Source organism: Lepus europaeus, unplaced genomic scaffold (genome assembly GCF_033115175.1).
Source record: "Lepus europaeus isolate LE1 unplaced genomic scaffold, mLepTim1.pri SCAFFOLD_499, whole genome shotgun sequence".
NCBI classification, from domain to species: Eukaryota; Metazoa; Chordata; class Mammalia; order Lagomorpha; family Leporidae; genus Lepus; species Lepus europaeus.
In genome coordinates, this window is record NW_026909375.1 from 1 (window position 1) to 65,000 (window position 65,000).

Consider the following 65,000-nt stretch of genomic DNA (forward strand, 5'->3'; position numbering starts at 1 on the left):
CAGACATTATCCCCCTGGCTTCTTGTGAGAATGGGCTGTAACGTGGCAGGACTCAAGACCCAAGGGCACTAGTTAAGAGACTACTGGCAGTGAAAGAAGTGCTCAGGGTCCAGATGTAATCTGAAGGAGACTTACTCATGTGGCTGATAGGGAGTGGGAAAGAAAAAAACGTACCTTGCAAGTTGTACATGTGGTTAACTGTGTATTACCTGAATCATAATTATTTGTTTACATGTCTGTATGGATGGCTTCTCTGGCAAGTTGGATGCAGTCAACTAGAGAGCTACTTTATTGTAAATCTGACTCAATGAACGCCAGTTCTCAAGTCATGGGATAAATTCTGCAAGCTTTAGGGTTAAGTCTGGAAATACACAGAAACTGTAAAGGAAACTGACATGTCTTACGAAATAATTTTTTAATAGTGACAGGTGCTAATATTTCTTAAGCATATACTATGTATCAAGCAGTATCTTAGCGTTTCACAGGACTGAAGAGTCTTCTAAGCTGTACTATGATCCCCGTTTGGGAGAGGAAGACTGAGGTCACACAAGCGGAGGAGCCAGGTTCTACGCGGCCCCCACTCTAGACCACTACTCTACAGCTGCGAACACCCCAGACTGTGTGGGAGCTCCACCAGGCAGGCGCCGAGCCGTACAAACTCGCTGCACCTTAGACAAGTTAAATGTTTACGGCCTCAACGTATGATTTCTCCAACATGATCCGGCAGGAAAAGGCAAGAAGCGGGAAGACGCTGGAAGCCAACATGCTGCACTGTTTGACGTAGTAACATCTGCTCTTGGGTATGTAATCTTGTAATTTCGATTCTGGCTTTAGCAGCTGTGTCAGGTTGAAGGTCACACGGGAGAGGGGCGGGGCTTAGCGCACGTTATTTATCCTCTTAGGACAACATTCCGGGCGGTTACAAGAACCAGTGTTCAAGAAAGGAAATTTCTGGCCTAATGCTAGGGCGAGACACAGAGAAATGAAACGAGAGAAAACAAGGGCACAGAGAATGCCTCTCACACTTACCCCGGGCCCAGGAGGCCTGCGTTCTTCAGACCGGGGGCTGCGGAGACACAAGGCGCAGGTCAGCAAAGTCCAGGTGAAGCCTGCGCTGCCTTTCCCAGCCCCCGCGGTGCCCGATCACTAAGATCTTGCGCCTTTTTTGCCCTCCCAAGCGGCGCTCATCACGGTCCACCCAGGCCCAACGCGCCTTTCTGTGCCTTCTCAACCCTATGACCCCTAGACTCTCTTCCTTTACAGTGTCCCCGGTAGGCCAGACCAGAGTCTATACCCCTTACCGGCTGCGGCGGCGGCAGAAAGCACCACTCGGGACAGCATGGCCAGCGAAAGTCCAGGCGTCCCTGTGACCCCGGCCGAAGACTGTCAGGGGTGGGAGCAAGATGGCCGCCCACAAGTCTCGCGAGAAGAGAACGTGCTCTTCCCCCCGACCTTCCTCGCTTTCGTCTGGAGATTTTGCTTTTCTCGCGAGAAGAGGCGCAGTGGGTTGGGAGGGGAGGGCTGAAAACCTGTTGCCCGAGGGCGGCCGCCGGAAAACGGGATGGGAGCGTTGAAACAAATTATCGCGAGAAGTGGAGTTCCTGGAGCCCCCCAGAACGGGGCGGAGGCCCAGAGGTGCACCACGTGGGGTTGCCGCTGGAGCTGACTCTGCGGCCGGCGTCCAGTTCGGGTGTAGGATTGAAGCTGGAACCGTGGAGATGCGGAAGGAAACTCCGCCTCCTCTAGTGCCCCCGGCGGCCCGCGAGTGGAACCTTCCTCCGAATGCGCCCGCCTGCATGGAACGGCAGTTGGAGGCTGCGCGGTACCGGTCTGGTGAGCCGAGATCGGGGCCTGGGAACTCCCTCAGCCCTGCCCGGGCCGCTCCTCCCGGGATGCCCCTCCCCGCCCACCCCCGCCCCGCGAGCCGGCCAGACCTCTTGCCTTGCGTCGCCGAGCTGTCCCCAGCACTGCCCCGCGCTCCCGAGCCCAGATCCTGACTCGGCCCACGTGTTGGTCGGTGCGGTCGCCATGGAGACCGGCCGATCCACGCCTCGCGCGCTGACAGCTTGTCCCTCCCCTAGATGGGGCGCTGCTCCTCGGGGCCTCCAGCCTGAGCGGCCGCTGCTGGGCCGGCTCCCTCTGGCTTTTCAAGGACCCCCGTGCGGCCCCCAACGAGGGCTTCTGTTCCGCTGGCGTCCAGACAGAGGCCGGAGTGGCAGACCTCACGTGGGTGGGGGACAGAGGGATCCTCGTGGCTTCTGATTCAGGTGAGTCACTTCCCCCCTTCATCTCCTCGTGTGGCATGGAGCGCTGGGGCTTGGGTTGGCTGGGCTGAGTGATGTTCCGAACCAGTGCGTGGAGGAGCCCGAGAGTGTAGGTCCTGAATGCAAAAGGCTGTGTAGGTGGGAAATATCTTTTCCAAGATTCTAAATTGCCAGGTGGGCTATCCTAGGAAAAGCCACAACAAAGTTAAGAACTGGGTTGGAACCATTTCCCTTCCCTCCTAACCGTGCGCTAGAAACCTCAACCTAGACCTAGGATGATCTTGATTTTAAAGATGATGCTGAGGCCTTCCATTTTCTTCTTAAATGTCTGCATTCTTCGTTTTGAATGTCAGGCTCAGCAGTGGAGACTTTGAAACTGAAAAAATTCGAAATTTGAAACTAAAAAAACCTCATTGCACGGCGGTTTAAAAGGGGCACGTCGAAGATTGCTCTTCACACCAAGTGCAAGACACACAGTCAAGTGCAGCAGATATTTATGAGTGTCCAAATAGTTGGGAAGGGTTAGCGTCACTGGACTGTGTGCTGCTTTGACAGTTAGGGGGTCTTCATCCTTGTGCCCTGTTCGCTCACTGGAAGTGGAAACATGGGTTCTAGAGACTTTTGCCTTTTCCTGTCTTTTTTGAGGCACTTCCCCCTTGTAGTTGCCTGGGTTGCTACTAGGAAGACAGTAATGCAGCAGAAAGACAAGCCTGGGAAGTCGGCTAACCCCTCTGATGATGTGGCTTTTGCTTTTATGAGAAAAGCAATGTTCATTTAGTAACGATGACTACCTGAGTCTTAGAAGTGAATTTCTGTCTTGATATAATTCAAGCTTATGTTTCTCTCACCCCTAACCCCTACCCCAACCACCCCCGCCAGGTGCGGTTGAACTGTGGGAGCTGGATGAGAATGAGACACTTATAGTCAGTAAGTTCTGCAAGTACGAGCACGATGACATCGTGTCTACCATCAGTGTCCTGAGCTCCGGCACGCAGGCTGTCAGTGGTGGCAAAGACTTCTGGTGGGTCCCTGTTCTCGCTGCTCCCACCTCTGGGCCTCTTTTGCATGTCCTTGCTGTCCTATTAACCTGCTCAGGGCATAAGAAGCTGTTGACTGATAATAGCATGCTTTTTGCAGTCCATTGCAAATGGACCATAGGAAGAGTCCAGGAAGCAAGGACGTGAGACGTGTTGCTGAAAGGAAGTTCTTGTTTGAGCCTTTTTATGTTAGTAGGAGAGATCAAGCTTAAGTGTCCGTTTCCTTTTGCTTCTCAGCATCAAAGTTTGGGACCTTGCCCAGCAGATGGTGCTAAATTCATACCGAGGTGAGTATTCCTTCTTTTTTGTCCTGGCCTTAGCTGTTTTGTTTTTATTTTCCCCTGTGGGTGATTTGAACTTTGCTTGGGTGTTGGAGAAGCAGTTCCGTGTTCGCCTGCCTGCTAGTTTTCTTCTAAAATTATAGGCTCCAATATCTGCTCTTATCCCTTTTCTCATTTTCCTTATTTCTTTTTGGTTTTAAAGTTATATTTATTTTATTTGAAAAGCTGAGTTACAAAGAGAGAGAGAGAGAGAGAGAGAGAGACATTTGCTGGTTTATTCCCCCAATGGCTGTAATGGCCAGGGCTGGGCTAGGAGCCAGGAACACCACCCTGGTCTCCCACAAGGGTGGCAGGGGCCCAAGAACTTGGGGGCCATTTTCTGCTGCTTTTCTGGCCACATTAACAGGGAGCTGGATCAAAAGTAGAGCGGCAGAGACTCAGCCAGCACTCACAGATGCCAGTGTCACAGTTGGCGGTTTAACCTGCTACGCCACAACACTGGCCCCTCATTTTCCCTGTTTCTGTTGATGATCTTACCTCCTTCTCGAGCACAGAGAGTTCAGACTCTCAGTCCTGTTCCGCTTCTGCTGTTCCTCTACTGTTGGTTCCCAGGCTCTTGTGAGTCGTCTTCCATTTGGTCCATCCGCTCGCTGTGCATTTCTCCTGCGCCCAGTCATTTTCAGGCCCTTCCGCACACAGACGGAAGCCTGTCTCACACCTGGAACCTTCGGCTCTTTTGGTCGTTCATTGGTTCCTGTCTGTAGATCAGAATACCGTTTTTATGTCATGGCTTGCAAGCCCTTTTCACTGTCATTCTCCTCGTAGGCATGCAGTCCTGGCCTGAGCCAGTCACAGTAGATCCTTGACATTCTTGAACTTTTTAATATTCCCCTTCATAAAATGTTTATTTTCCTGGTCAGAACCATCTTTTTTTTTTTTTTTTTTTCCCTACGTTTTTCCTTTTTGCTTTCATTAGCAACATGAGCCATTGGGAGCCATTCCTCATGAAGATAATGTCTAGAACATGAAGTGCGGCTCGGGGCTGTGGATGCTGGGTGATCACTGTGGGTCTTCCAGTGGCTGGGTCCCTTTCCCTCACATGGTCCACCTGTAGGCCAGAGCAAAAATCACCGACTCGCACATCTCCCGGGCTTTCACATAAAGGGCAAATAGTGTTGAAATGCCAGTGCCCCCAGTCTACTATGCTTGCCTTTGATTTCTTAGACATGTGATGTGCTTTCCTGGATGATGCTAGCTGTTTTTTCAGCATTTCTTTCATTCGTGTCTCAGTCCTGACATGGATGTCCAAAGCTTTTGAGAGCAGAGGAACAATGTTTTCTTTCTTCATCTTTTGTATATCTCCATGGTGCTTATCTCAGAGCTTAGCTTTTTTCCAGGGAGCAATAAAGTCCTTTTCTAGCTTACCACCCATTCATTCCAGGGCTGGGAAAGAACTGTGGAAGGCAGTTTAATTCCACCCTTCTGTGTCAGAGGAGAGCTACTCAAACTGTCACGGCAAGTCTAATTGAAGGACTGTAGGGAAGTGGTTTCCACAGCCTCTGATTAACAGCAGTGATCATCAAAAATGTTTACTCTTAGAATATTTTGATAATCCTCCGCCTTGCGGCGCTGGCACACCGGGTTCTAGTCCCGGTCGGGGCACCGATCCTGTCCTGGTTGCCCCTCTTCCAGGCCAGCTCTCTGCTGTGGCCAGGGAGTGCAGTGGAGGATGGCCCAAGCCCTTGGGCCCTGCACCCCATGGGAGACCAGGAGAAGCACCTGGCTCCTGCCATCGGATCAGCGCGGTGCGCCGGCCGCAGCGCGCCTACCGTGGCGGCCATTGGAGGGTGCACCAACGGCAAAAAGGAAGACCTTTCTCTCTGTCTCTCTCTCTCACTGTCCACTCTGCCTGTCAAAAAAAAAAAAAAAAAGAATATTTTGAAAACTGTACTCCCTCATGTTTTAAAATTGCTAGCTAAAAGATTTTAAGCTGCAAAAGAGATAGTTTCTAACATCATTTATCATATACTTATATACTTTCAAGTATTTGTTAGCATTTTTGATTTGCAGATTAAGCCTGTTTGATTTGTACAAAATGTCTTCTCAAATAGCCTTTCAGGCAAAAATCCAGTATGCATTGTTAAGCCAGTTTCATAAGTTAGACTTAACTTTTTATCAAGAAAAGTTGAATTCATTGCTAAATTCTGGCAAATGTGTTAGAAGTGTCTTCCTACAACACCTATCAGATCTCTCAGCTGTTTTTGCTAGGTGTAGGTAAGGCGCAGAGCCATACTGGAGTGCATGATGTGACTGAAACAAGCTAAGTCCCCTTCACTGAATTTTGCCAGTGTTCCTGCTCTGGAGCTCCCTGGCTCTTAGGAAAAAGCCCCTTTTGCTCTTTAGGTTGGAACCTTTGGATTTTTACACCCCATGGAAAGGTTCGGGATGAGTAAGAGCCATGTGTTCCTTCTGTAAGGTAGGAGACACATGACTGAAAGTAGAGGCAGTTGAATTTTAGGCAAGAGAACTTTGGAGAAATTGATTTTCCTAAGTATCAGCACCCCGAACTTCCTCAAAAATTGTGTGTTTTACTTGGAGATACAGGGGCTCCAGTTATGAAAACTGCTATTCTGAACTTGGCTCCCGTATCCAGGATACCTTACTGGAGTTCACTGTGCTTACTAAGCCCCTCATTTCTCCTTCATCATCTTTGCAAGTTTTTTGCCCAGACATTTTTAGGTTTTAGAACACTTTAGCCTTTTTTTTTTTTTTTTAAATTGTTTATTTATTTGAAAGTCAAAGTTATGCAGAGAGAGAGAGAGGTCTTCCATCTGTTGGTTCACTCCCCAAATGGCTGCAATGGCCAGAGCTGTGCTGACCCTAAGCCAGGAGCCAGGAGTCTCTTCTAGGTCTCCTATGCGGATGCAGGGGCCCAATGACTTGGGCTGTCTTCTGCTTTCCCAGGCCACAGCAGAGAGCCAGATCAGAAGTGGAGTAGCCAGGACACGAACTGGCATCCAGATGGGATGCCAGCGCTTCAGGCCAGGGTGTTAACCCGCTGTGCCACAGGGCCGGCTCCGGCACTTTAACCTTTCTTCTTAGGTTTTATCTAGTCCTTTTCTCTCACAGAATTTGCTAAATGACAACAGGCCTGTGTCTTCAGATTCCCTCTCACCCCTTGATTGTATCTGGCTTGCCTTGTAGAGCCCTCAGTTGCCTCTGTCATGTTTTGTTTTCTCTCCTTCACAGCTCACGCAGGGCAGGTCACCTGTGTCGCTGCCTCGCCCCATAAGGACTCCGTGTTTCTTTCGTGCAGTGAGGTGAGATGCTGCCTCTGCTCTCCTAACCACACACCAGCCCTCTGTAGGCCAGAGTCTCTGGTGTGGAGAACTGGCCAGCAGTTGGTCCTTTGGCTTGTGAGACCATTTGAATGCTCCTCTTTCTTTTAGGACAATAGAATTTTACTGTGGGATACCCGCTGTCCCAAGCCAGCGTCACAGATGGGTGAGTCTGAGAGCCCTGGGGGAGGCTCTAGGAGCTTACCTGGAAGAAATGTTCTCTGACTAGAGTCAGAGGAAAACTGCTGTGTATGACATAAGTGACATAATTTTTTTCAGCTGGGGCTCTGCTAACCCCACTCTGTGCAATGAGTACAGAGAAGGAGGGAGAGGGGCTGGTTCCTGGGGGGTGATTTGCTTGGTCAGATGAGTGGGCAGAGGGCCAGAATTGGTATCTTCATGCTTGGTGTTTGAAACTTAGCTAATGTCTGGAAAGCGCAGGAGGCTGATGGATTAAGGTAGTTTCTGAGGTGCAGGAATGAGCACCCTGCTGCCTTAGCAGGGTGTGGGAAACGGAGTAAAGGTGCTCCTTGGAGTTAGAGTGACTTCTTTTGAGAAAGTGCTTCCTGTGGGTTCTGAGTTTTATTCTGGATCCTTCTTTCCTTTGCAGGCTGCAATGCCTCTGGCTACCTTGCTACTTCACTGGCTTGGCATCCTCAGCAGAGTGAAGTCTTTGTCTTTGGTAAGGCAGCGTGTCAGACTGCGTGTTGGCTCTGGGCACGGGCGGGTGGGAGAGGAAGCTCACTGGGTGCTGCACAGGCTCTTGCTGCTCCATCGCACAGCAACTTGAGCTGATGGATTGTAGTAATGGAGGGGTCAGGAAGGGGCATGACTCAAAAGTACTTGCAATTTAGCTTTGGTGAGCATAATGGTTTTTTCCCCAGTGAATCGATTCCTGTTTGTTCTGGCTCCTGTATTCTGGGCATGCCTAGTGGTTAGTGAGCCACAGAGCAAGTGCTTTGTTGTATTGGGAATTCTGTCCCATTGTGTGTTGAGTGGTACTGTTGTCTTGGTAATGAGGCCAGGCATACGGTGACATAGCTTATGGTTAAAATGACAGCTGCTTCATTCATTCACGCAGTTTTCACAAGCACCTCATAGTTGTTATTCCTGTTTTGCAAAAGAAACTGATGCTCAGAGCAGTCGACTTGTCCAGGCTTGAGAAACTGGGATTCAGATCTGGATCTGGCTGACCCCACAGCCCGTGCGCTTAACCTCTGCACCGTGTTCCCTTTGTTCTGCAGGTGATGAGAATGGGACTGTCTCTCTCGTGGACACCAAGAGTGCGGGCTGTGCGCTCAGTTCTGCTGTGCACTCGCAGTGTGTCACTGGGCTGGTGTTCTCGCCCCACAGGTACAGTCCTTTGTCATCGGGGACCTGAGGGGCCTGAATGGGAACAGGCTGTGTAGGCGAAGCACTGCTGACTGGGCGGCCCCTTGGAGCACACGGTACTCTGGCCCCGCTCTCAGAGCTGCAGAGATCTCTCAAGCCTGGGGACCTTTCTTGGGTTCCATAGGCTGTGTGAAAATGGTTGAAAAGGGGCCTCATTTTTGCTTAGCACCCAAAGTGACTAATCCGTGGGCTCCTGGGCTGGGTGCGGGGAGAGCCTCTGTTTCTGGGTTGCTGTCGAGGCCACAGAGAGGGGCCAGATGCGGTGGTTTGTGGCCAGGATAATGGTCAACCTGACTTTGCTCCATTCCCTGGAACTTGTAACGGGGACTTGCAGGGTTGCGACCTCAGCCGCAGCTGGCCCAGGGAGGGTGGTGGTGGGGATCCTCGGGCTTTCCTCTCCCAACCCTCTGCTCGCTCTCCCAGTACGCCCTTCCTGGCCTCTCTCAGCGAAGACTGCTCGCTTGCTGTGCTGGACTCCAGCCTTTCCGAGGTGTAAGTGTGGCGTGGAATCCCGTGACACGGAGTCGGGCAGGGAGCAGCGGGCGGTGGGGCGTCTTTCTCCTCAGAAGTGGGCATAGCCTCTGTGGAGGGACGGGCTGACGGAAGCAGGCAGAGTGTTGACAGCTGGCTGTGTTGCTGGGGGAGGAGGAGTGTGGGTGGTGGGTGGGATTTCCAAGTCTAATCTTCAGTCCTCTCCCACCAGGAGACAATGTAGCCTTTTCCCGTAAAGAGCCAGGACTGTGCAGTGCAGCCTGCGGTAGGGTAAAAGGCACCAGAGCCAAGATCTGAGTTAGGGCTCTGTCTTCGCCGTGGCTTGCTGTCTGAGCCTGACTCGTGTCCCTGCCTCACTCTGTCTGCCACTCTTTGTTATGAGAATGGAGGGCTGGGTGGCATGGCTGGTGGCACACACCGTGGGTAGTTACACTGTTGTCCTGGTGATAAAGCCACACACAGACAATGTGCCCTGCATCTTTGGGTCTGTCTTCCCCAGGTGCGCATTTTCTTGTCTCTGCCATGCTCAGACTGTTTTTGTTTCTCTCTTGTAGGTTTAGGAGCCGGGCCCACAGAGACTTTGTCAGAGACGCTACTTGGTCCCCGCTCAATCACTCCCTCCTTACCACGGTGGGCTGGGACCATCAAGTCATCCACCATGCCGTGCCCACAGAGCCTCTCCCAGCCCCGGGACCTGAGAGTGTGGCCGAGTAGGTTGGATTTCAGACGGCAAGCAGATCTGCTCCCGTGCCCCGCCCCTCAGCGTGAGACAACCAGAGCCTTTTACAGAGGGGCGACACCCTAGATCTGTGCGGTTAATCCGCCCTGTCTCTGCCTGAGGGAGGCCGGATTCTGGGAGCCTGTAGTCACAGAGAGGAAAGGCTTGGAACACGGGAATGTAAGTGTGTAGGTGTGTGTGCAGATCTCTAGTTGTTGGTGGTGGGAGGAATCAACAAGAAATCCATCCCACATCTTCCCCGAGCACCGCCCCCAGCCTCCCCTCCGCAGATGTCCACTGCTTCCCGTGTAGCTGTCTCAGGAATTGCCCGTGTCTGGGTGGGGTGTGGGATGGGGGCACCCTGGGTTCTTGGAAGCAGCTCTCGATGCCCCTCAGGGACAAGAGCAACATTCTGAGCTCTTCTGTTCCCCAAACTTCAGCCCAGCTACTTTGAGGAAGAGGCAGGACACGCCACAGTGGTACACAAACTCCTTGCCGTTAAACCGAGTCAGAAACCAACTTTCTGGCTGGAGCGTGTGTGAAGCCCGTAGCTTCTCCTTCACGCCCCCATCCCGCTCCCGAATGATGTGTGTGTGAGGGATGAGTGTTCTGTCAGACTCCATAAAGAAAAGTTTGGAGATGATGGAGGCTTAAAGACATTTCAGTTATATTAGCAAACTGACATAGACTGTTACAGAGAAATCTCGGCTCCTTCTCCCACCCGAAAGCAGCCTGGCACCTGACCTCTCCTGCCCCTGGCCCCTTTCCCTGGATAGAGGAAGTCTGCATGCTGTGTCTGTGGACTCCGGAGGTTTTTAATTCCAGCATCAGAGAATTAAAAATGATTGTTGATGGAATAAAGAGGCATTGTCAGCCTGTGTGTTTTGCAGTACGTGTGGTACTTCACTTGGGCAGGTCACCAGGGTGCATTGTGTAGCCCATCGCCTTCTGTGTGCTCGCTCACTTCCCAGAGTGGCTAGCTGGAATATAGGTGAACATTTATTTGTTCCTTGGGTTGGCAGAGTGGATCAGTTACTGATTGTGTTAAAACTAAATACAATCTATTACTTAATTTGGAGTTTAGGTAAAATTATGAAACTGGGCAGTTTGGAGGAATTTGGACACAATCGTCCCAGCTCTGTCCATTGTGGCCATCTGGGGAATGAACCATCAGGTGGATGAACTTTCTCTCTCACTCCCTGTCTCTGTAGCTCTATCTCTCAATAAGTAAATTTTTTTAAAAAAGACTTTTATTTATTTGAGTTACACAGAGAGATAAGGAGAGGCACAGAGAAAGAGGTCTTCCATCTGATGGTTCACTCTGCAATGGCCGGAGCTATGCCGATCCGAAACCAGGAGCCAGGAGCTTCTTCTGGGTCTCCCACGTGGGTGCAGGGGCTCAAGGACCTGGGCCATCTTCTACTTCTTTCCCAGGCCATAGCAGAGAGCTGGGTTGGAAGTGGAGCAGCCGGGTCTTGAACCAGCGTCCATATGGGATGCCAGCGCCTCAGGCCAGGGTGTTAATCCACTGCGCCACAGCTGGCCCCATAAGTAAATCTTTAAAAAAAAAAAAGTGATGGAGAAAAAAACTATAAGAGATTAAAATCCAAGGAAACCTGTGTGCCCAGAGAATCTTCAGAAAGTTCATGGAAAATATGTTTGAAAAAATGTACGAATGGATTTCAAAATTTTTTGAACCCAAATCAATACCTTTTAATTCCATTTCCCCACAAATTTAAAAGTGTCCATGTGTCAAGGTGGTTAAAATGATATCAAAGAAGGAGCAATGTTTGAAGAACAGTCTTTTATGGTGAAAAATGTGTATGTTTGGGTTCAGGGAAACCTGTGCTGATGAGACTAATTCACATATACGAGTGCTCGCTACCAAGATCTTTGCAAACCTACTCACAGTTCAGTATGTGACCACAGTGAATGGGTGGATGGATAGGTTGTAATAAGGAAAGAAAACAGTTCAAAGTGTGCTCAGTGAGAAGAGTCTTATCACACGTGGGTAAATCAATAGGTCCTTAGCTTGGGAATAGTTCCAGTAAAATAAGCATGGACTTACTGATGATGGGAGAGAGAGAGTAGTTTTGTTTGGTTAAAAACAAAAATCACAAAAAAATACCAAAAATTTCAGGGGCCAGCGTAGAGGGTTAAGCAGCTGCCTGCGACGCTGGCATCCCATGAAGGGGCTGGTTCATGTCCCCGGCTGCTCCATCTCCTTCCTGATGGGCCTGAGAAAGCAGCAAAAGATGGCCCTAGTACTTGGGCCCCTGCCACCCACATGGGAGACCCGGATGAAGCTCCTGGATCCTGGCTTTGGCATGGGCCAATCCTGACTATTGTAGCCATTTGGGTAATGAACCAGCAATTGGAAGATTTCTCTCTCCTTTCTGTAATTCTGCCTTTCATAAATGTCTTAAAAAACAAAAAAATTTGCCTTTAACATCACTGGTTCCAATGTCTAAATATGAGTAAATCCATTTCCTAACTAGATTATTCTCACTTCAAGGTCCATTAACGCTTGACTGACTATATTCTGCTGAACTCTGGTCTACCACAGTCTAAGAGACTAATCCCTTGGCCAGTGCTCAGAACCACAAAGTACTGAAGAGAGCGTACGTGTGGCTTTGTCAGACACGGGGTTGGGATGTCTCCCGCCTGACATGACAATCTGGTATACAAAAGCTATACAGACATTACCTACTGGTTTACAATCACAACAGCTCCCTGCTAGTGCACCTGGGAAAACAGTGGGCAGTGGCCCAAGTACTTGGACCTCTGCACCCATGTAGGAGATCCGGAAGAAGCTCCTGGCTCCTGGATTTGGATCAGCTCAGCTCCAGCTGTTGCGGCCATTTGGGGAGTGAACCAATGAATAGAAGTTCTCTCTCTGGCCAGTGCTGCGGCTCACTAGGCTAATCCTCCGCCTATGGCGCCGGCACCCCGGGGTTCTAGACTCGGTTGGGGTGCCGGATTCTGTCCCGGTTGCTCCTCTTCCAGGCCAGCTCTCTGCTGTGGCCCGGGAGTGCAGTGGAGGATGGCCCAAGTGCTTGGGCCCTGCAACCGCATGGGAGACCAGGAGAAGCACATGGCTCCTGGCTTTGGATCAGCGCGGTGCGCTGGCCACAACAGCCATTGTGGGGTGAACCAACGGAAAAGGAGACCTTTCTCTCTGTCTCTCTCTTACTGTCCACTCTGCCTTTCAAAAACAAAAAACAAAAACAAAACAAAACAAAAAAAAACAGAAGTTCTCTCTCTCTCCTCTCTCCTCTGTAACTGCCTTTAAAAGAAATCTTTAAAAAAAATAAAACTTATTTGAAAGGGAGAGAGTGCTGTCATCTGCTGGTTCACTCTTCAAATGCCTACCATTTCTGGGCTAGGCCAGGCCAAAACCAGAAGCTGAGAACTCCAGCATATCACTCAACATCATGGCAGAGACCCAACCACCTGAGCCATCATCTGCTCTCCTCCCAGGGTGTACATTAACAGGGAACTGGAATTGGGCGTGGAGCCAGGACTGAAACCCGGGCGCTGCAGGAGATGTAAGCGTCTCCACCAATTCAGAACCATATGCCAGCCCCCAAGTTCCTTTCTGATATCTTGATTTATCCTCTGACTCATTGGTTGTTCAGGAATGTGTTAATTTCCATATATTTGTGATGTTTCCAAAATCCTTCCTATTAATGATTTCTAGTTTTACATTATTGTGTTCAAATAAGATAGCTGATATGATTTATTTCTTCTGAAACTTTTAAAAAATATTTATTTACTTATTTGAAAGTTAGAGACATACAGAGAGAGAAGGAGAGGCAGGGAGAGGTCTTCAGTCTGCTGTATCACTCCCCAGTTGGCCGCAATAGCTGGAGCTGCGCTGATCCAAAGCCAGAAGCCAGGAGCTTCTGCCGGGTCTCCCACACAGGTGCAGGGGCCCAAGGACTTGAGCCATCTTCCACTGCTCTTCCAGGCCATAGCAGAGAGCTGGACTGGAAGAGGAGTAGCCAGGACTAGAACCAGTGCTCATATGGGATGCTGGAGCCACAGGCGGAGGATTAACCTGTGCTACAGCGCCAGCCCCTGTTATAACGTTTTTGTGGAAGACTATTTTGTCTGATATGAAGTGTAGCAGTTCCAGCTGTCTATTGGTCATCACTTGCATGGAATTGTTTTGTTTGTTTTACTATTCCTTCACTTTAGTCTTCGTGTGTCCTAAAAGTTAGAGTCTGTTGAAGAGAGCGTATTGTTGGATTTTATTTTTTTTATTCCATTCAAGTACTCTATCTTTTCATTTAAGAATTTATTTGATTTACAGTCAATAATTGTGGACTGTGCTCCCTTCTTCGGGTGTTCTCTTTCCTTTGTGATTTGTTCTTTTTTCTTTTTTTTTTTATAAGTGATGTGCTTTGATTCCTTGCTCCTTTTTTTTGTGTGTGTCTGTTAGAATTTTTAAATTTCCTTTGTAATTACTATGGGGCTTACAAAATGCATCTCATAATTATTCTAATTTAAGCTGGCAACAGCTTAACTTGATTGCATATAAAACCCCAAACTTTTATCCCTCCAAGGATTTTATGCTATGGAGTCGGGCTTTCCATTTTTTGATATCTTATGTAAATTAACAAGTTATTATAGCTACAGTCATGTGTTGGATTCCCTTTGGGAAATGTATTACTACGTGAGTTCACTATGGTTTGAGCACCAGGAGTGTGCTTACACAAAGCTGGACAGTACAGCCTATACACACGCAGGCTGTGTGGGAGGGAGTGCCATCCACGTGGCAGCTGTCTAATGAGCCATCGTCTAGTGCATGACTCGTTATTTTTAAGAGTTGTTTTAACTTTTGTGTCAGAGTTAAAAGTGATTTACACAGGATTCTAGTACTAGAGTATTCTGAATTTGACCACATATTTATCTTTAGCCTTTTATTTTTCACTTTATTATTTAGCATGCTTTCATTTCAACTTGAAGAGCTTCCTTTAGCATTTGCTGTAAGGCAAGCTTTTGTTTGTCAGGGAATGTCTTCATTTTTCCTTCATTCCTGAAGGATGTCTTTGCTGAATGTAATATTCTTGGTCAGCAGTGTTTTTGTCTTTCCAGCTCTTTGAATATGCAAGGAAACTTCAAAAAGTTCATGGAAAATGGAATTATGATACATTTATTTTAAAATCCATGCATGATTTTTTATAATGTACATTTTTCATGACCATTTTTAAGACTCTTCCTCATACAGAGAGATTTCAATTTTTCTTGCACAAAAATAAAGTTACCATAAATTTTGCTTTTTCACAAAGTTTTTGAGGTACCTACTCACTTTGCTTGCAAGGTTTCTGTTGGGAAGTCTACTGATAGCATATGGGGAACTCCTTACTTGTGGCAAATCTTTTTGCTCTTGCTGCTTTCAAGACTCTGAGGCTTACACATATTTATTTATTTGAGAGGCAGGCACTCAGGGTTCCCGTCTGCTGGCTCACTGCCCAAATGGCTGCAGCAGCTGGGCAGGATGGAGATCAAAGCCAGGAGCTGGGAACACAATCCAGGTCTCCTACAGGAGTGGTAGGAGCCCAGTCACTTGAGCTGTCACTGCTTCAGCCCAGGGTCTGCATTGGCAGGAAGCTGGAGTCAGGAGCTGGAGGCAGGAATCAAACCCCGGTACTCCGGCCTGGGATACAGGCATGTTAACTGCTGGGTTAGATGCCTGTCCTTTCTTATATTTTTGATAATTTGACTATGTCTCAGGGTAGTCTTTGGGTTTATCTTTTTTGAGGCTCTTTAAGTGTTATGAATGTGACCGTCTGTTTACCACTTGAGATTTGAGAAGTTCTCATGCAGTATTTCTTTAAATAAGCTTTCTACTCCTCCTTTTTCCATATTTTCTTCTGGAACATTATTTTACATTTGATGGTGTTCTATAAACTCCTCTTGCTGTCTTGCTGGTTTTTTTTCTGTCCCTCTAATTCAGGAGTGGGGAATGTCTGGTCCGTGGATCATTCAGTGTGGCCCTGCCAAGCCAGCTGCAGGTGGGACGCAGTAGATCTATAGCAGGCTAACGTTTGACTTGGTACATTTGTATGACCCACAGATGACACTGTAAATGTCCAAATGGCCCTTGGCAGAAAAAAGTTCCCCCACCCCTGCACTGGTTCCTTTCAAATGACTTTTCTCTAATGTTGCTTTCTTCTGCATGATCAAGTCTGCCGTTGAAGATTGCTGTTTTAAAATTTTCAACTCTGTAATTGAATCCTTTAGCTCTAGGACTCTGACTTTAAAAAATATTTTTGATTGCATTACTAAACTCATTATTAATCTAACTTTTCTTTTTTTTTTTTTTTTTTTTGACAGGCAGAGTGGATAGTGTGAGAGAGAGAGAAAGAGAGAAAGGTCTTCCTTTTTGCCGTTGGTTCACCCTCCAATGGCCGCTGCGGCCAGCACATCTCGCCGATCCGAAGCCAGGAGCCAGGTGCTTCTCCTGGTCTCCCATGTGGGTGCAGGGCCCGAGGACTTGGGCCATCCTCCACTGCCTTCCTGGGCCACAGCAGAGAGCTGGCTTGGAAGAGGGGCAACCGGGATAGAATCCGGCACCCCAACCGGGACTAGAACCCGGTGTGCCGGCGCCGCAAGGCGGAGGATTAGCCTGTTAAGCCATGGCGCCGGCCTAATCTAACTTTTCTTATTGTGCTTATGTTTACATTTCATTGAGCTTCTCAGAGATGATTATTTTAAATTTTTCTTTAAGCAGTTTGTTCATCTCTATTTCTTTTCAGTCTGTCACTGGAGCTTTGTTAGTTTCCTCTGATGGAATCCTGTATACCTCATTCTTCATGACATATGTAGCCTTGTGTTGGTGTCTGTACATTTGAAAGGAGGAAACATCTCTATTAGTCTTTTTTTTTTTTAAGATTTTTTTTTTTTAATTTGAAGGGCAGAGTTACAGAGAGGCAGAGAGAGAGAGAGAGAGAGAGAGAGAGAGAGAGGTTTTCCATCTGCTGGCTCATTCCCCAAATGGCTGCATTGGCAGGAGCTTGGCCCATCCAAAGCCTGGAACCAGGAGTTTCTTCCAGGTCTCCCATGTGGGTGCAGGGTCCCAAGCACTTGGGCCATCTTCTGCTGCTTTCCCAGGCCATATCAGAGAGCTAGACTGGAAGTGGAGAAGCCAGGACTCGAACCGGCACCCGTATGGGATGCCAGCACTGCAGGTGGCAGCTTTAACCGCTATGCCACAGCGCTGGCCCCTCTACTGGTCTTTACATGCAGGTTTCATCAAGTAAAGGCCTTCTCTTGTTGGGTCGCTGGGCTGAGAATTGCCTCTTGGGATCCCAGTTGAATGGGGTTGAAGATGGGACGTAGGGTTGCTGCTGAGTCCACAGTAGAGTCTGCAGTTGGTGGGCCTGTTAATAGGTCTTCTCCTGTCATGGATCCTCCTGGTCCCTAGGTGGACTGCACTGCCTCCAGGGCCTTGCTTGGTAAGGTTGGCACTGCAGTGAGGATCTGTTTCAGGGTCTGCAGACGGAGGGCCCATCATTAAGGTATACAAATGGGTGTGGCTTTCTTTAGGTCCCTGGAAGTGCTCCCACTGGGGAACTGAGTGGATCTCTGGGCAGGTAGTACTGGCCCTAGGTCATAGCTGAGAAGGGCTGGATCTGAGCCACAGGACTGCTTCAGGTTTAAAGTTGAGACTGAAGTCTACATGGCTACCACTGGGGTCCTGGACAGATGTGTCTTCTAGTGGGTCCCTGGGCAGGCAGGAATTCTCCCAGACTGCAGGTAAGGGTGGTGGGTGGGGCTGTAGCTGATTTACAGTCTATTTAAAAGTCCACAGTGGGACTGAGGTCATACTGAGGGTCCATGGGCAGGCAGGACTGACCTTAGACTGCAGCTAAGGGGGCTGGAGCCAATTGTCAGCATCCAGAGCTGGGAGTGAGATTGACAGACCCACAGGCTTGTCACTTAAGCCACTAACATGCACGACATTTCCTGGGACCCTGAGTGGATGGTTTTGGTAGCACAACAAAGGTCAAACAGGATGGTAGCTAAGTCTACAGGGGAATGTCACTATTTCCAGGTTTGGAATTGGGACCTTGGTTGGCCAGGCTTCCACCTGGGCAGGTGTATGTCTCTTTGAAACAACCCTTCTAGGTCTTAGGCTCCACTGGACTTTCACAATGCCCTACCTGTATCCCAAGACTCCCATGTAATTGTTGCTATAAGGGATGTGCGTGGGGGAGCCTCTGTTCTGCCAGCTTGCTGACCTGGGACTAGATCTAAAGAGTGAGTCTTAAAGGTTAAGTGTGGGTTAGCTGATGGTTGGGGCTGGGGAAGAATTCCAGATGGAAGTGATGGTGTAGAAGTGCTGCTGTGGAAGGAACCTCAAGCACAGTAGAACAGAGGGTCTCTGCAGTCCGGGTTAGATGAGGCAGGGACAGAGCAGCTGGGTTGCTGCTGCTGTGAGCCATAGTAAGAATCTCAAACAGAAGCAACATGCTGGGTGTGCTTTTAAAATAGATTGCATGGTTGTGATTTGGGGGGGAGGCAGTGGGAACTTAAAGGGGGGCCCCAGTTTTCTTTGCCCCTAGGGTATAGGCAGGTAAATTGGTTTGGCCATTTGAACATTCCCACCTGGGACTTAAACCTGGTGGTAGTGCTGCAAAGATTCAAGGACTGGGTAGCTGGGGAGGGTGTTGTGGCAGTGTGTGAAGCCTCTGTTTGGGGTGGCCACATCTGATTTCAGAGTGCTGGTTTGAGTCCCAGGTACTCTGCCTCTGATCCAACTCACTGCTAAGATGTCTGGGAAACAGCAGAAGGTGGCTCAAGCACTTGAGTCTTTGCTACCCATGTGGGAGACCTGAATGGAGTTTTTGGTACCTGGCTTCATCCTGGCACAGCTTTGGCTGTTGTGGCCATTTGGGGGAATGAACCAGTGATGGAAGTTTGCCCCTATCTCTCCCTCTCTCTATTATTCTGTCTTTTAAATAAACAAATAAGCCTTTTTTTTTTTTTAAAAGCCACAAAGCTTGGGTAGCTGGCAATGAATGACAGTAGCCCAGTGGTACCAGCAACAGGAGTAGCAGTGGAGTTTGCTAACAGGCTTCCCACAGCAAAAAACATCCATATATAAAGGCTGGGTCCCCAAGGTGGTGGTATTGGGAGGTGCTGTGGAACTTTAAGAGATGGGGCCTTGCAGAGAGGTCATTAGGTCACTGGGGCCCTGCCTTAGGAGAGTACTGTTGGGCCCCAGTCCCCTGTTCCTGGCTCAATATATGATCGATTTCCTGTCGCCACCACTTCCCTTTCCAGAGGCCAAACCATGGCCCCATCTGGGACTGTGAACCTCCAAAACTGAACTCAGTAACCCACTTCTCTTTATAAGTTAGCTGCCTCAGGTATTCTGTTGTAATTCAAAGCCAACACATTCTCCAGGATTTATCTGGGTTTTGCAGCAGCCAACTGGGTGAATTAAGGAAGATGTCTTAGAAATCATCACCTCTGAATTACTTAAGTCTTTGGGGGTGGCATTTTTTCCCTCTGCAGTTCCTCTAGGAATTAGTATTGCGTTCCTTTACTATGTTGTTTTATTGTGGGTGCTCGTATTCATACATGATTCCAAGAACTTTTGCTTGGCCCTTCCTACTATAATAATGCTTCTTCCATAGGTCCGTGAAATGAGGTGAGGATTCTGCTTGTTGCTGACTAAGTTCCAGTGTACATTCTGGGTCCTAAGGAATTAACCACAGGGATAAGCCCAGGGTCACACTGGGCCACTGTTAGATGAACTTGGGCTGGGACTCCATGTACCCCTAGAACTTCGTAAGCCCCCAGTGACAGGTAGACCAAGGTCTAAATCACGCACCAGGAAGCTGTGTGCAGAAAGCCTGCGCCCTCAGACCACAGGATGCTTTGGGTGACACAGCCAGAGTTGAATCAGACCACTGAGGGGCAGGCAGTCCGGATTGACATCTGAGTTACATCTTTAGTTTCGAATGTTTCTGATTTTTTTTTATTGCATCGTAAGGGTAGAATATACATGTTTGTTGAATAAACGAGTAAATGAATGAATGAATTGCTTTCAGGGCAATGCCATAGACTCTTAGAGTAGGAGAGGACCCCAGGTGTCAATTGGTTCCACCTGTTGGACAATTAGTGCAGTACTGTTAGGTGCTGACCTCACTGCCGATAGCAATAATCTTCAGCAACAGTTGCCACTGTGAGTGGTCAGCCCGAGCCAGCCATCTCACACTTGTCATCTCTGTTCCCCTAAGAGCATCCACGAAATATAGGGTCATTGTCAGATACATTGTTAAGTCTTTCTCGACCAACTGCCCCGCTCTGCCTGTTTCTAAGCCTGTATGTGCTCATTTCCTTGGCTGTACTTTTTCTCAGCTTGTTTCTCAGTTTGTTCCAAAGCCAGACCACTTAACTGCTGGTTCTGGGGCTACAAAGAGAGATCAATTATGGATCCTTCACTAAAACAGCTCACTTTGTAATAAAGGAGACAGTTTGTTTAATTAAAAAAAAAAAGATTTATTGTATTTATTTGAGAGGCAGAGTGACAGAGAGAGGGGGGGGGGTCTTCCATTCACTGGTTCACTCCCCAGATGGCTTCTTCAGTGGCTGGGAAGTCTGAAGCCATGAGCCTGGAACTCCATCTGGGTCCCCCAAGTGGGTACAGGGACCCAAACACTTGGGCTATCCTCCTCTACTTTCCCAGGCACTTCAGCAGGAATGCTAGACCAGAAATGGAGCAGCTGGGACTCAAATCAATGCTCATATGGGACGCTGGTGTCACAGGCAACAGCTTCACCTGCTGTGCCACAATGCTGGCCCCCATTTTGTTTAATTTTTAAATCTAGTGTTGCAAGTGTTTAAATAGTAATGCACTCTCAAGTTTGTGTGGAATGAAAGGAACAGAACAATGACAGCAACAACAAAGAGCTGTCTGCTTAGCCCAGGGCTGCTCGCCCTCTGCACTACTAAGTTATCAGTACTGCCCAAGTTTCTGTGGTGGGGCTGCCTTGTGCACTGCAGGGTGTTTAGCAGCATCCTTGGCTTCTATGCTTTAGGTACCAGACGCACACCCTCCACAATTGTTCCAACCCAAAATGTCTGCAGACCTTGTCAAGTGTCCCCAGGGGGCAAAACTGTGACCAATAGAGCACCACTGGCTTAAAAGGCAAAGAAAGGGACCACGGACAGACGTGCAATGACGTAGTCATCATCTCCTAATGATGGTCCTTTCGTCAGTTGGGATTTTTGTTTTGCTTTTACTACTTTGTGTTACAGATAAAACTGCAATGAACAAACCAGTGCTTTCTTTGCATATTTGGGCTAGTATATCTGTGTGATACATTTTTATAAGGGAAAGTACTGGGTTGTAGGATGTGTGTGTTTAGGTTTGCAGTGTTACCAAAATGACACCTAAAGAGATTAAACAAATAACACTACATTTACTATTTTATTAAAGATATTCTTTTTTGAAGTGCCTCGACATTTAAGCTTAAATAAGGCCTATGAAAGTATGGGTTTATATGCTAATATATATTCTCTGGTATACATTAAAACATATGCATTAGATATGAAAATAAAAAATCCTTCACCCACCACCCCAAATCATCTTTTATATCAAGTATGGGGAAATCTTCATTGTCAAGATTGGATAACTGACTGGAGAATTGACACTGATCTGTAGTCAACACTATTTGGATTCTCAGATTATTCAAGCCACTGATTTTGTTCAAGTCCTACTTCTGCATTCACAAGAGTGCTGTGAGGGATTCGGTCACATCTTGTTAAAACCAAAGCACTGAGAGCTTGGTTTATCTAGATAAATCTTCTAGAATATGAAAGCGGTTGCAGTTGTGTAGGAATTTCTTCAGTTAGTCACCCAAACAAGAGACATTGTAACTGTCTAATCTCCCTCGTGAGAAGAGCCCAAGTGCTGAGGAGGAGTATTTTCTGAGCGTCTGGGTGGCTGTGTAAAAATAAAAAGCAATGGGTGTATTATTATTATTATTTTTGACAACAAGAACTTGGGGAAAAGGATGAGGGCCAACAGAACAACACGGCACGCCGATTTTCTATAACCCTCATTCAGCATTTTGCTGTTAATCATCTGCTAGGCTCACAGAGTCACAGTTGCCTGCGCTTTGGCACGGTCATCCCTGAATTAAGCAGAGGTCATTCTTGCAGGTCCATTGTTAGGTCTTGGCGTTCTCAGCATCATCAGTTACTCTTGCAGGAATGGAGCGGTCAGGGCTGAGATCCATCCCTGCCACTGCGGCAGTGTGGGAACCCAGAAGGCTGAGCTGCAGGGGATGAGGTTCAGATGGGCAGGCGGACTTGGCATCTGTGATGGGTACAGCCAGGAGTCTGTGTGGAAAGGCACAAGCCCAGTGGAGAATCTGTGCTGTGCAGTCTTCAGCAGGGGTGCCAGCAGGTGGGGGACTCGGGAGTAGAGAGTGGCTGGCATTCCTCGTCAAGAAGATTTTAAGGAAGCCGGGTAGCTCTTGGGGTAGTGGGAGCCTGGCAAGATTGGGTCCGGACCAGGCCCTAGGAGTCAAGTGTGTGCTTGCAGTTTATAGAACAGGAAGTCAGAGCAGAGAACAGACGGCAAGAATTAGGAACTGGGGAACAAGCCCAATGTATACATGTATCACAGCATCACAGAATTTTCCGTATCAATTAATGAACAGACAACCACATCAGGGTTAACCTAACCAATAATACAAGTTATTGCCAAGCCTGATCCAGTGTTCAGACCACTACCTCCCTTACAGGTTAACATTGGCCCAGGTGGGACTCCAGGGACCCAGTACAGAGTAGGAACTGAATCTCGATCTATTTGATAAAAACAACTCATGTTTTCCTCACCGCACCCCTCATGCTGCTTCTCCATGAAAAAAGACACACACAGGGGACGTGACCAACCTGTTCACGAGGCCATAGGCTCCTTGAAGGAAGGAACTGCCTCAAGTTCCTAGGGGCACCTGGCACGTGCTCAAGGATTATTGTTGAATATGTAACGAAAGCAAAGACCAAGGAGCAGGTGGAGACCCAGTCTCTGAGAAGTGAGGTTCTCACAGCGTTCCAGGGAGCTCTCCCTGCCCAAGATATTCTATACTGTTTACTGTTTTAGTCCACAATAGCCAAGAAAACTGCTGTTTTAAAAATGGCGATTTTCCTGATTTTGTTCATACTGAAAATGAGGATAGATATTCTATGAATCTGGCCACTGATCATTGTTATTTTTCTTGGTCACATTGGAGGGTACTTCAAAACATTTGTGTAAAAATAGAATTAAAAGATAAGATCCTTTTGGTGCAAAAGTATTTGAAATCCATGTATAGGTTTTTTACCACATCATTTTCCATGCATTTTTTTTTAAAAAAAGATTTGCTTATTTATTTATTTATTTGAAAGGCAGAGTGACAGAGAGGAAGAGACAGAGAAAGAGAGATTTTCTATCTGCTGGTTCACTTTCCAAAAGGCTGCAAAGGATGGGCCTGGGCCAGGCTGAAGCCAGGAGCCAGGAACTCCATCCTGGTCTCCCACATGGGTGGCAGGGACCCAAACACTTGGGCCATCCTCTGCTGCCTTCCCAGGCACATCAGTAGGGAGCTGGATCAAAGTGGAGCAGCTGGGACTCAAACTGACACTCTGAAATGGGATGCCAGCATTGTGAGTGACAGCTTAACCTATTTGGCACACACCAGCCCTTTGCATGAACTTTTTGAAGTCTCTGTGTTATATCGACCCCTGCTTAGTACCTTGTGTTAGCACGTGTGGATTAGGAGCAGGGACACATCTTTATGAGGAGAAAGATACGGCCTGGGACCCCCGAGGCAGAGGGAGACAACTGATGGCTGCTAGCAGCGGGGGCTAACACAGACCTTTGTTTATTCTTGATACTGTGGTTGTTACACTTTTCCCAAGTTGGCTGTCAGACGTCCAGACGTGTCTTCATCACATTGCCGAGGGTCGTGGCACATTCTCACCATCGCTGCATACGCTGACTCCAATATTGTTGGCTCACTTAAAAATTCCGATTTGTGTCTTCTCTCTTGAGAAATTGAAGGCTCCACCAACACCGAGTCTTTCTCAGCTGTCTGACAGCGAAGCTTGGTGGAAGTGTGTCACTGGGCTTGAACCATTGTTCCTCTAAGAATGCAGAAATCAAGCTATGTTACCGCATCTGCTTCACCCACTGACATCACCTGCCTGGCAAGTGTCAGCCTTTGAGACTGAGACCCCACTGTGCTGCAGTTCACTGAGTCTTTACTATGTGCAAAGCACTGAAGGCACCCGTTCTCATACATTCTCTCTCAGCCTCACACAACCCTAGGAGTCGCTATCTCCCTTTTATAGGTGTAGAAACTAAAGTCACAGAAGCAAAGTAACTTGTCCATGATTCTGAAGCTCCTAGGTCATGACACAGGGATTCAGATCTATAATTAAAACCTTGAATTTGGGGCTGGCACTGTGGTGTAGCAGGTAAAGCCGCACCCTGCATGTGAGCACCAGTTCAAGTCCCAGCTGCTCTTCTTAGGATCCAGCTCTCTGCCAATGTACCTGGGAAAGTAGTGGAGGATGGCCCCAAGTCCTTGGGCTCTGCACCCACATAGGAGACCCAGAAGAAGCTCCTGGCTCCTGGCTTTGGATCGGCCCAGCAGCCGTTGTGGTCAACTAGGGAGTGAATCAGTGAATGGAAGACCTCTCTCTCTGCCTCTGCCTCTCTGTAACTCTGCCTCCCAAACAAATAAATAAATCTTAAAAAAATACATTGATTCTTAGAAAAACAAACAAACAAACAAAACCCCTGAACTCAAAGCCTAGGCCCAAAGCTGGGTCTCATATTATTATAACCTCATATTATGCTGCTTCTCCAAGCACTAAGTTACAACAATGGACTTATTACTAAACACAGTGTTTCTTCCCATACACAGGCCATGTGGGACTGACTTCCAGGAAGTGGGGCTAAGCACCAGGCAGGCCCGGGAGTGCTGCCCTGCCCTTGTCCTGGCCCGTGATGGACACCCAATTCCCTGCCAGTGTCAGCCAGAGCTGGGCTTTGTTGGCTCTGGGAGCCCAGTTGTTGTAGGGAGGGAGTACACGTGGATCTGGGGTCACCGTGACTCTCATAGATCACCGATCCTGGCCGTGTGTGTGTGTGTGTGTGTGTGTGTTGGGGTGCTGCTCTAGCTCTACACACGGGGCAGCTCCTATAAAGGGCTGGAGCTCTGGCCTCGCAACCGTCAGACCATTGAGATGGGGAGGCTGTTGCTGTGGCTTGGTGAGTGTGGCAGGTCCTGGCAGTGTCACTTACTCCAGCAAATAGCAGGCTTCTTGATTAGTTCTCTAGTGCCTGAGAGAGCTGCCTGGGACTCAGGGCCTAGGTTATGTAAGAATGGACGGACACAGTGAAGGGTCAGAGGGACCCAGGGGGGAATGAGCAGACCAGTGGTTCTGCAGCCATCTCCTTAGACATTTTTATGCTTGTCTTTTACTTTGGACCAATCAGAATCTCTGGAGTGGAGGGGAATCCAGGATGTTGGTACTGTTACATATTAGGATCTCTGGAGTGGAGGGGGATCCAGGATGTCGATACTGTTACATTTGTGCCAGGGTGAAGAATCACAGCCTAAAGTTTTTGCTGGCCCTGTGCAAAGCACGTGATAAACATGGTGTCCACTTGAGAGGAAAGGGACTTAGGTAGATGTAGCGGCACTTGCTTACTTTAGAGGAGAGGGAACGAGTTGTGTCTCCATCTGTGCATTGCAGCTGGAGGGGGTGCCCAGCTCGCCAGAGGCTGTGCTGGGTTGTGTGGTAAACCCCTGTGTGACCCTCCCCTTTGTTTTCTGCAGGGCTGGTTCTTGTGCTGGATTGCCACGATGGTAAGGAATTGTGTTCTGCCCTCCAGGGCCAGGAAGCTGCCCTGGCTGAGATGTCCTCTGCACTAAGTGTCCCCTTCAGCCCCGCCCTCCCCTGGCTCTGTCGTCGGGGGTTATTGATCCACTGCAGTTCAGTGGAGGATTTTGGTCACCGGCTGTGGCACTCAGTCTGTGCCAGAATCCAGACTTGCACATCTATTCTGACCAGGATTTAAAAGGCATTCTTTCTCCACCCCGGGACCTTAGCCGTAGGGGAAGGACAGGAACTTGGCGTAGCTTTGCAGGGTGTACGTGGGGAGGGAGCAGAGGATGCTCCAGTGGCCTGGCCTCCTGGACTGCATTCCCACTGCTCTCTGCAAGCTGGGCCCTGTCCCTCTTGGTCTCTGCCAATTCCTATATGCTCTCCCTCGCCAGGTGCTGCCTACAAGCTGGTGTGTTATTTCACCAACTGGGCACATAGTCGACCGGGCCCCGCCGCCATCCTGCCCCACGACCTGGACCCGTTTCTCTGCACACACCTGATATTCGCGTTTGCCTCAATGAACGACAATGAGATCGTTGCTAAGGATGTCCAAGATGAGCGAATTTTCTACCCAGAGTTCAACAAACTCAAAGAGAGGTGTGTTTGTATTGGGCCTGGGGGTCAGATTCTCAGATTTTGCAGAGACAAGAGGAGCATTAAACCCACTTCCCTGCTACCCTTTGACTTCTCTCCGATTCTTCCAGTCCTAGCCTCCTCTCAGGAGCACTCCCACCTTCAGAACTCCCCGGTGACAAACATCTTGAGCTCTTTCTCACCTCCTTGCCTTTGGCTGGCTGTTGCCTCTCTCTCCCCTCTCTGCCTCCCTCTAGTGGTGAGCTCCTCCAGGGGCGCAGCAGTGTCTCCTGCGTCTGCAGGTGCCCAGGTCAGTGGTTGGCATAGAGCTGGTGCTCAGAAAGTGCGTGCTCAAGCCATCCCCTCCCAAGCGGTCCTGTGAGGGAAGTCTCGCCAGGGCATTAATGGCTATCAGCGGACAGGGCGCTGAAGGCTGAGCTGGTGTGTGCCGTTCACCGACGTCTCTCAAGCACCCAAAGCAGTCACATGGTCATTGCTCCATAGACAGTTGTTGAAATGGAGGAATGTTTTGGGTAGCTCTTTTCTCCTGGAAGCATCCTGAGGGTGTGGGGGATTTGGTGGGCTGCCAACAGCCTGGGAGCTGCTGGGCTGTGATGACTCAGGGGTGGTTGTTATACTCCCCTTTCCTGGGCTCTCCTCTCTCCTCCCCGGCATCTCCTTTCTCCTCTGCTTCCCTGGCCTCCCATCCCCTCATTTCCCACTGTTCTCCCAGTGAGTGAAGCAATAGACTGAGGACCCAGCTCACAACTCTCTCTCCTGCCCCCTAGGAACAGAGAGTTGAAAACACTGCTGTCCATTGGAGGGTGGAACTTTGGCACAACCAGGTGAGACTGCATCACCACCTTCTCTCGGGAGGGTGGCACTCGTGGGCTAGAAGTGAGGACAGACCGGAGAGAAGAAGCCGGCGTGGCCCTGCAGCTGGCAAAGTTGGTGCAGACACAGCCCCAACTCCTGACCTGGATTCAAGGGACCCCCGGGCCTCTTGCATGGGGGGCCGGGGAGTCAGGAGTTCCTACAAGTGTGAGAAGGCAGGTGGGAGGGTATGAGAGACAAAACGAGGTGGAGGTTTGTCTCCAAGGGCCTTGTTCAGAACAGGAAGAATAAACCCCACATCTCACAGGGCCTGGGTTTCTTTGTTGGATAAATGGAGCCAGTGACATCAACCTCAGCAGAGTGTGTTAGAGGGAAGGAAGTGACACACGAATGCTTGGCTTGGTGCATGGGCCTGGTGGCCGCTCTGGTTAGCACCTCACCTTCCACAGGGCAGTGTGGGGATGACAAGGGCCTGCCTGTGCTCCGGGGAAGCATCCCCTGTCTCACGGCGGAGGCCTCCTTGCACGAGAGGGGGAGCTGGTGGCCGCAGTGAGGGAGGATGCGCCTTCCACGGGACCTCCGGGTGCGATGGAGGAAGGATTGGTGTGTGAGCCGACAAATGGCTGTGCCCAGCACCAGGCATCTCCTCTCTCACTCCAGGCACAAGCCCGGCCCTCGCATACATTATGTCATTACTGCTCAGGAGAAGCTTACACCGTGGCTGTGTGTGTTCCAAGAGAAAGCAAGAGTCGTGGGGGTTGTGGAACTTGCCAGATTGCTCCCATGGGCCCCTCAGAGAGCATCCAACTGGGAGAGGGAAAACAAGACAATGGACCCCAGGCCCATCTGCCTCCGAGTCTGCTCATTTTCTGCACTCACAGAGCTAGCCTAGAATCACTTAAGGTTAGGCTCTTATAAGTTGGAATTTTTCCAGAAATTTCTGTTCACTATGGAACAGAAAACAAACTAAAATAGAAAAAAAAAAAAAAAAAAAGAAGAAGAAAGCAAACAAGCAAATGGAGAGTAAAACCAAAGGATGGGTGCCCCGTCACAGAGCACTGGCCTCTGCCAGGTTAGGCAGCTCAGACTCATAAATGGGCTCGTGGATCTTTCCAGAAGTGCTGGTTCAGTCCCCTCCCCTGATCCAGTCAGCGATGGGACAGGTACGGGGTTGGGTACCTGGTGGTGAGCAGACAGCAAATGCCTTGCCAGTGGGTGTGCCGTGTTTTGGCGGCAGAGCTGGGGGCAGCCAGTGCCACCACTGCGGGCTGTGCACTTTTTGTGTCTGCAGCTTCCCGCCTCATCCTCCCGGCTGCTCCTGGGTGCTCAGTCCTGGTGCTGGGAGCCGCATGTCAGAGGCAGGGAAGCCAGAGCTCAGCCCTCCCTCCCTCCAGCCCTGTGGGCTGTGCAGGCCACTGGGCACCCGGCTTGCGAGGGTCCCGGGGAGGCTGTGGCTCGGCAGACAGCCCTCCCTGCCTCACTCCTGCTCTCTCCGCAGGTTCACCGCCATGCTGTCTTCATTCGCCAGCCGTGAAAAATTTATCAACTCAGTTATATCCCTGCTAAGGACACACAACTTTGACGGTCTCGACCTGTTCTTCTTGTACCCTGGGCTCAGAGGCAGCCCTGCCCATGACCGGTGGACTTTTCTCTTCTTAGTTGAAGTAAGGCCGGGCTGGAAGTTCCGGAATGCAGAAATGGTTCTACTTTGTGTTGTGTCTGGGCTCATGGCAGGGGAGGAGCACAAGGCAGGGGCAGGGCAGGAGCGAGGCAAGACAGTGTTCTTTTGCTGCCGTCACCTACAGGCGTTGGCGGAACTGCTGCTGACAGGTGCCCCATGGGTGCTCCAGTCCCCGAGCCTGAGAGTGGCCTTGTCTGTGCAGCCTTTTGGACTCTCTTGGGCAGCGTCCGCCTGAGCTCTGTGCTCCTGGGCCTGCCTGCACCCTTCTGTGAAGTCACCGTGGTAGCCTACGCCTGCCTTTCTCACGAGCCCGTAGGCGGGCAGGGACAGCGCCTGACTCCCCTTTGGGTCCCCAGAGCCTGGCTCGTGGGCTCAGTGTTTCCTGCGTGACGCTTGCTTTCCTGACTCTTGTCCTGCGAGGGTCCACGTGCCTGTCTCTCTTTCCCCCTAGGAGCTCCTGTTTGCCTTCCAAAGGGAGGCACTACTCATCAAGCGTCCCCGGTTGCTGCTCTCCGCTGCTGTTTCTGGGGTCCCACACATCGTCCAAACATCTTACGATGTGCGCCTTCTAGGAAAGTGAGTGCCTTGATGGGGTGGGCCACTGCGGGGCGGAGGAGGGTTTTGAGCTCAGAACTCTGGAGCTGTCGAGCCTCTGCCTCTGACTTCACCGTGTGCCCGCCCTGCTGTCAGTGCATATTGGAGTGGGCTGAGGGCCACAGGCAGGCAGGAGAATTTGCTCCAGCATGCCCCGATGCTTTCTATAGAGGATCAGCGGGAGGTGATGAAGAACCAGCTCTCCTTCTTATCATGGGCAGGGTTTTCTTGCAGCAAATCCCATGGACTTGGCCTCTTCCTGCCCAGAGTCCAGCTCTAAGCATACACTATGCAGTGATGCTGGCATGGAGGGACAGAGGAGTGACCAGCACTGCTACAAAAACAGAAGTAGATCGCCCAGGCACACCCTGCTCTCAGAGCAGGTCTCCATGCAAAAGTTACAAGGCTTGCCCAAGAGTAGCTCACACATCTCTCTGGACACGCTGTCTCTGGGCTAATTTCCTTCCATCTCAGAAAGCAAGGACTTGCAGATAAAGCAAGTGGCGCAGATGCAGACCAAAGGCGAGGATGGGAGGTGGGCCTGTGAGTGATGGCGATAGGAAGGGCAGCTCCAACATGGGAGCGAAGGTGAGCACACAGTTTGTTAGTGTTGACCTCGTGGCCAGGCAGGACTCGGAGTCCTACAGCGTGGTGACTTCGGGCAAACAGACTATCCTGAGTTTGAACTTGGTGTACTTAGGCCGTTGGCCACATTGAAATTAGATTAGATCAGTGTGCACCCTTGCATCTCTGGCCTGGTGCATGTTTCACTAGACCTGGTGGTCCCGAGAGCTTTCAGGAGGAGGTGACTTCCTGGAGCTGCTTGAGTGGTGAGGCACGTTCCTTCACTGCCCTGGAGTAGCACCGCCATCTTTTGGGGCGTCCACGCAGACCTCTGTGAGTGGTATCAGGCCCGAGTGTGTTTCCTGCCCACCTTCAGGATACTCCCAGAATGCCTAGACCCTGATGCACAGCTGTCCCCAGCCAGCAGTTTGTGCCGGTGGCTGCATCTCTGGTGGGTGGCACAGGTTGGGCGGGCTCCACAGGCGGACAGAGCAGGGCTGCTCTGGCACCCCACGTACAGCTATTTGGCTCATCTGACATGAAGATCTGGCCTGCCTGACCGAGATGCCTCCTCTTTCTGCCCTTCACAGACTCCTGGATTTCATTAATGTCTTGTCTTATGACTTGCATGGAAGCTGGGAAAAGTTCACAGGGCACAACAGTCCCCTGTTCTCTCTGCCCGAAGACCCCAAATCCTCGGTAAGAGAAAGACAGGTCCCGGGTGGCCCAGAATGTGCCCCTGAGCCCAGGCCGTGGGCTCGGAGTAACAGGGACGGGTCTGCGTTCCTTCTACCTGCAGGCATATGCCATGAATTACTGGCGAAAGCTCGGGGCACCCTCAGAGAAGCTCATCATGGGGTTCCCCACCTATGGACGCACATTTCACCTCCTCAAAGCCACTAACCATGGGTTGCAGGCCCAAGCAATCGGACCAGCATCTCCAGGAAAGTACACCAAGCAAGCTGGCTTCCTGGCTTATTATGAGGTGATGGGAGTAGGAACCTCTGTCTGGAAGTTAGGGCTCCCCTGCCCCAGCTGGGGCAAGGATCAGAGCAAGGGGCAGTGGCAAGAGGGAAGGCAAGGAGGAGTCTGTTGGGGCAAGGGAAATCTGCCATGCGCAAGGTTGTCCTTTTCTCTGGGGGAAGTTATCTGAGTCCTTGGTTAGGGACAAGGAGTTCAGAGGAGTCTGGAAGGGAACAGATATTTCACCCCCTCAAAAGGATCTTAAATGTTGAATGGGTAAATCCTGACTTCTAAGTAAAATGTATTCATATTATATATATATACATATGTACAATTTGATTTCAAACACGAAGAAGTCATGTCCTCCTCACCTCACTTCCATCACTAACAACTCATGGCCAATCTTGTTTCACCTCTGCCCTCTGACTTCCTCCTTCCCCACTGCTGGGTTCTGTTGAAGCAATCCCATGACCTCCCATAGCAGAGGTCCTCGCTCTCTTCTCCCCCAGCTGCACTCCTTCATCCCCATCTTTAGGTTTGCCACGGCGGGAGTGGAGGGAACAGACATGTACCCAAGGCAATGTAAGACATCAGCGAGGTCAGTAAGAGACACACGAGCACGTGGCTGCAGGGACCTGGGAGTCCTCGGGGAGCAGGTAGACTCTGAGCGGCATTGGAAGCATGGGAGAATTCTGAGCAGGGGTGACAAGCTGAGAAGGATTGCCCAGGTAGAGGACAGCAGGTAGAAAGGCACTGGGGATGTAGGGAGTGCCAGGCAGAAGGCTACACCCTCACCTTGGACAGTGCTGGAGATGCCAAGGTCTCTCCAGTCTCTGGCTGGTTGGTCAGCTGGCTGGAGGTGTTTCCTGCTAGTCCAATGAAATGTGATGAGTGATGGCATAGTTGGAGTAATGTTCTTTTTTTTTTTTTTTTTTTGACAGGCAGAGTGAATAGTGAGAGAGAGAGAGACAGAGAGAAAGGTCTTCCTTTTTGCTGTTGGTTCACCCTCCAATGGCCGCTGCGGCCAGCACATCTCGCTGGTCCGAAGCCAGGAGCCAGGTGCTTCTCCTGGTCTCCCATGTGGGTGCAGGGCCCAAGGACTTGGGCCGTCCTCCACTGCCTTCCCGGGCCACAGCAGAGAGCTGGCCTGGAAGAGGGGCAACCGGGATAGAATCCGGCGCCCCAACCGGGACTAGAACCCGGTGTGCCGGCGCCACAAGGCGGAGGATTAGCCTGTTAAGCCACGGCGCCGGCTGGAGTAATGTTTTTTAAGGATAGTTTGGATCAAAGAGAGTTTGATGGACAGAACCTTTCCAGCACCCAAAGAAAAAGGCAAGCACTTAGACATTAACACAGCACATGAGCACCTCTGCTTCTTTGCACCATTATTCCTAGCACACAGCCGGCACCCAGTAGACACTGAAATGCTCTGCAGGTTGTGACAACCTACTTTCCCCTGCCTTTAGGAACTTTGAAAGTGCTAGAAGTTCAAGGGCTAGCTTGATAACTAGCTACCTCTAGGGGGCAGTTTGTGCCGGAGTCTAATGAAAGAGGAGAGACATGATTATAAAAACACCTTGAAAGGACCTAGGTTTGGTCATCAGATACCTTGCTCGTACTCTCGTACTACTTTGGTACTGGTGTTACCTACCAAAGCCTGTCGTGGTTTCTTCAGGAGGGCATCCAGTCCTTGGTTCTGTTTCTCTCTCTCTCTCTCTCTCTCTCTCTCTCTCTCTCTCTCTCTCTCTTTTTTTGCCATGGGCAGTAGAGAGAGGGACATGTATCAGCAGGAATTTGCTCAGAATAGAGAGGAGGGCCTGTGGGAGTGCCTTCGCATCCTCTCTTTGATCTTCCTTCGTCTTCTTCCTGTATTCGCTCTCCTGGGGCAATGATGAACAGTTTGCTGGTGCTTTTCCCCATGGAGCTCACTCGCTGTTCCTCCTGGCAGGTCTGCTCCTTTGTGCGGAAGGCGAAGAGGCACTGGATTGATTACCAGTACGTGCCCTATGCTTACAAGGGGAAGGAGTGGGTCGGCTATGACGACGCCATCAGCTTCAGTTACAAGGTGAGGCTGGTTCCTTTGCTCCAGCAGATCATTTCCCACTGGCTTCCATGGGCCCTGGTCCACTGTGTGTGTGTGTGTGTGTGTGATCACACACATGCATGGTGTGGACTGGTTGAAGGTGAAAAGGTGAGGATGACTGGATCTGGGGAGTGTCAGGGAAACTTAAGTTTTAATGTGCAGACCCTTCTAGTCCAACTATCTTATTTTCAAAAGAAGGAATCTTGATTCTGAGGGAATAAATATTTCAGTTCACACAGCTTTTGGGAGGATGCTGTCTTTTTTTTCCTTTGGACAAGATGATGTCACGGCCGGTAAATACCTACACAAGGTAGATCATACTAAGCATGGCATGAGTATGACTGACAGGGGGCGGGGTGAGAGAGCCAGGGGAGGCCCCCTGAGGGAGGGGGTAGGAGTAGGTGTCGCAAGGAGAGCTCGGAGGGGCAGAAAGCTTGTCGCAGGTTCAAAGAAGAACTTGAGTGCAACAGAGGTTCTTTATGGAAGGACCTGGAGGCTGGTGAAAGAGGTAAGTCTTCATGTTGTGGGAAAAATCAGGTTCCCGAGCAGGTGCATGACCTGCAAGTTTGAGAGCCGCAGAACCTGACAGTGACCGAGACTGCCCACTCAGGTGTTTCATGCACTTGAGTCTGAGAGGGTTGTTATACAAAGTGAATTAAAACAGAAACATCCTGCTCTTAGAGGTTCCTGAACCTACCCCTGCTTCGGAATCACCCGAGAGACTTGATGTGTGTAGAAACTCCTGATTCTGCCTCTTGACTTTCAGTAGTTCTTAGGAAAAACCATGGGAGCTGTGTTAGTGTGTCTCCATGGGTAATCGGTTTGGTGTTTGGGAAGCTCTGAGAGAAGGAGAGTCCGGGCCAGAGTGGGTAGGAGAGGCAGTTTACGGGTGAGAAGTTTCAAGGTGTGGCTATTGCCTGGGTACTGGATCTTGCAAGCAGAAGTCACAGCACTGTTCTGCGAAGGCATTTCAGAAGGTTCATGGAAACATGGAAGTAACAGATAAGGTTAGATGCCGACGTTGTGGCACAGTGAGTTGAGCTGTCACCTGTGTCGTTGCATCCCATATCTGAGCACTGGCACTGGTCCAGGCCACTCTGCTTCTGATCCAGCTCCCTGCTAATGCATCTGTGAAGGCAGCAGAAGATGGCCAACTACTGGGCCTCTGCCGCCCATGTAGGAGACCTTGATGGAGCTCCAGGCTCCTGGCTTTGCCCTGGTCCAGGCCCAGCCATCGCAGCCCTTAGGGGAGAGAACCAGTAGATGGAAGATTCATTATCTTGTTCTCCCCTCCCTTCAGATAATAAATAAATAGTTTTTTTAAAATGATAGGCTTATTTAGTAAAAAATTGAAATCCATGCTTAGAAGAGTTTTGAAAAAGCTCATGGAGAGTGTGCATCTGAAAGGATGTATGTTATGCATGGACCTCAAAATGTCTTTTTTTTTTTTTTAAAGATTTATTTATTTATTGGAAGGGCAGAGTTACAGAGAGGCAGAGAGAGAAAGAGAGGTCTTCCATCTGCTAGATGGTGCAACAGCTGGAGCTGCGCCAATCTGAAGCCAGGAGCCAGGAGCTTCTTCCAGGTTTCCCACGTGGGTACAGGGGCCCAAGGACTTGGGCCATCTTCTACTGCTTTCCCAGGCCATAGCAGGGAGCTGGATTGGAAGTGGAGCAGTTGGGACTCAAACTGTTGCCCATATGGGATGCTGGCACTGCAGGCTGTGGCTTTGTGTGATATGCCACAGTGCTGGCCCCAGCAGGTGGCTTTTCTATGGGCACAATGTGGTGGAGGAAGGCAAGAAAGATTCTTGGAGATGCCTCGGCAGATCTCCCCTGCTGGGGCAGGCGTGGCTTCCAGCCTCACCGCCTCACTCCGTGACGTGGGAATGGAAGGCAGGAAAGAGCAAGGACTCAGTGGAATTACCCAGCTGGATAGGATTAAACATCCGACCCACAGGACATCAGAGAAGGCATCGACTCCACATGTGGGAGGAAGACCCCAGGACCAGCAGCTGGGGGTGGGCTTGCTTTAAAGGGGAGTGACTGTGCCTTGCAGAACTAGAGAGGGGTAGGAGCCCAGCTTGGGGTGAGGCATTAATGGTATTTGACCAGAGACTATTGGAGCTAAAAGAGAGCCTGGAGATCATGGTTGAGAGATAATTATTCCAGGATTTCTTGGTGCTGCTGCATAGTCTGGTATTCTGAGCAAAGGAAGCCGTCTCACTATGCTAAAAATAGAGCCCTGCCGGTCCCCCTTCCCCAGAAACCACTGCTGGCACTGGACGATGGCAAAGGTCCGCTTCCTAATGAGGACTTGTTTACACCGCACAGCAAAGCTCACTTGCTCTGGAGGGGAGCAGGGCCAGATGTGCCACCATCCCATAAAAGCTCCAAGTCTGATCACATTGCGGTTTCTCTGTGGTGCACACCCGGCTGCACGCGCCAGGGAACTTTAAGCCTCCAGCACATGGCCCTTTGAGTAACTGGAAGCGCGAACCAACTCAAGGTGCTATTCTGGCAACTCTCTTTTTCTGTAGCTGCCAACAGTCTCTGATCAAGAGGTACAGAGTGTGTGTGTGTGTGTGTGTGTGTATAAAACTGGCAGGCTAACTTGTTAGCTTGTAAATAGGGTAAACTTTAGAGCCTTCACAGCTCCAGACTTCACAATGCTTGGATTCTTCCTTCTATTTTATTTTACATTTGGGGGAAGTAAAACCCAAAAAGGAGCACAATGACCAACTCACACAGCTATTTGGATGTGAGGGGATCTCCTTTGCTCTATACCGTGATGTCATCGGCAGGCTAAGCGTAGGCCCTGGACTTGAGTTAATGTACCCTGCCATTTAGGGCTGAGGCTTTAAAAACCACAGATGTAAGTCTTTGTATTTTCTCATATGTGAAAAGACTACAATCCTCTCTGTACTTTATAGCACTAGTGTGAGATAAAGAAGTGATTTTTAAACAAAACAGCAGCATCTGTAATTTAGTATGATTGTGGGGACCCAGAAGGATAGTAACTAACTTTCACTGAGCTTCAACTTGTGCGAGGTGTTGACCCAAATGCTTTATATGAGAGGCTCTTTAAGAGAAGTTCCGCAGCATTCCTACTTCACATCGAACACAAGATGACCATTTTAACCACTTCCAATCCCACAGTTTGGTAGAATTCAGTGCATTTACATAGCTGTGTAACTATCACCATCAACCCTCTCCAGAACTTTTCATCTTTCCTGGTCAAAAATCTGTACCGCCAATCCCCCCTGCCTCAGGGGCTGGAAATCACCATTCTGCTTTTCGTATCAATGAATCGACTGCTGTAGATACCTCACGTTGGTGGGCTCATGCAGGACTTATCATTTCCCTTTGCATAATGTCTTTAAGTTTCACCCATGTTGCCATCTGTGTATCTAGGAATTCTTTGGATTCTAAAGATGCTGCAAATGTTATTATTCCTTTTTTTTTTTTTAACAAATGAGGCAACCTTGAGGATTATGTGATTTTTCAAGACCCCCCGTGGCTATTAAGCACCCCACTGCATTGCCTCCTGAAAGGGCTATCTTCAGATTTTTGCCATTGTACCCGGCATGGAGAGCGGCCAGCACGGTTAACGGACTACTGTTTTTACAGGCAATGTTTGTCAAGAGAGAGCACTTCGGGGGGGCTATGGTGTGGACACTGGACATGGATGACGTCAGGGGCACTTTCTGTGGCAATGGCCCTTTCCCCCTTGTCTACACATTGAATGACCTCCTGGTGCAGGATGGTGAGTAGCTTTGCCCTGCACGCTGGGTTGGGTGTCGCATGACTGGGCACTGGTGGGCCACTTTTCCCAGGTCTAAATGCTTTGGTGAAGCAACAACGCATGGAAGGAAGAGACGTCGTGATGTCAGGCTAGCACGTACTCTGGTCTTTGTTGGGACAATTGGCCTTTCTGACTGCCTTCTTTGAGCTTCCCTTGCCCTACCTGTAAAATGGGAATGATCCTTACGCTGGACATTATTTTAAGGTCTAAATAAGATATAGAATAAAAATTGTACTGGCTCAGCTGGCACTCAGTATAGGTAATAGTTTCCATGTTTCTCCTGCCTTCATGGCAAGAACTGAGAAGGGAATTTGGCTTCTTTTGGTGTCTCTTTCTGAGAGCAGAGGCTGCCCTGGCTGGTAGGAGCTGGAACAGCCTCAGAAGAGGGAGTGTGGGCCTGGTTCTGTAGACAGCTGCAGCTGAGTCAAGGCTTCAGCCCGGTTGTTTAGAACGCGTCACGTAGGCCCCCCTTGCCCTCGGCTTTGTCCCCGGTGCCTCTTGTGATATGGAACACAGGAGGCTTCTCCCTCGGGATTCAGTAAGTAAGGAATTAGGCCTAGGGAGAAAGGTCTTGCCAATGGGATAGACAGAGAGGTCAAAATGAAGACTTCAGCATAAAGAATGGGTAGATTCCTCCTTGGGGTCATTCACTGGAAATGGGACAAATTCACTGACAGGCTGGGGCCGTGTCAACATGCTGGGGTGGCGGAGCGTGGCTTCTGTGCGGTGGGTTTCACCTCTAGCCTCCAGTGGGTACATTCTGAGATCTTCCAAGTCTAGATGTTTGGAGCAGACTGGAACCTGGGGTGGCTCTAGTACCAGAAATTAATCAGATAGAAAGGAAGAGGCAGGAATCTCATCCTTTCCCAATGATTTTTCTCCAGAGTCCACCCCGACACCTTTGCCACAATTCTGGTTCTCCTCTGCTATGAATTTTTCAAGAAGTCACCCGGAAAGGCTGGCCGTGACGGAACCGCTGACCACTGATATTAAGATTTTGCCCCCAGGGGGCGAGGCTATGGCCACTGAGAGCAGTGGGATGTCTGAAGCACCCAGAGGTGCAGCTGTGTCCCTCGGCAAGCACACTGTGGCTCCAGGAGAGAAGACTGAGCCCCCTGGGGTGAAGCCCATGACCCCTGGAAAGATGACCTCTGCTTGAGGTTGAGACCCTGGAGTGAAGATGGTGATTCCTGGAAGGAAGGCTGTAGCCCTTGAGAGACATCAGTGGCCCCTGGTGGGCAGGCTATGTCTCTGCAAGGGGAGAATTCGACTTCCGAGGCAGTCACCGCCCCTAGGATAGGCAACATTAGTGTGCAGGTAGACGTTGGGAATGCGCTGCTCTCCTCTGTCCCTGTTGTCCAGGGCCCAGGTCTTGTTTCTGACAGCCGCTTTATTCTCACTCAACTCAATGACACTTAGAAAAAAACCCTGTCTCTCTGATAAAAGAAAAAACCCCGTGCTGGATCAGGGAGCCTGCATTCAGTTGGTGGCAGAAGCTGGGGCAAGCCCTTGTGTGTTGTCCTGAGTGACGTTACCGAAGCTGCCTGACCGCAGCCATCCGTGAACTGCTCAGGGGAGAAGCCACGGAGCATCAGTTGCTCTTCTGATGAATAAACTTGGAGACACAAGAATGTTCTCTGAGATTCTTTTCTGGAAATGAGCTGGGCAGCCCCGTTGTCAGCTTCTCCTTTTCAGGATCATTTCCCTCTGCTGCTATTTCTGCAAGGAGGGCGTGTGCGTCTGCTCCGCGGTGTGGACCCTGTGCTTCCTCCTCTGCCGTGAGCAAGCGCTCAGTTCACTGGCGGTCAGAGCAGTTCTCCGGAGCCCGCCAGGGCAGCTGGGAGAAGCGGGGGAAGCTGAGGCTTCCAACTGAATTCTCTGCCTGGTGAACTCCCAGTGGTTCCTGAAGCTCCCCTTCCCCCCTAATTATTTTCTCTACAAGAAGTGGTTGAGAAGATTTTCTAGTTAGTTTCTATAGTGCCACCTACATGCTTCTCCTAGAGCTCCTCCAAAGTGCCCATTGCTACGCATCCCACAGGGCAGCCTTCCCAGGGAGCATTTTCTGGACATGACAGACCCTCCTAAATTACCGTAGACGTGGGACCGAGTCTAGCCTTCCACTTGCAGGAGCCAATGCCACACAGAATGGGAGTCTCACTTAAGCCCAGCGTTACCTTTTCTTTTGAAGTAGAGCATCAAGTCTTTGAGCCAGGTGTCTCACATTGAAACGCTCATGGGACCAGGTGTCTGTAGGAAAGACTGAGGCCTTTGAAGGCAGACGGCCGCATGGTTGTGTTGCCACAGCAGCAGTAGCATGTCAGTTAGCTACTGTTGCCTCACGAACCAATCCTAACTCTTGTGGCTCAGAGAGCAGCCATATATTTAGCTCATAGTTCTATAAAACGTTGACAATGTGGCCTGGGTTCAACTCAGTGATTCTAATGTTCTGTGCTGGTCTTGGCTGGAGTGGCTGGTGCATCTACAGTTAGTTAATTCACCAGACTGGGGCTGGCTGATTTTTTAACAGTGACCCTGGCTAGGCTGACTGAAACTCCTTCCCATGAGATCTTTGGTTTCTCAGCTGTGTAGCCGGCCTGTTCACATGGTCACATTGTTACCAGGACACAAGAGAGAAACCTCCAACAGACAACTTGCTATTTAAAAGTTTATGTATTTGAGAGGAAGACACACACATACACACACACAGACACACACACACCAGGTGTTGAACACAGGTACTCTAATATGGGATTAAGGCATCCTAACTGCTAGGCTAGCTGCCTGCTCTGACAATGGATTTTTACAAATATTTTACTTATTTACTTGAGTGGCAGAGTTGCAGACAGAGAGAGGAAGAGACAGAGAGAGGTCTTCCATCTGCTGGTTCACTCCCCAGGTGGCTGCAATGGCTGGAGCTAGACCTATCCAAAGCCAGGAGCCAGGAGCTTCTTCCAGGTCTCTCACACAGGTGCAGGGGCCCAAGGACTTGGGCCATCTTTTACTGCTTTCCCAGGACATTAGTAGAGAGCTGGATTGGAAGAGGGGTAGCCGGGATGCGAACCGGCACCCATATGGGATGCTGGCACTGCAGGTGGAGGCTTAGACTACTAGACCCCAGCACCGACCCTGACAATTGATTTTTTTAAAGATTTATTTTATTTATTTGAAAGACGGAGTTACAGAGAGAGGTAGAGGCAGAGATAGAGAGAGAGAGAGAGAGAGAGAGAGAGGTCTTCCATCCGCTGGTTCACCCCCCAGATGGCCATAACGACCGGAGCTGCCAGGAGCCAGGCACCTCTTCCAGGTCTTCCACGTGGGTGCAGGGGCCCAAGGACTTGGGTCATCTTCTACTGCTATCCCAGGCCATAGCAGAGAGCTGGATTGGAAGTGGAGCAGCTGGGACTAGAACTGGTGCCCATATGCGATGCCAGCACTTCAGGCCAGGGCATTAACCCGCTGTGCCACAGAGCTGGCCCCGACAATTGATTTTTAAGTCTATTGTCCCAGTGGCAAAAAAGCAAGTCAAATGTGCAAGTTCAAAGTTAGAATGTTGTGGAATTATCCAAGTGGTTGCAAGGAGACACAAACCAATTGGAGTCCATTATTGCAATAATCTTACTTTATAAGTTCACTGATCCAACATTAAACAGAATCTAAAAAGAGTGTGTGTGTGTGTACAGTGATAGAAAGCACAGTATCTGAGGGTCAGAGACAAGGCAGTCTATTAACAATAGCGACAGCCAGAACAGTATCTTGTGCTAGTTAAACAAGCCACGATCCCACAGTGAGCTCCAGTAAGCCAAATTGTGTCTGCACATGCAGTGGGCACATTTCAAGAGAGAAACCCTGGGTTAGGAAAATGTGGTCTCATGCAGGGCTGTTGGCTACCTGCCTTCTCTCCCTTCCCATGCTCAGAGAGAGAGAGAGAGAGTGAGCTTTCTTTAGGTTTCAAGGCTATCTGCTGTTCAAGTATCCTTGAAAAGACAGTCCAAGGTGTATAGAAATGCCAGGCCCACGGAGATCACTTGGGAGTGTTCTAGTAGTCATCCTACCACCATCACTGCCCATTAGCTCAGCATCTCTGGTGTTGGAGACCAGGTACTGGAGCCTGCCTCAGCTTCCCCAGAAGTCCTGGTCTCCCCGTGCAGCTGTCACCTCTGAAGTTTCCTATGGGTACATCTGCTTGGAAGAACCTGGTCACATATGAAACCCTTATTCCAGGGAACACAGGGTTTGATGTTTAGCTGGCCAGTCTATGTTCAGGAAGACACACCAGAGGGGGTTCAAGGTATTGAATTAGCTAATGTCCATCACCTGTAAGGATCACTCTGTGGCTGCCCGAATTACAGCTTCACCCTTCTCAAACTCGAGCACCCTAAGAACAATTACAGCAAATGATCTCATCTAACACAGAATCAGCTCTCCCAGTGGAGCTGTGGAGGCGGGGGGAGCAACCCAACAATGGCATATAGGCAGTAACAGACAAACGGAACTGTATTACAGCACGAACATAAGCACATCAAAAGGGGTAGGGAAGAAAGGAATCAACCTTGGAAAATAGGAATGTTTGACTTTATACTGAAAGGCTAAAGGCAAAAAGAACTACACACAAATACCATTCTCTTGTTAGCAAATTTCTTGTTCACAGCTGTATACATGAGTAATGATGAAATCGCTTGAACAAGCATTCCAGAAGGAAGCAGAGAAGTAAATGTGCTGTGAACTGGAGTCAGTTTCTTGTTGTTGGAACTGTAAGTTACAAAGAAGAAAAGTGGAAAAGCCAGAATGAGCCCTTGTGGCATGAGAAGTGGTGGTATCAGCATGAAATCATGGCTTTACAAGCCAATACGGACACCTCAGTGTAGAATTACGTGTACACATGAGTGTGTTTCCCAGTTTTGACTGCCCAGAGGACTCTGGAGCAAGGCTCTCCCAGGTCTTTCCAGGACCAAGGGCTTGGTTTCTCAGTCCCTTTCTTCAGCCAAAGGAACTGGCAGTCCTGGAAGGTATGACTGATAGTTGGGTCGAGGCAGGGCATGTACAAGGGCCATCTCATGTTTCCACAAAGTTAGGAAGGACTCAGAACCCGAGGGAGCCATGCTGAAGGGACCCAAGGATCCCCTCGAAGGAGTTCCCGGTGGCTACACGTGAGACAGCTTGAACCACAAAATAAATGGTGGTAGTAATGCATCACCATCATTGTATCTTGAGTCTGCACAGCCATCAGTAGGCAACTGAATAAATGAGGCTGGCACTGTGGTGCAGTGAGTTAAAGCCCTGGCCTGCAGTGCTGGCATCCCTTATGGGTACTAGTTCGAGACCCGGCTGCTCCTCTTCCAATCCAGCTCTCTGCTATGGCCTGGGAAAGCAGTGGAAGATGGCCCAAGTCCTGCACCCACATGGGAGACCCAGAAGAAGCTCCTGGCTCCTGGCTTTGGAATGGCCCAGCTCCAGCCATTGCAGCCATTTAGGGAGTGAACCAGCAGATGGAAGACCTTTCTCTCTCCCTCTCTCTCTGCCTCTGCCTCTCTGTAACTCTGCCTTTCAAATAAATAAATAATGAATTAAATCCTAAAAAATTGAATAAATGCACTAGTTGTGAAGAAGGGCCAGCTTTTCCTTACAAAGTCAGGCCAGTTAGCAAATGTAAAAGCAATGATATAAACAGAAAATCACTATTTGACAAACACAGAATGAGGAACACTCAGTGGGATGCTAAGATTATTGGGTTAAAAACATGACAAGAAACAGGATATTTGCACTGTCTCAAAGTATTTTGCCCCAGTATTAATTACAGAAGGAAAAATAATAACTTTATAATGGGAGAAACATGGCAGACACAGTATAAAACCAAGTGATCAAAGTTAATGGAACTGTCTCATCGAGCAACGTGAAATGTCAGCGTTATGAAAGTCCTGATACCACGCACTGAGGACACAATATCAGGGCTGTGATGTTCTTTCCAAAGTGGGCAACTGGAGCTCAAACATCAGAAAACACCAGACGCAGCCCAGTTGAGAAACATTCTACAAATTAACAGTCGAGTCCTCCCCAGCGAGCACAGGCCAGGAAAGACAAACTGCCCTCGGTTGGAGACTAAGAAGCTTTGACAATGAAATGCAACCTAAGATCATGGATTGAATTCTGGACCAGAAAAAGGCTTTTCCTTCACTACGGAGCTAACTCGGAACAGCTTTTTGCCACGTGCACTGGTCCTGTACTGGCCTGAGACACTGTAGCCTCTCCCTAGGTTTACAAAGACAGCCTCTTGGCTGCTTCGCTTTTATCCTTGTCCCCTGGAGTCTGTTCTTAACCCAGAAGCCAAACGTTAGTGTGATCCTGTGGGTCCCTGGCAATGGTTCTTGATTTCACACAGGGGAAAGACAGCACCTTTACAGTGGCCCACAAGGCTCTCACGACACTAGAAGAGGCTCTCGGTTGTCCCCTCCAGCACGGGCTGCAGCTCTGCCTGTCTCCTCGTCCCTTGCACACCCAGGAAGGCCCTTGCCTGAGGACTGGTGCACTAACTCTTCTCTAGGTTCTGACACTCTCCCCAGGTCCATTCCCTCAATGCTCAGCCTGATCTCAAATATGGCTTTTTCAACAAGGGTTGCACAGATCACCCCATGGAACACTGCCAACAGCATGCTTCCTGCCCCCACACACTTCACACTCCTTGCAGTGCCGTACTTACCATACTTACTTTTTTTTTTTTAAGGTTTTATTTATTTGAGAGGTAGAGTTACAGACAGGGGGAGAGAGAGAGAGAGAGAGAGAGAGAGAGAGAGAGGTCTTCCTTCCATTTGTTCACTCCCCAAATGGCTGCAACGGCCAGAGCTGAGCAGACCTGAAGCCAGGAGCCAGGAGATTCTTCCAGGTCCCCCAAGTGGGTGCAGGGGCCCAAGGAGTTGGGCCATCCTCCACTGCCTTCACTGGGCCACAGCAGAGAGCTGGATTGGAAGAGGAGCAGCTGGGACTAGAACCGGTGCCCATGTGGGATGCGGGTGCCGCAGGAGGAGGACCAACCTACCGAGCCACGGCACCAGTCCTCATACTTACTTTTATTCCATAGCAAGTGACGCTTCCCAAAAATATTCTCACCTGGCTCTCCCCAGCACAAACTCCCTACAGATAAACTCCACGAGAGCAGAGATTTTTTTTTTTTTTGTCATTTTTGCTCACTAAGTATCCCAATTGTGCCTGGCATTATTCTAGAAAATGATGAGCTAGCATTTATTTTATTTTATTTTTTTATTTGACAGAGTTAGACAGTGAGAGTGAGAGACAGAGAGAAAGGTCTTCCTTCAGTTTGTTCACCCCCAAATGGCCGCTATGGCCAGTGCCGCACTGATCCGAAGCCAGGAGCCAGGTGCTTCCTCCTGGTCTCCCATGCAGGTGCAGGGCCCAACCATCTGGGCCATCCTCCACTGCCTTCCTGGGCCACAGCAGAGAGCTGGACTGGAAGAGGAGCAACCGGGACTAGAACTCGGTGTCCACATGGGATGCCAGCGCCACAGGCGGAGGATTAACCAAATGAGCAGTAGTGCTGGCCCCTAGCATTTCTTTAAATCCTGTTTTCTCCCATTGCTTTCATTGTATCCTCGATGAGACACATAGTGTATTTTGACTTTTCCTGCAGTTCAAATTTCATGGCTCATATTTTATCTTCCCACAAGTTGGGAATGTAGCCACCAGGTGGCAGCAGCAGACCAGGTTACTATGAGAAAAGCACTAGAACACATTTCTCTAAGTCCACCTCTCCACACTTCAAAACCAGGGAATCTGGAGCACTGCAGGTGTGCAGGAGGCTGTGTTATAAGAGGTTGTGTGTTCACACACCCAGGCTTGAAGTCTCTGGGCTGCCTTCTGTTAAGTGCTACCTTAGCCTCCCAGGAACATTGCAGTAATGAAGTGAAGTGTGTGTCAAGTACAAAGCTGTGTGCAGTAAGTGGGAGTAATTGTCACGACAAGCATATCATCAGTTCTGTTTCCCTTTGAAAACTAATTTCTATAAAGAAACACTAAATCATTCATGCGAAACTGGAGCTCCCTCAGGTTTGTGCGTAGCTTGAAAGTAGTTTCATGACAAAATATACCAACTACATGTCTACTTAAGGAAGCATTTTGGTACCTGGTCTCTTTCACTCAATGTTTCTCAAAGGCTATAGTCTTTTTTTTTTTTTTAAAGATCTATTTATTTATTTGAAAGGCAGAGTTACAGAGAGGCAGGGGCAGAGGCATCCACTGGTTCACTCCTTAAATGGCTGCAGTGGCTGGAGCTGCACTGATCCAAAGTCAGGAGCCAGGTGCTTCTTCTGGGTCTTCCATGTGGGTGCAGGGACCCAAGCACCTGGGCCATCTTCTACTGCTTTCCAAGGCCATAGCAGAGAGCTAGATCGGAATTGGAACAGCTGGGACTAGAACTGGTGTCCATATGGGATGCTAGCACTGCAAGTGGCAGCTTTACCCACTATGCCACAGCACTAGCCCCTCAAAGGCTATAGTTTTATTTTATTTATTTTTTAAAAGATTTTATTTAATGAATTCAATTTTCATAGGTACTTTAGGAATATAGTGTTTTTTACCTCCATACCCACCCTCCCACCCCCACTCCTGTTCTACCTCTTACTCCATCTCCCATCCCATTCTTCATTAAGATTCAGTTTTAATTAACTTTATGTACAGAAGATCAACTCTATACTAAGTAAACATTTCAAAAGTTTGCACCCACGCAGACACACAAAGTATAAAGTACTGTTTGAAGACTAGTTTTACTGTTAATTTGCATAGTGCAATACATTAAGGACAGAGGTCCTGCATGGGGAGCAAGTGCACAGTGACTCCTGTTGTTCATTTAATAATTAACACTCTTATTTATGACGTCAGTGATCAGCCGAGGCTCTTGACATGAGCTGCCAAGGCTCTGAAAGCCTTTTGAATCCACAAACTCCGTCAGTATTTAGACAGGGCCATAAGCAAATCGGAAGTTTTCTCCTCCCTTCGGAGAAAAGAACATCTTTCTTTGACAGCCCCTTCTTTCCACTGAGGTGTCATTCACAGAGATCTTTCATGTAGGATTTTTTTTTGTCAACAGTGTCTTGACTTTCCATGCCTGAAATGCTCTCATGGGCTTTTCAGCCACATAAAGGCTATAGTCTTTTTTTTAAATTTATTTTTATTTTTTTATTTTTTATTTTTGACAGGCAGAGTGGACAGTGAGAGAGAGACAGAGAGAAAGGTCTTCCTTTTGCCATTGGTTCACCCTCCAATGGCCGCCGCGGTAGGCGCGCTGTGGCCGGTACACCGCGCAGATCCGATGGCAGGAGCCAGGTGCTTCTCCTCTTCTCCCATGGGGTGCAGGGCCCAAGGACTTGGGCCATCCTCCACTGCACTCCCTGGCCACAGCAGAGAGCTGGCCTGGAAGAGGGGCAACCGGGACAGGATCCGGTGCCCCGACCGGGACTAGAACCCGGTGTGCCAGCGCCACAAGGCGGAGGATTAGCCTAGTGAGTCGCGGAGCCGGCCAAGGCTATAGTCTTAAAAAACTATGTGTCAGAGGTGTACAGAGGGTGTTAAGTGTGTCATTTACTGGATTAAAAAAATTACTGGCCCCTTACTGGTTACAGAATCAAGCCGGTATTGCTCCGCATGGCAGATGGGATCCACCTGATAAGATTGTAATCACCTCCTCCATGGCCTGCTAGCCACCTAGTACTGTCTGTAGTGCTATCCACACTAGCGTGGTCCACTAGCTATGGACTACTGGAATAGTAAGTAGTTCTATCCAGTGCTGTGTGTTATTGTGAGGCATGTCATAAATAATTTAACGGAATAATAGTTCAAATTCTGAAGGTGTTGAATATTTAATATAATATTGTAGACTCAAAAGTACTGCTATTATAGTTTTTCCATTTCAAATGGTTTCCTGGACACAAAATGACTTTCAGAGTCACAATTATGGGGCCCGGGCACACCCAGGCAGGTCCTTCAGATGTGTTGTGAGTTGATCAGGAGCCATGTTAAGTGTTGCTCATCTTGGCGTGGGCGTTTTGTATAAGCTGCTGCTCAGGATGTTGGCCTCCCATACCCAAGAGCCTGGGTGTGAGTCCTGCTCTGCTGATTCTAGTTTCCTGCTAATGAGCATCCTGGGAGCAGCAGGTGATGGCTCAAGCACTTGGATCGCTGCTACCCGTGTGGGAGACTCCGATTGAGTTCTGGGCTCCTGACTTCCACCTGGCCCAGCTGTGGCTATGGCGGGCATCTGGAGAGTGAAGTAGCAGATGGGAGCTCTCTCTATCCATCTCTGTCTCTTGCCTTTAAAATAAATAATAAAAATCCTAAACACTGCTTTTTTGGCTACATTGCTCATGATGTTCTCTGAGCACATTATACAGCTTTTCTTCTGCTTCCAGTGGCTTTTCCACCTCGCTTCCTTCCTCATCTAGCATCTTTTTTTTTTAATATTTATTTATTTGAAAGGTAGAGCTACATGGAGAGAGAAGGATAGGTAGAGAGAGAGAGAGAGAGAGAGAGAGAGAGAGAGAGAGAGAGAGACGTCTTCTATCTGCTGGCTCACTCCCCAATTGGCCACAATGGTCAGAACTGCACGCATCCGAAGCCAGGAGCCAGGAGCTTCTTCCAGGTCTCCCACATGGGTGCAGGGGCCCAAAGACTCGGGCCATATTTCACTGCTTTTTCAGGCCATAGCATAGAGCTGGATCAGAAGAAGAGCAGCCGGGACTAGAACTGACTCCCATATGGGATGCTGGTGCTTCAGGCAAGGGTGTTAACCTGCTGTGCCACAGTGCTGGCCCCAACATCTTATTATTATTATTTTTAAAGATTTATTTATTTGAAAGGTAGAGCTACATAGAGGCAGGGGCAGAGATCTTCCATCTGCTGGTTCACTCCCCAGATGGCTGCAATGGTGAGAGCCAATCCAAAGCCAGGAGCCAGGAGCTTATTTTGGGTCTCCCACGTGGGTTCAGGGGCCCAACGACTTGGGCCATCTTCTACTGCTTTCCCAGGCCATAGCAAAGAGCTGGTTCATAAGTAGAGCAGCTGGGACTCGAACCAGTGCCCATATGGGATGCTGGCACTGTAGGGCGGCTCTACCTGCTGTGCCACAGCGCCGGCCTCCTGTTATGCCCCCCAAGTCCGTGGTCCCCCGAAAGTCACACCACCAGAGACCGAAGTTGAAGCTAATAAGCAGGGTCGTTTTTATTTCGAGTTCGAACTCGGGCCTCTCAGTGCCTCCAGGAGAGGAAGCCCTCCGAGAAGCCCCGAGCCTAATTGTTACAGAGTTTTTATTACCCCTTACAAGCAAGTGTTAAGGGGATGCTGTAGATCAAGTTGACACTTCTGATAAGTCCCGGCATTGCAGCTGCTGACTCCGGGGGTAGTGGCTAGTTGTTATCTAAAGCTTTGAACCCTATAGGTATAGATAATTGCTTTACATTCCTGGGCCTGGGTCAGGGTAGGGTCACATCTGGCCAGATGGAGGGAAGGGGAGGGTACAATAAAGAGTGCCAGGAATGGGCAGCGGTTCAGGTCGTACAATAATCAACTTAATATAGTTACTGGATTACTTAGCTCATCACCTAACATAATACATATTATAAAGTCTAGCATTGCTTCTTTTTACTAATGGTTGCCTAACAAGCTAACGTGGTTACACTTTAGGTTACATTGAAATAATGATAGCACTAGTACAATGGATAATAAAGGCATAGTAAAAGCTGGTTGTGCAGGTGCCTTCTCATTCCCCCCTTTCACATGAGACTTTTTTGGAGCCAATCTTGGCTCTTTTATAGGCCTTAAGCTTTATAATTCCTGTTCATCTAAGGCTTGGTACTGTGTCCGCAGCACCATAAGCTGGACCGTGTTTATCCTGTCTTTAACAAATGTTACTAGTTTGTTGATAACACAGGGGCCTATGGTTAAGATTATTATTAACAGAAGTAAAGGGCCAATTATAGCTGATAATAAAGTCGTTAGCCAAGGAGAATAATTAAACCATGATTCAAACCATCCCTCTTGTTGTTCCCTTTCTCGTTTTCTTTTTTCTAGCCCCTCACGTACTTTAGCCATGGAGTCCTCTACTACTCCTGTGTGGTCGGCATAGAAACAACACTCCTCCCCCAAGGCGGCACACAGTCCTCCCTGCTGTAGAAACAGCAAGTCCAGTCCTCGCCTATTTTGGAGGACAACTTCTGACAGGGATCGGAGAGACTTGGTTAAGCCAGCGATAGATCGGTCAATTCTCGCTAAGTCTTCATCTATCGCCATTCGGAGAGCTGAATACTGGTTTACTTGCCTGGCTACGGCAGTGGCTCCCAGCCCTGTCCCTGCCAGCCCTAACAGTCCAGCTACTGTGATTATAGCGGTTGCCACTTCCCGGCGCTCTCTGCTGAGTGACGTGGTGGGCCTCAGGCTGGACAGGAGTTCGTTATAGGGATGATATATTATTCGAGGGTACAATCTAACTAGAAGGCACCATTCATTATTGCTTTGTAACACTGTCCCTGACACACACGGGGTCACTCCCGAAGCATTACAGGCCCACCACGTATTTCCCGGCGCTGGGTAGAACAGGGAGGCGTTGCTGAGGACAGTATGGTTACACATGGATCCAGCAGAAACCGTGGGGGATATGCATGTTCCACGACCTCGCACGACCTGTAAGGTGGTCCCAGATTCCATCTGTCTCTGCCAGCGGCAGCCCTCTTGGGTTGTCCCAGAGAGTGAGAGACTTGTCACGGCTGACGCCTCATAATAGGGTGGCGAGGCCTGATAACATAGCCAGCAGGAATTAGTTAAGTTAGGGAAAGAAGCGTTTAGGGCCACATAAGCACTATTTAAGAGTCGCCACAGTGGACCAGATTGTTGGGGTTTTGACATTTTTCTGTTACTGGCTGAGGCAGGTCGGGCCCTGTCTTTGCGTGCCCCTTTTGATTTTGAACCTTTGCCTCGGCTGGTCATAATGGGTCGGTCCTTGCCCTTTTTTACCCGGGGAGGAGGACTTGGGTTGGGTCTGGGTCTTTGGGTCGGTGAGGGCTCAGGCTCGGGAATAAGGAACTTATTCGGCCCCACCCCAATTGTGAGGCTCGGTTGAGACCACCACTGGATTGTAAACTGAATGCCTGGGTCAGACCCGGAGACGTATAGTCTCAGTCCCCATGTTTTCCCCTTAACCCATTGAGAATTCTGTATTTCTTGCCATGTTTTTACCTTAATTTGGATTGGGTTTCTTTTTCCCACCTGAGGACTTGACCCACCCACTCTGGCCATCTCCAGATTTTTGTCCCTAGGAGTCAACCATGGGGCTATTGTCTCACATCCCCAGTGATGGCAGTAATAATCGCCCGCCCCCCCACAGCCTGGGGAGCCTTCTGCAGGACAGACATACCATTTAGTTTGTTGTAAGTTGGCCTCTATACCAGTTTGCCCACACCCCACCAACCTTACCCCGGGATTCCAATGCCAATCGGCTAGTGAGGTAAATGTTTTAACTCCGGGCCTGGAGATCAGCCTCGTGTCCACTCCCTGCCACAGGGTGCAGAGATCTACGATAAACGTGGGCTGTCCTGTGCCATTATAGCGGTCAATTACTCTTCCCGTCACACTCAAGGTCCAGTAGCCTGGTGGAGGTTGGTGAGGAATGATGTCCAAAGTCACTCTCCCCCCGACAGACAGAATCAGTAGGATTATGAGGTCAGGCCTCATTTCTCGGGTGATCAGTGGCCTGCGGGATACGACGCAATCTAAGCTTCAGGGGGTGACTTTTATCTCGGGTTTTGTCGACCCTCCAAGTCGACTTGGATGTAAGAGGTTCTATGAGGTCCTGGAACGGGTCCGCTGATTTAGCGTGAGTGTGATGAACCCAGGAGGACACTCCGTCTACCTTGAGGGCAGTGGGGGTTGTCAAGATGACTTGGAAGGGTCCCTTCCACCTGGGTTCCAAGTTTTCCCGTCGGTGGCGCTTCACGAACACCCAGTCGCCCGGCCGGTAGCTGTGGGGCACCGGAGGAGGCCCTGTCTCGTACAGGTCTTTCAGTTTTGGCCACACCTGTTCGTGGACCCCCTGCAGGATTTGGAGTGAAGACAGGAGTTCAAAATCGTCGTCATTTTTAATCAGATTTTCTTTAAGATTAGGTATAATGGGAGGTGGCCTGCCAAACAAAATTTCATAGGGAGTAAGCCCTAGTTTGTATGGGGAATTGCGAACCCTGTACAGAGCGTAGGGGAGGATGGCTACCCAGTTTGCGCCAGTCTCCATGGTCAATTTGGTTAAAGTCTCCTTTAATGTTCTGTTCATTCTTTCTACCTGTCCTGAACTTTGGGGCCTGTATGCACAATGTAATTTCCAATCCGCCCCAAGTATGGAAGCCAACCCCTGACTTACCTTAGAGACAAATGCTGGTCCATTGTCCGAGCCTATCATTACTGGAAATCCATACCTGGGTAAGATGTCCTCCAGTATCTTTTTGGCCACCACCTGGGCTGTTTCATTCTTAGTGGGAAAGGCTTCTACCCATCCTGAAAAGGTATCTACAAAAACTAATAAGTATTTGTACCCGTACTTCCCTGGCTTTACCTCAGTAAAATCTACTTCCCAATAGGCTCCTGGTTTATCTCCTCGCTGTCTTGTTCCAGAATTCTGAACATTTCTTCCTGCATTAGTGAGTTGACAGACTTTACATTTGACAACAATTTGGTCAATTTTGCTGGGGGCCTCTTTTATTCGTAGTTTCGTTTGTCTCATTAAGTCCTGTATCCTCCTGGTGCCTAGGTGAGTGCTGTGGTGGATTTTTTGTAATACTCTTTCTCCTAGTTTTTCAGGGAGTATGATGCGACATTCAGAGTCTCTCCACCACCCATCAAGGAGCTGTGCCTCAGGTAGTGTTTTTACCCATTGCAGGTCTTCCTCGGTGTACTCGGGCGTTGGAGGCAAGTTCCTGGGTCCTGGATCAGGGAATTGTTGTTGTACGACTACAGCCTGAATTGGGGCCATAGCTATTTTCTTAGCAGTCTGATCAGCGAAATAATTGCCCCTTGACACGGGGTCTATAGGTTTCTGGTGGCCCAGGCAATGCACAATTGCCAATCTTTTTGGCTCCCATAAAGCGGCTAGGAGAGCTAAGATTTCTTCTTTGTTCTTTATGGTTTTTCCCTCTGCTGTCAGGAGACCTCTTTCACGATATATAGCCCCATGTATATGGGCAGTGGCAAAGGCATACCGGCTATCAGTGTAGACTGTAAGTCTTTTTCCCTTTCCCAGTTTTAAAGCTTGGGTTAGGGCTATCAGTTCCGCTTTCTGTGCCGAGGTGTCTGCCGGCAGGGGCTCGGCCCATATTATCTCAGTCTCTGACACCACCGCTGCCCCCGCATACCTCTGTCCTTGATGTACGAAGCTGCTCCCGTCAGTAAACCAGGTTACCTCAGTGTTGGGCAGGGGTTGATCCCGTAGATCTTCCCTTACTCCATGCACCTGGGCTAACACCTCGACACAATCATGGAGTGGAGCTTCCAGGTCCGGGTCAGGGAGCAGGGAGGCAGGGTTTAGGGTGGTTGGTGGCTGAAAGAAAATTCTGAGAGGGTTTAGCAACAGCCCTTGGTAGTGAGTTAGCCGTGCATTGCTGAGCCATCTGTCGGGAGGCTGCTTTAGGAGGCCTTCAACAGCATGGGGTGTGGTGACCTGCAGTTCTTGCCCCATGGTTAGCTTGTCTGCATCTTTTACCATCAGGGCAGTAGCCGCTATCATTCTGAGACAAGGGGGCCATCCGGCGGCTACAGAGTCAAGTTTCTTTGATAAGTATGCTACAGGCCGTTTCCAAGGGCCTAAGGCCTGAGTCAGAACTCCCTTAGCTACCCCCTTGCTCTCGTCCACAAATAGTTGAAAAGGCTTGGAGGCATCAGGGAGTCCCAGTGCTGGGGCCGAGAGCAGCGCTGTTTTTATCTGCTGAAAGGCTTTTTCAGCCTCCTCTGTCCATTGGAAGGGCTGCTGATCTTTTGTCATCAGGTACAGGGGTTTGGCCAACTCAGCAAACCCAGGGATCCACAATCGGCAGAAGCCGGCTGACCCCAGAAACTCCCGAACCTGTCGTTGTGATTGCGGTTGGGGGATTCGGAGCACAGTCTCTTTGCGTGCAGGGGTCAGCCATCGTTGCCCCCCTTTCAATAGGTACCCCAGGTATGTTACCTCAGTCTTGCAGAGTTGGGCCTTCTTAGCAGATGCTCTGTAGCCCAGGCTCCCCAAAGTGTGCAAGAGGTCCTCCGTTCCTCGGGTGCATTCCTCGAGGGTCTGTGCTGCTATCAGTAGATCATCTACATATTGTAAGAGGGTTAGGTTTAGGTGTGTCTGTCGGTACTCACTCAGATCTTCATGGAGAGCCTCATCGAATAGGGTGGGAGAGTTTTTAAACCCTTGTGGCAGCCGTGTCCAAGTTAGCTGTCCATTGATGCCTCTCTCTGGGTCCGTCCATTCAAAGGCGAAAAGCTCTTGACTCTTAGGTGCTAGGGGTAAGCTAAAGAAAGCATCTTTTAGATCTAAAACAGTATACCATTGTTTTTCAGGACTGAGAGCACTAAGGAGGGTGTAGGGGTTTGGCACTGTTGGGTGGATATCAATAGTTCTTTTGTTAACCTCCCTCAAGTCCTGTACAGGCCGATAGTCCCCCGTGGTGGGCTTACGCACTGGCAATAGAGGCGTGTTCCAGGCCGATTGGCATGGTCGCAGAACTCCCTGGTCTAGGAGGCGCCGAATGTGGGGTGTAATTCCCACTCTTGCTTCTAGGGGCATAGGGTATTGTCGAACCCGGACTGGATCTGCCCCAGGTTTTGTCTCTATGTATATGGCTGGTCGGTGGGCAGCCAGTCCCATTCCCCCAGTCTCCGCCCATGCCTCTGGGAAGCACTGGACCCACCTGTCAATTTCTTGTCCAGGCTCCTCAGGTTGTTGGTGAATGCGGTATTCATCTTCCAGAGACAGAGTTAATATTGAAACTGGTCCGCCGTGTGAATCCGTCACCTTTGGCCCATCAGGTAGGAAGCAAATTTGGGCTCCTATTTTAGTTAGTAAGTCTCTCCCCAGAAGGGGGTATGGACTCTCAGGGATGACCAAGAAAGAATGGGACACTCTGTTGGTGCCCAAGTCCACAGTTCTTTTAGTTGTCCACGGGTATTTTTTGATTCCTGTGGCTCCTTGCACCCAAGAAGAGGTGGCTGATAGCTTCCCTCTAGGGCTAGTGAGAACTGAGTGCTGGGCTCCTGTGTCTACTAAAAACTGGACAGGATTCCCCTCCACTTGTAGAGTTACCCTGGGTTCGGGGAGGGGACCCGAACCCCGTCCCCCCTAATCTTCAGAATCTTGGGTCACTAGTACAGCAGGGGGTTGCGTGGAAGGTGTTTCCTGCCATCGGCCTGGCTTGGCTCTTTTCTTTTTCGGACAGTCTCTAGCCCAATGGCCGGTCTCCTTGCAATAGGCACACTGGTCTTTATCTAACTTTTTATAGGGTGTTTTTGGGCGTGTGGAATTTTCCTGCGGTTGCTTCCCTTGAACTGCAGCCGCCAGTACTCTCGTCATCTTTTCTGTTGCCCTCAACTGCTTTTCTTCGGGGGCATCCCTATTATTAAAAACTCTCTGAGCAATCCTAAGTAGATCCTGAATGTTCTTTCCCTCCAGGTCTTCTAGTTTCTGTAACTTTTTTTAATGTCAGGAGCAGCCTGATTTACAAACGACATAACTACTGCTGCTTGGTTTTCGGGGGCCTCTGGGTCCATAGGCGTGAACTGTCTAAAGGCTTCCATTAATCTTTCTAAATACCCTGAAGGGGACTCTGTCTTTCCTTGATTAACTGCATATACCTTAGCCAAATTAGTGGGCTTGCGTGCCGCTGCCCGGAGACCCGCCATTAGAGTCTGGCGATAAACCCGTAGCCGTCCCCTACCTTTTGCCGTGTTGTAGTCCCAGCCATCTTGTGGGGGTCTGGTCAAAGGAAAAGCATCATTGATTAAATCTGGGTTGGCAGTGGGTTGACCATCGTCACCAGGAACCAATTTCCTGGCTTCTAACTGGATTCGTTCTCGCTTCTCTGTGGTAAACAGGATTCGGAGAAGTTGCTGGCAATCATCCCAGGTGGGCTGGTGAGTAAACATAACGCTATCTAAAAGAGAAATCAAATCTTTGGGATTGTCAGAAAAACGGGCATTTTGTGTCTTCCAGTTATAGAGGTCACTGGTGGAGAAGGGCCAATACTGAAGTCTAGGGTTCCCAGTGCCATCGGGCGGCCCGATTTCTCGTAATGGTAGGGCCACAGTGGAGTCAGGATGGCGTGGGCTCGCCGCTCGTTGGGTGCGACCCCTCGTCCTTTCTGCTGGTCCCCCTGAGTCAGCCCCTGCTCCCCTCTCTCCCTCCAGTGGGGCTGCCCGTGCTCCCTCGTTCACTGGCTCCGCAGGCCTAGGATGAGGGAGCAGGTATGGAGGAGGGTCAAGGGTTAGGGGGTCTGAGCTGTCAGGTAGGACGGGGTAAGAAGGGGCTGAGGGTTTAGTGGCTCGGGGTTTAGCAGCAGCCTCCCTTGGGGGTGTGGTTCTTGCTGACTCTCCCGCTCCTGTGCGCTGTAGAGCTAGGATTTTAGCTGCGGGAAGGAAAGGTGCCAGCCAGGCCGGCGGGTTATTTATTAGATCTTGCCAGACAAGAATGTAGGGGATTTGATCTGGGTAGCCATTTGGTTCTGAGAGAAAGATTTTCTCTTTAACCCTTCGTATGACTGACCGGTCGAGAGTGCCTTCTGGAGGCCATCCAACACCAAAAGCTGGCCACTCTGACCTACAGAGAGTGGCGAGTTTGTCCTTCCTGATTTCCACACTTAAATTAGAAGCTCTATTCCTCACGTCTCTGAAATGATCCATTATGATGGTGAGGGGGGTGGTCTGTGTCTGCCCCATCGTGGACCTACAGTCCCTGGTTAAAAAGAGGGATTTTTGGAAAGAAGGTAAGATTAGTCAGAAAAAGGAACAAAGCAGGAACGTGTGGAGTGACTGTCCTCTTTTCTCATCCAAAGGCAGTAACCTGAAAAATAACAGTCTCAAACTGAAAGCCTTCAGCGTAACAGCAATCACACTGACACACAGATACAGATCGCAGGCGCGTTGGGCAGTCTCTGCCCGACCAGATGGACTACAATTTACACTGATAGTCCCAGATGGGGTCCGAGGAACGTCTCCCAACGGCCCCGCCGACAGTCCTATAGCGCGTCCGCCAGGACTTTTCGTCGGCCCAGATACAGAACCTATAGGCAATTCAGATAACACAGTCGACTACACAAAGACAATGCCGGCAAACTCACCTGGACCGGTCCTTCCACGACCCTTCAACAAGGTGTCTGGGGGGGCTTCGGCGAATCCCGGACGAGCCCCCAGGATCTGTTATGCCCCCCAAGTCCGTGGTCCCCCGAAAGTCACACCACCAGAGACCGAAGTTGAAGCTAATAAGCAGGGTCGTTTTTATTTCGAGTTCGAACTCGGGCCTCTCAGTGCCTCCAGGAGAGGAAGCCCTCCGAGAAGCCCCGAGCCTAATTGTTACAGAGTTTTTATTACCCCTTACAAGCAAGTGTTAAGGGGATGCTGTAGATCAAGTTGACACTTCTGATAAGTCCCGGCATTGCAGCTGCTGACTCCGGGGGTAGTGGCTAGTTGTTATCTAAAGCTTTGAACCCTATAGGTATAGATAATTGCTTTACATTCCTGGGCCTGGGTCAGGGTAGGGTCACATCTGGCCAGATGGAGGAAAGGGGAGGGTACAATAAAGAGTGCCAGGAATGGGCAGCGGTTCAGGTCGTACAATAATCAACTTAATATAGTTACTGGATTACTTAGCTCATCACCTAACATAATACATATTATAAAGTCTAGCATTGCTTCTTTTTACTAATGGTTGCCTAACAAGCTAACGTGGTTACACTTTAGGTTACATTGAAATAATGATAGCACTAGTACAATGGATAATAAAGGCATAGTAAAAGCTGGTTGTGCAGGTGCCTTCTCAAAAAAATAATCCTTTAATCCTCCTAGCATAGTCACTCACCATTTGGTATGGCACAATGTAGGTTAGCACATTGAACGTGCTGGGCTTAAACAAAAATCTCCAGTTGGGATCTTGTTGCATTCATACGCCAGTCCCAGCCGTGGCCACGCTCTTTGGGGATGCACATTGAAATAACTTTTCCATCCCCAAACAAGCCTCCATTTAACTTCAAAAACAAATTTTCAAAAGAGTTCTATCCAAATGCCAAATTCACCACAGTAGCCAGGGAAGCCCAGGTGCATCTGAGTGTGGCTTTTTGAATTTCAATGTCCCTACCTCGGGATTTGGTTGACATGATCCTTGGAAGTTTTCGTACTGCTACTGTACGCAAATGGATGAAAAGGGTAGATAAATGAAGAGAGGTATAATCGCATTTGTTATGGGACTCCATTCCTGACAGCTCACTGGAGCCACGGTGAGGAAGACCAATGAAGAGGTTAACCATTGCTTTCTTTTCTTTTCTTTTTTAAAAAAATACTGATTATTCAGAGCAGCAGCAGGAGAATCAGAGAACAGCATTACAATAAGATGAAAGCAATGCATGCTTTCAATGCAATCCTCCTCTTGAGAATTAACAAGCTGCCCATTGGAGGAACATTCTTAGGACTTGTTGGTTTCCTTTCACGTGAACGAGGCTGATTGAAAGGAGATGAAAAAAAAACTGCTACTCAAGCGACAGACTGCCAGTTATGGGAGTGTGCATGTATGTGCTGTGGAGGGGGAGACCACGGCAGGCAGGGAGAGGAGAAGAAGTGAGGCTATGAAGGGGTTGGCTCTAAAAATGCATCAGCAAGCCTCAGAAAGGACTTAGGTCAAGGGCAGGTGCATAGCTTAGCTGTTAGAACATTGACATCTCACATCAGAGTGCCCAGGTTCAATTCCTGCCTCTGACTCCTGACTCCAGCATTCCTGCTAATGCAGACCCCTAGCTGTGATGGCTCAAGTATCTGGGTTCCTGCCACCCACATAGGAGTCCTGGATTGCATTCCCAGCTCCTGGGTTCAGCCTTGCCCAGCTCCAGCTGTTGCAGGAGTGAACCCTCTCTCTTTCAAATAAGTGCTCTCTCTCTTCCAAATAATTTTTTTTTAAAAAATTACTTGTATGGGAAATAAATATAGTTCCTCAATTCCAATCCAGCTTTTAAGATGTTAGCTCTTTTTAGTGAGGGAGTTAGTTAGGTTATGCAACTGAAAAAAAAAAAAAAAACCCACAAACATTTCAGTTCCTTTCTTCTTGCCTGAAGTCACAAAACTTTACCCTGTTCTTTCCAGAACACTGCTCCCCTGCGCCTCCCAGCCCACTTCTGTTCAGTCAGCGCCTCCTTCTCCTGGGAGTGGGCTCCATAGCAGTAGGGTTCTTTCCCCTCTCCAGCTGAGCCTAAGCTGATGATATAATAATGATTGTGTCGTCAGGCATGGGCACAGGCACAGGCACGGCCACCTCTCCCTTGATCTCCCTGGCAGAAGCTCCTAACCAACCTCACTCCCAAGAATCTTCAGGTTACCTGCCCAAACGTGCAGACCTAACCCCAGTTCTCAGACGGCCACCTCCTCGACAGAAAGGTCTCATCTCACACCCCAGGCTGCTGGCTTCATCCGGGTGATACCTCTCACTTTGGGCCCACGTCAGTTCCAGGACCTGCCTGTAATTCCGCTTCCAAGTAGGGTCTCTGGCTGATGTAACCTGAGGCCATTGGATGTTGCTTTTGCTTCTTCCCTCATTCTCCTGCCCATCCTGGAGGCAAATTCAGTTCCTTCCTCCTTGCCTTAAGTCACCAAATTCTCTACTCTGCTCCTTCCAGAAACTCGACTCCCCTTCCCCAGCCTTCCCACTTCTGTTTAGTTACTTCTGTCCATTTTCTTGGAGTTTGGTTGATTGATTTGACTTCCATATTAGGTTTTTCTCTACAGCTTTTACTCCAAAAACATACACAGACAGACATGTTCTTGGGGGCGTTCTCTCTCTCTTTCAATGTCAGAGTAGGTAATAACGTCATTTGTGGGCATTTAAAAAAGTTTTGGAAAATGGAATTAAAAGATAAGTCTATTTTGTTGGAAAAAAAAAATTGAAATCCATGCCTAGTTTTTCCAAAATACACATTTTCCATGAACTTTTTTTGAAGACCACTCATTTACACATTTTTAATTTCTTCTCTTTAAAATTAAAAAAAAATTATTGAAAAGGCAGAAAAACAGAGAGGGAGATACAGACAGACAGAGATCATCTTTCTGCTGGTTCACTTCCTAAATGTTCGCAACAGCTGGGGCTGGGCCAGGCCAAAAGCCAGGAGCCAGGAGCTCTATCGTGCCTTAGTTTCTAGGAGCTGAGATGGAGAGTCTGTGGCTGGAGTCAGTGGCAGAGCAAATGCACCCAGCAGATCCCACGAGCTCCCACAGGACAGCACAGGGAACCCTGAAGGCATTTCACCAAGTGCTGTGGCTCAGCCCCTGGGTGGTCAGACCTCACACCTTGCAGATCTCAAATGGCAAGCTACTGAATGGCTTCCAGCCTCACTCCTCTTATTTGCAAAATGGGAATGACTATAGCACCTATCTCACAGGTTTGCTGTATTGGGGAGGACATTTGGCACTGTGGTTCAGATGGTATTTGAGATGCTTGTATCCCATTATCAGAGTACATGGGTTCAAGTCCTGGCTCTACTCCCAATTCTAGCTTCCTGCTAGTGGGACAATGGGAGGCTACAGGTGATGGCTCAAGTACATGGGTCCCTGTCACCCACATGGGAAACTAGCTGGAGTTCAGGGTTCCTGGCTTCAGCCTGGTCCAGCCCTAGCCATTGCATTATTTGGGGAATGAGCCAGAGGTATAAGACTTTTGTCTCTGTCAGTCTCTCTGACTCTCTGCCTTTCAAAAGTAAATAAATAAATAATTTTTAAAAAGACATGCTAATCATGGGACTTCTTTGCTCCCATAATCAGACAGCCAATTTCTACAAATGTTCTCTTATACTGCGGATATCTCTTTAAGTACATGTCCTATTAATTCTGGTTTTCTAGAACTCTGACTAATACAGAGGGGAAAAGGGAATGACTACTACATGCTCCTCAATTATTTGATTTGCTTAAACATCAATGCATTACTTTTTTTTTTTTTAGCAATACAGTTCAGTGAAGCTTGTAAAAGTTAAAAAAAAAAGTTTAAATATTTTTTAAAAAATCACATGCCACCATGGGGATTGGTCAGTCTTCTTTGAATAAGTTCCTCAAAATAACCCCTCCATAGGACCCCACCCCCTCTCCCATACCACTCTTCCAACCCCCCTGATCCCTCTGCCCTGTCCTGCCTTGGCCACCAGCAGCCTCTCCAAGTCCAATGTCAAGGGCAATGTCACTGTTAGTTTGCTTCTGCCAGGCCAGAGCTCCCCGAGTGAACAATAATCATTATCTCTGACAATCTGTGAAGATTAGCTCTAAGGGGAAAAAAATTGAAAAATTACATACGCAAGTTATGTGTCTTAATTTTAAAGCCACGATGAAACCACAGGGCACTGTAGCACACTGCGATTCATCAAAGGCAATTATTAGAAATGCCAGTACAATGATTAGAAATGCATGGTCCATATTTGTGCTTACAAAAATGCACCACATACTGACCTGTCTGGTCTCTGAACTCCAGAATGCTCTTTTGCCTGGATATCTACATTTTCCCCGCTCTCCAGACCAAACAAGACAAGTGACAAAGAGCTATTTGCTTCTCTGAGTAGAGTTACAGGGTGTCCCAGAACAGTTTTGCTTGTGGGCTGCCCACACAGAAGCCTGCCAGGGCTCTTGGCCGGAGCGGGAGGCTGAGGTCACAGTTTGGATCAGAGCTTAGGCAGAGGGCCAGCTCCCTAGGGGGAGCTCCTGGAAGGCTTTCTAAATATTCCTGGGGGATCATAATGGGAGGGGAATGCCAACAGGGTCAGAAGTCTGACAGCTGCACAGGTGAAATCTGGCACTAGATATGTGGACTTACTTGCTCTGTAACATCGCTTGTACTCCAACTTAAACCTGGGAAGCATTTGGGATTGCAGTAAGAAATGAAGATATACTCTTGCCTCTTTATTTGTGAGTATTCCTAATAACTATGAAGTTCTCATTCAAGGGTAAGAACTGTACCCTGCAGACCTACTGTGATATCATGACATACATATACATTATAGTTTCTTCCTGTTTCCTGGCATGCAAATCCTAAAATCTTTGGAATCTTCAAAATGATAAGTGATTTGTATGCTAACGAATTGAATGATTACTTGCTGGCCTCCCTTAAGGAGCCCTAGGATGGGTGCTGGGATTTTCAGCCCCAGTTCTCAGTCTTGGGAAGGGGAAAGGCTGAAGGTTGAGCTGATGACCAACAGCCAATGGTTTAATCAATGACGCCTTTGTAGTGAAACCTCCACAAATACCCAAAAGCACAGGATTGGAAAATCTTCTGGATGGTTGAGCAATGGAACTTTCTAGAGGGTGACATGCCTCTTCCTTCAAACTTTACTCTATGCACCTGTTCATCTACATCCTTTGTAATGTCCTTTATAAAAAGCTGGTGTCAGTAGGTTTACCCCTGAGTTTTGTGTCTGCTGCAGAATTAATTTTTTTCCTTGCTGGTGGGGAGAAATCCTTTTGGGCTTACAGAGTGATCTGCATGCTGAGAAGATGGTAGTGACATGGAGTAACTAAGTAGAAAATGACATCTCAGTGAGATGGAATTTTTGCCAGTCCCGCACTATAACGTTACCTCTCCTTTACCTGTCAATCTAACATGCCCATATGCCCAAGATGCACCTGTCTCATCCAGGACCAGGAAGAAGGAGATGCCATGATGATTAAAGTTAAATTCCACGTGGAGGCACCATAAAAAGCCCCGAAAGCTTTATGCCAGCTAAGCTACCACCCCGTTTGTTTATTCGAGCAAAGTACCACCCCCTACCTTAGGAAAGAGACTGAGAAGGGGGCAAGGCCCTCTTTTTTGCCCATTGGCCACGTTTGGGGGTACTACTCGGGCTCCTGTCCCTGTCTCTCATCATAGATAACACTCTGGCCCACTCATGATGGATGTCTCTGTGTGGGGAGCCCGCACTCACACGGGAATGCATGTTCACTGTCTCGCTTTGAAATAGATCTGGTTCCCACGGGTGCACTGCATATTATGCCTCCTTTTTGAATTCTTATCTCTCGGGGTTGGGGGGTGGGCAAGAACCTGGAGTAAAGAGGAAGACACCTAATCCCGTATCAGCTGGAGCAGTCGAGTTTACTTTTTCTCCTTATTTCCTGTGTCCTCACTGCCCACCCAGGAGTTATTCTAAAGACTCGGCAGTCATAGACCAGACAGTGAGCTCACTTGATTTCAGAAAGGGGCTCTAAACCCCTCTCTGGCCCAGGCTGGGCTCCTCTGTCTCCAGGTGACAAGGCCCCTCTCCACTTCCACCTTCCTACCTTTGGACCTGGACAGAGTTAACTCTTTTTTACCCTCTCTACCCCACCCCCATTTCCTAAACTTTCAGGCACTAAGGACTGTGAGAAAGACTTCTGGATTGCTTGACCTCAGGCTCATGTACATTCCATCTGTCCCACACCAATCAGCAACATCTACTCTAGGGGAAGTCCTAAACTTGCTAGGGCTTGGCTTCATCCCTTATACTTTGAAGCATCTTTAAGCATTTATATTCTCTTGGTATTTATAAGAAGACATGCAAACTAGGTCCTGTTTTTAAAAAGTTTTAAATTTATTTTATTTATCTGAAAAAAGGGAGAGAGAGACAGAGAATGTCTTCCATCCATTGGTTCACTTCCTCTATGCTTGCAACCGACATGGCTGGGTCTTCTAAGTGGGTGACTGGTTTGCAACTACTTGAGCCATTTTCCGCTACCTTCCAGGGTACGTTTTAGCAGGAAGCTGGATTCATGCAAGGAGGCTGCACTCAAACCCAGGTACTCTGGTATGGGATGCAGGTGTCCCAGCTGGCATCTTAACTGCTGCACAGACACCCACTGCTAGGCCTGTTTTTGATCCTGTCCCCACCACTGCTGGGGATAGGTGCAAAAGATCTACAGGTGCTCTTTCCATGAGAATGGCTCCCTGCTGCCGCAGTGTCATGTACCAAGGGCTGATGGCTGATTGGCTGATGGCTACTCAAGGCTGTGGTTACCTCTATGGCTATTCAGTCCAAGAAATAAGTCTCTTGAGCTTTATAACTTGCCCTAACTCTATGGGCATTATTCATGGTAGGAGAGGAACTGGCGGTACCAACACCCTACTCTCAAATCCCAATTCAGAGAGTATATTGAGCTCTCCTGCTACTTGTTCTGATCTGTAGTAACCCTCCTTCCAGCCAGAGTCAGACTGACCTGAATGCCAAAAAGTGGTTTTATGACATGAATGATTTATTACAACCTTTGCCTATATCAGATCCCTCCCAGATGATTATCGTGAAGTTAATCTCATATACCTCTTTCATACTGTATCTTATCAGTTGGGGAAAGGTAAAGTGCTTACAGCAGAGACACAGATACTTGGGAATGGACATGAGCCCAGGCATATCAGATTTCAAGTTTTATTTTATTGGTAAAAATGTATTTATTTATGAGGCACGCACACAGAGAGATAGGGAGATAGACAGCTCCCATTCAGTGGTTCACACCCCAAATACATGCATTGGCTGGGGCTGGGCTGAGGCCAAAACCAGGAGCTAGGAGCAGAATCCAGGACTCCCACTTGCATGGAAGGAACCCAGTTACTTGAGCCATCAGCATTGGCTTTCAGAGACTGCATTAGTGAGAAACTGGAGTCAGGTGCTGGAGCTGGGATTGAACCTAGGCACTCTGATGTGAGATATGGGTGACTTAACCACTAGGCTAAACACCTGTTGTAGATTTTAAGGTTTCAGGGTTTTGACTTCTAGCTCTGAATATTAGTGGCAACCCTCACTATCTGACCTCTCTGGGCCAGTGATTTTCCTGGTGTGGGAAACACACCTTCAGAACCACTGGTGTGGGCTAAGTTTCCACTGCATGGACCCACATTTAAGTTAACTTTTATTTGATTATTTTGTTGTTGAATTGGAAAATGCATTATAATATATTCGGTCATGATTGGCTGATCAGTAAGGGCGACTGTCTATTGAGGCCTGAACAACTCTGCTGGAGAGTGGCAAGATTATCTCCTACCTAGGACCTCAATCAGTTCTTGGGGTTATTTAGCTTCCTGCTCATCTTTTGCTAGAGGCTATGCTAGAAAGATACGCTTTTTACTTGCGCAAACCTAGAAACCACAACTTAATTGCTACTTGGCTATTGAGCAGAATTCGGATAATAGACTCAAGAAAAGTGTGATTTAGGAGTGTCAAATAACCAGTACATTCTAAAGTCCTTTTTTTTTTAAAAAAAAAAAAAAGATTTTTAAATTCATTTGAAAGTCAGAGTTACAGAGAGGGATAGACCAAGGCATCTTCCATCTACTGGTTCATTCCCCAAATGTCCGTAATAGCCAGGAGCCAGGATCTTCACTTGGGTCTTGCATGTGGGTACAGGGGCCCAGGGACTTGAGCTATCTCCCACTGCTTTCCTAGGTGCATTAGGAGAGAGCAGCCAGTGCCCCAGCTGGCACCCATATGGGATGCTGGTGTTGCAGGTGTTGGCTTTACCAGCTACACCACAGTGCTGGCCCCTCTATCGTCCTATGATCAGGGGGCCGGCACCGTGGTACAGTGGGTTAAGCTGCCACCTGTGGTGCTGACATCCCATGTATGTGCAAGTTGGGAAAGCAGTGGAAGATGGCACAAGTGCTTGGGCCCTTACACCCATGTGGGAGATCCAGAAGAAGCTCCTGGCTGCTGGCTTCAGCCTGGCCTAGCCCCAGCTGTTTTGGCCATTTAGGGAGTGAACCAGTAGGTGGAAGACCTCTTTTTCTCTTTGTAACTCTGCTTTTAAAATAAATAAAAATAAATCTTTTTTAAAAAGTCTTTTGATCAGGTAATTATGCCTCTGAAAAAAACTATGCTGAGCAAATATCCAAAAATGCACAAAGATGTTCATCATTGCATTACTTAATACATTGAGAAGTTAGAAGCAAACCAAAAGTCAGTTGTGGACTAATGTAAGATATTAATAATAGATAATTCTGGGTATAGGGTATATTGAAATCTGTACTATATTCCAATTTTTTCTCTAAGTCTAAAACTGTTCTTAAATTAAAAGTTTATTGAGGGGCTGGCACTGTGGCATAGCTGCACACCACTTGCAGTGCTGGCATCCGATATGGATGCCAGTTGGAGTCCTGGCTGCTCCACTTCTGATCCTGCTCTCTGCTATGGCCTGTGAAAGCAGTAGAAGATGGACCAAGGGCTTGGGCCCCTGAACCTGGGAGGGAGACCTGGAAGAACCTCCTGGCTCCTGATTTCT

The 65,000-nt window shown here is 48.9% G+C and overlaps 2 protein-coding genes across 2 annotated transcripts; both read left to right on the forward strand.

The window, feature by feature from the left end:
• Nucleotides 1-1,620: 1,620 nt before the first annotated feature.
• Nucleotides 1,621-10,402, forward strand: LOC133755467 (methylosome protein WDR77). Its single transcript, XM_062185573.1, has 10 exons — nt 1,621-1,833; nt 2,082-2,267; nt 3,144-3,285; nt 3,539-3,588; nt 6,832-6,902; nt 7,032-7,086; nt 7,531-7,602; nt 8,165-8,273; nt 8,736-8,804; nt 9,359-10,402. The coding sequence occupies exons 1-10, from the start codon at nt 1,719-1,721 to the stop codon at nt 9,516-9,518; spliced, it is 1,029 nt and encodes a 342-aa protein (XP_062041557.1). The 5' UTR covers nt 1,621-1,718; the 3' UTR covers nt 9,519-10,402.
• A 14,378-nt stretch (nt 10,403-24,780) lies between these two features.
• On the forward strand, nt 24,781-37,680 carry LOC133755468 (oviduct-specific glycoprotein-like). The gene is made up of 11 exons (XM_062185575.1): nt 24,781-24,805; nt 25,377-25,406; nt 25,818-26,022; nt 26,787-26,843; nt 28,331-28,496; nt 28,965-29,089; nt 30,262-30,370; nt 30,471-30,656; nt 32,583-32,699; nt 36,347-36,482; nt 37,406-37,680. The coding sequence occupies exons 1-11, from the start codon at nt 24,781-24,783 to the stop codon at nt 37,678-37,680; spliced, it is 1,431 nt and encodes a 476-aa protein (XP_062041559.1).
• The last annotated feature ends 27,320 nt before the right edge of the window (nt 37,681-65,000 follow it).

Coding starts and splice junctions, on each gene's coding strand:
- LOC133755468 (XM_062185575.1), top strand. CDS start 24,781: ATGGGGAGGCTGTTGCTGTGGCTTG. Junction 30,657..32,582: donor GCTTCCTGGCTTATTATGAG/GTGATGGGAGTA, acceptor TCCTCCTGGCAG/GTCTGCTCCTTTGTGCGGAA. Junction 36,483..37,405: donor TGACCTCCTGGTGCAGGATG/GTGAGTAGCTTT, acceptor ATTTTTCTCCAG/AGTCCACCCCGACACCTTTG.
- LOC133755467 (XM_062185573.1), top strand. CDS start 1,719: ATGCGGAAGGAAACTCCGCCTCCTCTAGTGCCCCCGGCGGCCCGCGAG. Junction 2,268..3,143: donor CCTCGTGGCTTCTGATTCAG/GTGAGTCACTTC, acceptor CACCCCCGCCAG/GTGCGGTTGAACTGTGGGAG. Junction 8,805..9,358: donor GACTCCAGCCTTTCCGAGGT/GTAAGTGTGGCG, acceptor TCTCTCTTGTAG/GTTTAGGAGCCGGGCCCACA.